General features: G+C 41.8%; 1 protein-coding gene and 1 pseudogene across 1 annotated transcript; one reads left to right on the forward strand and one right to left on the reverse strand.

The window, feature by feature from the left end:
• The first annotated feature begins 25,637 nt into the window (after positions 1-25,637).
• LOC135232007 (olfactory receptor 52B4-like) lies at positions 25,638-27,418 on the forward strand (annotated as a pseudogene).
• A 14,874-nt stretch (positions 27,419-42,292) lies between these two features.
• Positions 42,293-52,025, reverse strand: LOC135231719 (E3 ubiquitin-protein ligase TRIM21-like). Its single transcript, XM_064288577.1, has 5 exons — positions 49,962-52,025; positions 49,374-49,469; positions 45,165-45,187; positions 44,392-44,489; positions 42,293-44,055 (listed from the first exon to the last, which is right to left on the reverse strand). Exons 1-5 carry the CDS (start codon positions 50,490-50,492, stop codon positions 43,505-43,507), a joined length of 1,299 nt encoding a protein of 432 aa, XP_064144647.1. The 5' UTR covers positions 50,493-52,025; the 3' UTR covers positions 42,293-43,504.
• Positions 52,026-72,089: the final 20,064 nt, after the last annotated feature.

Raw genomic sequence — 72,089 nt, forward strand, 5'->3', positions numbered from 1 at the left:
GGTGGATTGACACAGTGGCTGCAACAATGAGCTCGAGCATAACAACGATTGTAAGGATGGCTCAGGACCAGGCAGTGTTTCGTTCTGTTGTGCATAGGGTGGCTATGAGTCGGAACCAACTCGATGGCATCTAACAACAACAACAACAAAAGGAAAAGCTATATGCTTAGTTTGTCTGAAAACCTAAATTATTTGCAAGAAATATTCTGTAGTTGGCTTTTATTTTGGTCAATTTTCAGCTCGTGTGGCACTAGTAAATTTACAATGGAATCTTCGCTTTAAGCATTTTTAAAAGTAAGCAAAGCCTATTAGAGGTGGTGGCAGTGAGGCTTAAGTCTTTGTTGCCTAATTATACTTCAAAATACTACTGTATAATGAAGATACATGTTATAGTTCTTTCCATTTCCTTAGTAATGTTTCTATCTCTAACCTATTGCTATCGAATCAAATCTGACTCATAGAGACCCTATAGGGCAGAGTAGAACTGCCCTATAGGGTTTTCAAGGAGCAGCTGGAGAATCTGAACTGTCGTCCTTTTGGTTAACAACCAAGCTCTTAAGCACTGAGCCACCAGAGCTCCAAGAATTATTGATAGAAATTTGCAATTAAAAAAAAAATTAAATGTGACTCCTAGGCCTCAATTGTTCTCTTGACAGAAACTAGTAATTAATTTAAAAGAAAAAGATTTCCTAATTCAAAAAGAAACTTCTACTTTAACTGCATTCTTCACTACAGAGAAAAGTTTAAAAAATAAAAAAAAAAATTAAAACCATGTCCATAATGTAGGGTATGCTTAAGTATCCTCACACCTTTTTGGACTGTGTTCCCTATTTGTTTTTCTAAAGGAAAATAAAAATATGTTAAGATGTAGCCCCTGTATTACTTGGCTGTGACTGTAAATGTTTCAAGAGAAAGTTCATGCGTACATAATTTGAATCCATCCAGAGCAGGAGATCCAGAACTTGGCTGAGCAGAGTTACTTAAGGAACTTATTCAAAGTAAAAATTCTTAGCCCTACTGAGATTGCTTCAGTGAGTAGGGATGAAGTTTAGAAAAATCTATGTGCTGAATGTACACAGAGGAGCCCTGGTGACTCAATGGTTAAGTACTGGGCTGCTAACAGAAAGGTTGTCAGTTTGAACCCACCAGCCGCTCCTCAGGAGAAAAGACCTGGTGATCTGCTCCTGTAAAGATTACAGCCTAGGAAACCCTGTGGGGCAGTTCTACTCTGTCCTATATGTCCTATAGGGTTGTTATGAGTTGGATGTGACTCGTTGGCACACAACAGCAGCTTTGTAAACCAATTAAGTTGGAATCTCCAGTGACAGGGTCCAAACATCAAGTTTTGCTTTTTAATGCTCTCTGGGTGATTTCAATGTACAGCCAAGGTCCATAACCACTGCCTTAATCACTCACGGGTTTTAGTCATCGTCTTTGTGCAAATTGAAGATGATTCCCAAATCTTTCCCTTTGATCCAGACCTCCCCATTAACATCAGGCCAGTATATCCAGCTGACTCTGGACTACCACAGAGTCAATATTTATAGAGAACTAATTACACCACGTGTCAGGGGTTGAGGGTTTTACAATTCACCATCTCATTTAATCCCTGTGGGGTGGCTATTTTCATACCTCTTTTACAGGTAAAGGAGCCCAGGTGGTGCAGTGGTTGAAAGCTTGGCTGCTAACCAAAAAGTTAGCAGTTTGAATCCACCAGCCATTCCTTGGAAACCCTATGGGACAGTTCTACTCTGTCCTATAGGGTTTTTATAAGTTGGAATTGACTCAACGGCAATTTTTTTTTTTTAATAGGTGAAAAACTGAGTCTTTTTGATATTAAATAACTCATTCAAAATTAAACGTGATAACCAGCCAAGTACAGATAAACATGACTTGCTTGCTGATCACTATATTGTTGTCCATGGTACTTCCCAGTAGTTCACTAAACAGAATCACTTACTTTGAAAGATAGCATGACCTAGAGAGTAAGATTCAGACTAATTTGGGGACTTAAGGAAATGAGAAGGAGAGCTAGAATTCACAAAAAGTATAGGCAATCCTGGGAAAGGGTGTCACAGAACATGAGCACAATTCTAGGGGTGGGGGGTCCAAGGCTGAAGCATTTCTCTGATGTGGCATGAAAAGCCCTTCTCCACTATAGACCTCCATTTCCCAAACTACATGATAAAGGCTTTGAACTAATGCCAAAGTTATTGTTATGAATTGAATTGTGCCCCTGAAAAAGATATGCTGGAATCCTAACCCTTATACCTGTGAATGTGACCTTGTTAGGGAAAATACGGTTTTTCTTTGAAGATGTTATCGGTTAAGGAGGTCATCCTGGAGAAGGGTTGTCCTAATACCCTCTGAGTGTTGTCTTAAAAAAGGGGAGAAAAGATAGGGGCGCACATGCAGAAGATGTCATGTGAAGATATATCTAGAAGCAGCAAAAGACTGCCAAGGACTGCTGGCACCCATCAGAAGGTAGGAGAGAAGTACGGAACAGTTCTTTTCTCAAAGCCCTCAGAAGGAATCCACATGACCAATACCCTGATTTGGACTTGAGCCTCCAGAACTGTGAGACAGTAAATTTATGTTTTTTAAAGCTATCCACTTTGTGGTATTTTATTTTGCTATGGCAGACCTAGGAAACTAAGATAGTTACCTACTAGCACTGTTTTGCTTCCTTTTTAAGATTCTCTAATTTCCTAGAGATGAATAAAAGTGAAAAGTAATTCAACGACAGTATTGCATCATTGCGAGTTCAATTCGTCATTTCATAAAAAAAATGAGAAGCAGGTGCTCAAGCATCTCTGATGTATGAAGAACTCTCCTGGGTACAGATGAAAGGTATATAGGGGAGGATAGAAAAGCTCTGATGGACACCCAAATGACATACCTACTGCACAATATAAGATGTATGCAAAAACTTCACAATTCATTTTATGTGCATAACATCCTGAACTCCAATTACGATAATAATAGTATAGGAAAAAATTTATGACAAAAGGAACAAAATCTTTAAAAAATAAAAATCAGCAAATAAAAACCAAACATGTAATAATAATAAAGAATAACCAAGAGGCTCTAGTCAGAAAAAAAAAAAAAAACTAGGTTAAAATTAGGTAATTTCTTAATGTAATTCATTTTTTAAATTTATTTTTGTTGTTGAGAATACACACAGTAGAACATTCAACAATTTCTACAAGTACAACTCAGTCACACTGATTACATTCTTTGAGTTGTACAACCATTCTCACCTTCCTTTTCTGAGTTATTCCTCCTCCACCAACATAAACTCACTGCCTCCTAAGTTTCCCATCTAGTCTTTGGAGTTGCTGTTGTCAATTTGATCCCATACAGATAGATTTTAAAAGAGCACAATGCTCTAGGCAGGCATTCTTTACTAGCTAAGCTAAACTACTGTTTGGTTTCAAGAAGACTTCAGGGGATGTTTTTGGTTTAAGCTTTAAAGGTTATCTCAGGGCAATAGTTCCAGGGGTTTATCCAGCCTCCATGGACTCCATGAGGTTTGGAATTCTGTTCTGCATTTTCCCCCTTATGATCAGGATTCTTCTAAAGAAACTTTGAATAAAATGTTCATTAATGGTAACTAGGCATCATCTAGTTCTTCTGGTCTCATGGCAAAGGAGGCAGTTGTTCATGGAGGCAATTAGCCACACATTCCAATTCCTCCTCCTATTTCTGATTCTCCTTCTTTCTCTGTTGCTCCAGGCAAATAGAGACCAATTGTTGTACCTTGGATGGCCCAGGCACTATGCAATGAACTAGGAGACAGAACAGGAACACCAAATATGTTACTAGGCCAATTAACTGGGATGTCCCATGAAGCTGTGACCCTAAACCTCCAAACCAAGGAACAAAATCCCATGAGGTGTTTGGTTGTACGTAATTAATTTTTAAAGTGTCTTGGTCAGTCATGGATGAGAAATAAGATATCTCATCTGTGCTGTAATACATATAGAAGTATATGTAATATATGGTTATATTAAACCCATGATTTTTTTTACCCTACAAAGCAGAAACTTAGAGTTTGGGTGCCCACCCAGAGAAGCAGTGGAAGCAGCATATTTCAGAAGGGGTCCTACTGGGGTCACAGCTGCCAGGGACACTGCTAGCAATAGTTAGAATGTCCCTGGATCTGCCCTTTTAGATTGAGGAATTATATTTCTGCTCGAGAAAAAAAAAACACAAATTCCACGTTTACTAATTCTGTGTATCCTTTAAGGGAATGTTTACAAAGATCAGATCCTCTGGCTTCTTGAATCAAACTCATTGTCAACAAGGCAACATCCCTATTCAAGCCTAAAAAGTAGAATTAGTGCCCAGGGATTCCCAAATAATATTTCTACTTCCACTTTCTTTCATTCTTGAAATAACATTTCCTTTCAATTACATTAATGTAATTAATGCAGCGTTAGTACTTGTTGAACTTATCTAACGAATATTTAACTGTCTACTACATGCCAGGAATTGAGCTGAGGAAAAGCGGGGAAACAGACGCAGTGCCTGCCTGCATAAAGGTACATTCTAGAGTGGAAGGTTAAAGACAGTAAACAGACTATTTTCACCCAAGTTCCCCCAGGAGGGAAAACCTGAATCAAAAACTTATATACTATTACTTTGTTAAGGGATATAATTCAAGGAAGCACGAGTGAGGAAAGGGGAGTGAGACAAAGGTGTTTTACCAAAATTGCCACCATTTTTGTAACGAGTGTAACAGTGCTTATCATCCTGGCACCTTCCTGTCAGAGGGAATATGAACAATGTCATCCTAGAAAAATCTGTCTAAGAAGAGGAGGGGGAAAGGATTTATCTGATGGCTCCCATTTCCCATTCATAAAGACCGGCTGCATCAGGTGGAAACTGACGCTACTTCTGTGTTGCTCATGCATAGGCATTAAGCAAGTTCCACGGCAACTTAGGATTTCATGTTAACAAGGAAGCTTAGAGGTGACAGGTGAGAGATAAGTGGCTTAGGCATGGGGTGAAGAACTGCTTGGTAGTGCCTGCATGAAGCTGACCATACTCCACACAGAGAAGTTGCCACATCAGGGGATTGAATGAAATAAGTAGACAGAGGTCAAGGAGATAGGTGAGGATAAGAGGCTCCAAAGTGGTGTATAAAAAGTGATGGATATATTCCACCCCTTGCACCATGTATATCTACTCATGCTCTCTGTTACATCTAGGTTCCATACCAGAATATGTGACATGTATTTTTTTAAAAACGAGATGCCTTCACTTTATCCCAGAAAAGGGAAGTACAAGTTCAGTCATTCATGGGTTTACTTTTAAAATAGTGACTGGCTAGCTGCAATCTGTACAATAGTTTGAGGCAAGAGAATAAGTGAACTAAGCTATAATCTCTCCTGTTGCAGGTGGTTTAAAGGTTGTATTTGATATTCATCTTCTCTTCACTACCCATTGTACTGTTTTCTAACTCTTTTCTAACTTTTGACTAGTCCAGGTTGCTTGCATGCTGGGTATACTAGATTTTTATTCCCAAGGAGTATAAACTGTTAGATGCCTTGCCCTTGTCAGGCCATGGTTGCTTCATTTACCCATTCATCATTACCACTGAACATAGAAACACAAAGACATGCTGATTAATCCCCTGGGTTCCAGATATATTTATCCCTCCCTCCATTCTGCAGCAGCAACATTAGCTCATCATCACAAAAAAAAAAAAAGAATAAATTAAGTTCATCAGTAGAGAGACGTATTTTAACCTGCTAGTCTATTGGCTGCTAACTGAGAGGTCACAGGTCTGAATTTACCAGCCTCTTGGAGGGAAGAAAGACCTGGTGATCTGCTCCTGTAAAGATTGCCTAGGAAACCCTATGGGGCAGTTCTACTCTGTCCTATAGGGTTGCTATTGGTTAGAATAATCTTGGTGGCACACAACAACAACAGTCTATTGGCACGAAGAGCCCAAAAAGACCAAGTGGTAATTTCAACTACAAGTTCAGTAGAACATTTACTAGGACTCTGGCAGAAGAATTTCTCCCTGTGAACTAAGAGCTCTGTGAACTCAGACCTCTCTGAACTCAACAAAGACTAAGACTGCAAGGGTAGCAAGTTTAAACTCCAAAGTTGGGTCACTGTGAGTGATGAGGAGAGAAGCCAATCATATTCCCATCCCTTGGTTTCTGGAACATGAGTTCTAGTTACTGGGGACACAGTTCTATGTGTTGGCTGTTAGTTTACAGTATACACTTCATTCTGGAGGTTTGTACTCTCATCTCATTTCTTTCAGGCCCCTTACAAACTGTCCAAGCCATATGCCACTACTCAGGAGTTCTACGATCAGATGCAGAGCCAACTCAGAATAAAGACACTCACAACCAACATTAGTGGACTTTTCATTCATTTTAGTGAACTTTTCCTACCCCTAAATAAGTACCTTTTAATCTAGCAATAGAAAAAGAAAAGGGAAGCATATTACCCGGCATGCCAAAGACTCTCTTGCTCCGTCTGTGCACAGGACAGCTTAGACACTTTAGGCAACAGTCTTTTAAGCCGGTTCCTTTGACAGGTATAAACAGAAGAATCAAAGGCAAACCTGGGTGGTAATATCATCAGGCATGACAAGCTTTTAAAGTCTTGACAAGCTTTTTCAGGTCTTAACAGCTGTCTCATTCCTCTTAAAAGTAAGAGAATTGTTTAATGTTAAACAAAACAGGCAGAATTAAACATTTGGTATTTTATCCTTCTTACTCCTAGCTTTTAGCCTCCCTAGATTATTCAATCTGATCTACTATGCTTAAGTAGCAAAATTATTTGAAGGGACAACTATTTCCTGAAATAACTTCACATGAGAAAAGCAAAACAAACAAGCCAATAAACAAAACAAAGACCAAACATAGCTTGCTCATTTAATGAGCTGTTTACAAAAGAACTTCAATTTAGTTATTTTCCCCTGATATTAAAAGGAAGAAAAATATTACATGATGTTCAGTTGAGAAAAATGATCCCCAAATTTTGAATGTCAAACATATCCTTCAGTAAAAAGTTGAGCTAAATTAAGATATTTGTCAACTGATAGTGGTTGCTTTGAAAATCATGTAATTATCCTTAAAAAATGATTATTTTTAATTCTAAATCCCCCGCTAACTCTTTGGCTGTGACAATTATGCTTCGATACGGCATCAAGTTGATTTGTGTAGTGTGAGATTCATTAGTACCGTTCACTAAATATTTTGCCCGCTTCTAGACACATGGTAGTATTGCATTTCTTGGCAGGCCACATGATCAGTTCTGGCCAATGTTGTGAGCAGAAGTGACATGTGCTGCTTCTAGGTCAAGTGTTCAATTCCCAATATGAGACACTCCAGAGCTCTCCTTTCACTTTGCCATTCAATGTTCCAGATAGTGGCTGATCTGTCAGCATGGGTAGAGAAGTGAGAATGACAATGTAGGAGCAGAGGCTCAGCCAAGAATAAGAGGCACAGGAATGAGAACTAAATCTTTGTTTCAAGCCATGGAGATTTTGGAGTAGTTTATTACCACAATATAACCTAACCTGTCCTAAGTAATAAATGTTGGGAGGAAGAGTTCCTTCCAACCAGCACCAGCTATCAGTGGGGAATTTCTTCAAGAATGTAGTAAACAGATATACAAACTCATCAGTTGGGTCATTGGGAGCGGTATAAGTGTGGCTAATCAAACTTTTACTCCTTAATTCTTATACCTATAGATTCTATCTAATTGGGACAGAACACCTTATGATTGTCATTAGTTTAGGGTGGTATCAGTGACATCTGCATCCTGTAGGATATCAACATATCCTCTGAGGTTTTATTACCAAACTCTGAGGGACTGAGGGCTGTGTTAAGGGAATAAACCCTTAAACTTTTCCTGATTATAGTATGGACTCCTGTATTGTTGCTACCATGCTTATAATTACAATTTTCTTTGACTGCACTTTAAGTGAAAGTTTACAAACCAAGTCAGTCTCTCATACAAAAACTTGCATACACCTTGCTATATACTCCTAGTTGCTCTCCCTCTAATGAGACAGCACACTCCTTCCCTCCCTCTCTGTTCTCGTGTCCATTCGGCCATCTTCTGACCCCCTCTGTCTTCTCATCTCCCCTCCAGACAGGAGCTTCTCACATAGTCTCATGTGTCTACTTGATCCAAGATGCTCACTCTTCATCAGTATCATTTTCTATTCCATAGTCCAGTCCAATTCCTACCTGAAGAGTTGGCTTTGGGAATGGTTCCTGTCTTGGGCTAACAGAAGGTCTGGGGACCATGACCTCTGGGGTCTTTCTAGTCTCAGTCAGACTATTAAGTCTGATCTTTTCACAAGAATTTGGGGTCTTCATCCCATTGGTCTCCTGCTCCCTCAGGGGTTCTCTGTTGTGTTCCCTGTCAGGACAGTCACCCATTGTAGCCAGGCACCACCTAGTTATTCTGGTCTCAGGATGATGTAGTCTCTGGTTTATGTGTCCCTTTCTGTTTCTTTGGCTCATAATTACCTAGTGTCTTTGGTGTTCTTCATTTTCCTTTGGTCCAGGTGGGTTGAGACCAATTGAGACATCTTAGACCGCCACTTTCTAGTGTTTAAGACCACAGACGCCACTCTCCAAGTGGGATGCAGAGTGTTTTCTTACTAGATTTTATTATACCAATTGACTTAGATGTCCCCTGAAACCATGGTCCCCAAACCCCCGCCCGTGCTACACTGAGTTTGGAAGCTTTCAGTTCATTCAGGACACTTCTTTGCTTTTGGTTTAGTCCAGTTGTGCTGACCTCTCCTGTATTGTGTGTTGTCTTTCCCTTCACCTAAAATAGTTCTTATCTACAACCGAATTAGTGAAAATCCCTCTCTCTCCTTCTCTCCTCCCTCTTTAACCATCAAAGAATATTTTCTTCTCTGTTTAAACTGTTTCCCCAGTTCTTATAATAGTGATCTTACACAATATTTGTCTTTTTGCACCTGACTTCTTTCACTCAGCATAATGCCTTCCAGATTCCTCCACATTATGAAATGTTTCATGGACTCCTCATTGTTCTTTATCGATGCGTAGTGTTCCATTGTGTGAACATACCATAATTTATTTATGCATTCAAAGAAGCACCTTCGTTGCTTCCGTCTTTTTCCTATTGTAAACAGTGCTGCAATGAACATGGTTGTACATATATCTGTTCCTGTAAAGGCTCTTATTTCTCTGGGATATATGCCAAGGATTGGGATTGCTGGATTGTATGGTATCTCTATTTCTAGCTTTTAAAGGAAGCGCCAAATTGATTTCCAAAGTGATTGTACCATTTTACATTCCCATCAGCAGTGTATAAGTGTTCCAATCTCTCCACAACCTCTCCAACATTTATTATTTTGTGTTTTTTGGATTAATGCCAGTCTTGTTGGAGTGAGATGGAACCTCATTGTAGTTTTGATTTGCATTTCTCTAATGGCTAATGATTGTGAGCATTTCCTCATGTATCTGTTAGCTACCTGAATGTCTTCTTTAGTGAAGTGCCTGTGCATATCCTTTGCCCAGTTTTTAATTGGGTTATTTGTCTTTTTGTAGTTGAGTTTTTGCAGTACCATGTAGATTTTAGAGATCAGATGCTGATCAGAAATGTCATAGCTATAAATTTTTTCCCAGTCTGTAGGAAATCTTTTCACTCTTTTGGTGAAGTCTTTGGATGAGCATAGGTGTTTGATTTTTAGGAGCACACAGTTACCTAGCTTCTCTTCTGCATTATTAGTAAAGTTTTGTATACTGTTTATGCCATGTATTAGGCCTCCTAATGTTGTCCCTGTTTTTTCCTCCATGATCTTTATCGTTTTAGATTTTATATTTAGGTCTTTGATCCATTTTGAGTTCATTTTATGCATGGTGTGAGGTATGGGTCTTGTTTCATTTGTTTGTAGATAGATATCCAATTATGTCAGCACCATGTGTTAAAGGCTGTCTTTTCCCCATTTAACTGACTTTGGGTCTTTGTCAAATATCAGCTGCTCATATGTGGGTGCATTTATGTCTGGATTCTCAATTCTGTTCCATTGTTCTATGTATCTGTTGTTCTCCCAGGCTGTTTTGACTACTGTGGCAGTATAATAGGTTCTAAAATCAGGTAGAGTAAGGCCTCCCACTTTTTCTTCTTTTTCAGTAATGTTTTATTTATCCGGGGCCTCTTTCCCTTCCATATGAAGTTGGTGATTTGTTTCTCCAGCTCATTAAAAAATGCTGTTAGAATTTGGATCGGAATTGTGCTGTATCTATACATGGTTTTTGGTAGGACAGACATTTTTACAATGTTAAGTCTTCCTATCCATGAGCAAGGTATATTTTTCTACTTCTGTGGGTCTCTTTTGGTTTCTTGCAGTAGTGTCTTATAGTTTTCTTTGTTAGGTCTTCTATGTCTGTGGTAAGATTAACTCCTAAGTATTTTATCTTCTTGGGGGCTACTGTAAATGGTATTGATTCGGTGATTTTGTCTTCAATGTTCTTTTTGTTGGTGTAGAGGAATACAACTGACTTTTGTATGTTTATCTTGTATCCTGATCTCTGCTGAAGTCTTCTATTAGTTTCAGTAGTTTTGTTGAGGATTCTTTAGGGTTTTCTGTATGTAAGATCATGTCATCTGCAAATAGAGGTACTTTTACTTCCTTACCAATCTGGATGCCCTTTATTGCTTTATCTAGCCTAATTGCTCTCGCTAGGACCTCCAGCACAACGTTGAATAAGGGTGGTGATAAAGGGCATCCTTGCCTGGTTCCCAGTCTCAAGGGGAATGCTTTCAGGCTCTCTCCATTTAGGATGATGTTGGCTATTGGCTTTGTATAAACACCCTTTATTATGTTGAGGAATTTTACTTCTATTCCTGTTTTGATGACAGTTTTTATCCTGAATGGGTGTTGAACTTTGTCACATGCCTTGTCTGCACCAATTAATAAGATCATGTGGTTCTTTTGTTTTATTTACACGATGGATTACATTAATTGTTTTTCTAATGTGGAACCATCCCTGTGTACCTGGTATGAATCCCACGTGGTCATGGTGAATTATTTTTTTGATATGTTGTTGAATTCTATTGGCTAGAATTTTGTTGAGGATTTTTGCATCTAAGGTCATGAGGGACATAGGTTTGTAATTTTCTTTTTTTGTGTGGTGTCTTTACCTTGTTTTGGTATCAGGGAGATGGTGGCTTCATAGAATGAGTTTGGGAATATTCTGTCCTTTTCTATGCTCTGAAATACCTATAGTAGTAGTGGTGTTAACTCTTCTCTGAAAGTTTGGTAGAACTCTGCGGTGAAGCCATCCTGGCCAGGGCTTTTTGTTGTTGTTGTTGGGAGTGTTTTGATTACCTTTTCAATCTCTTCTGTTCTTATGGGTCTATTTAGTTGTTCTACCTCTGTGTTAGTTTAGGTAGGTAGCATGTTTCTAGAAATTCATCCATTTGTTCTACGTTTTGAAATTTGTTAGAGTACAGTTTTTCGTAGTAATCTGAAGGATTTTTTTAATTTCAGTTGGGTCTGTTGTAATATCACCCATCTCATTTCTTATTCAATTAGTTGCTTCCTCTCCTGTTTTTCGTTTGTCAGTTTGGCTAATGTTTATCAATTTTGTTAATTCTTTCAAGGAACAAGGTTTTGGTCTTGTTAATTCTTTCAATTGTTTTTGTTTTCTATTTCATTTAATTCTACCCTGATTTTTATTATTTGCTTTCTTCTGGTGCCTGAGGGTTTCTTTTGTTGCTCTCTTTCTATTTGTTCAAGTTGTAGGGAAAATTCTTTGATTTTGGCTCTTTCTTCTTTTTGTATGTGTGCATTTATTGATATAAATTGACCTCTGAGCACTGCTTTTGCTGTGTCTCAGAAGTCCTAATGGGAAGTTTTTCATTCTCCTTGGATTCTATGAATTTCTTTATTCAGTCCTTGATGGAATATAACCCAGTCATTTTTGAGCAGGGTATTGTTCAGTTTCCAAGTGTTTGATTTTTTTTTCCCCTGCTTTTTCTGTTATTGATTTCTACTTTTATGACCTTATGTTCAGAGAAGATGCTTTGTAATATTTTGATGCTTTGGATTCTGCTAAGGGTTACTGTATGACCTAATATGTGGTCTACTGTACAGAATTCTCCATGTGTGTTGGAAAAGAAAGTATACTTGGTTGCTGTTGGGTGGAGTGTTCCGTATATGTCTGTGAGGTCACGTTGGTTGTTTGTGGCATTTAAATCTTCTGTGTCTTTACTGAGCTTCTTTCTGGATGTTCTGTCCTCCACCGAAAGCAGTGTGTTGAAGTCTCCTACTATAATTGTGGAGCTGTCTATCTCACTTTACAGTGTTGTTAGAGTTGTTTCATGTATCTTGCAGCCCTGTCATTGGGTGGGTAAATAGTTAATATGTTTATATCCTCCTAGTATATTGTCCCTTTAATCATTATATAGTGTCCTTCCTTATCCTTTGTGGTGGATTTAACTTTAAAGAGTATTTTGTTAGAAATTAGTATTGCCACTTCTGCTCTTTTTTGATTGTTGTTTGCTTGATATATTTTTTTCCATCCTTTGAGTTTCAGCTTGTTTGAGTCTCTAAGTGTAAGCTGTGTCTCTTGTAGGCAGCATATAGATGGATCATGTCTTTTTTTTATCCATTCTGCCGCTCTCTGTCTCTGTATTGGTGCATTTAGCCCATTTACATTCAGCATAATTACGGATAGGTATGAGTTTATTGCTGTCATTTTGATGTCTTTTTTTGTGTGTTGTTGACAATTTCTTTTTCCACTTAATTTTTTGTGCTGAGTAGTCTATCTTTATATATTGTCTTTTCCTCTTATTCGTTGTTGTTTTTTTTTCTGCTGAGTCGCTATTTTTTTCTTGTATTTTATTTTGATGAGTAGGATTGTTAGTCTCCTTTGTGGTTATCTTAATATTTGCCCCTATTTTTCTAAGTTTGAACCTAACTTTTATTTCTTTATATCGCCTTGTCGACCTCTCCATATGAAAGATCTATGACTGCGTTTCTCAGTCCCTCTTTATTGTTTTAATATTGTCTTCTTTTACATAATGATATCAGTTTCCCTGTTTTGAGCGTTTTTTTAATCTCAATTTATTTTTGTGATTTCCCTATCTGGATTGATATCTGTTTGTCCTGTCCAGTGTTTTAGTCTTGGGTTGATATCTGATGTTATTGATTTTCTAACCAGAGAACTCCCTTTAGTATTTCTTGTCATTTTGGTTTGGTTTTTATGAATTCCCTAAACTTCTATTTATCTAGAAACATCCTACTTTCACCTTCATATTTTAGAGACAGTTTTGCTGGGTCTAAGAGTCTTGCCTGGCAATTTTTTTCCTTCAGTGCTTATTAGAAATCATCCCACTGCCTTCTTGCCTGCATGGTTTCTTCTGAGTAGTCTGAGCTTAATCTTATTGACTCTCATGTGTAGGTGGCTTTTTGTTTATCCCTAGTTGCTCTTAAAATTCTCTTTTTATCTTTGGTTTTGGCAAGTGTGATTATAATATGTCTTGGTGACTTTCTTATAAGATCTACCTTAGGTGGAGTTCGATGAGCATCCTGGATAGATATCTTCTCATCTTTCATGATATCAGGGAAGTTTTCTGCCAAAAAATGTTCAAGAATTCTGTCTGTATTTTCTGTTATCCCTCCCTGTTCTGGTACTCCAGTCACTCATAGGTTATTTCTCTTGGTAGAGTCCCATATGATTCTTAGGGTTTCTTCATTTTTTCAAATTCTTTTATCTGATTTTTCTTCAAATATATCAGTGCCAAGTGCTTTATATTCGATCTCACCAATTCTGCCTTCCACTTGCTCAATTCTGCTCCTCTGACTTTCTATTGAGTTGTTTAATTCTGTAATTTTATTGTTAATCTTCTGAATTTCTGATTGCTGTCTCTCTATATATTCTTGCGGCTTATTAAATTTTTCATTATGTTCTTGAATAACCCTTTTAATTTCTTCAATTACTTTATCTGTGTGTTCCTTGGCTTGTTCTGTGTGTTGCCTGATCTCCTTCCTTATGTCTTGAGGAGTTCTGTATCTTAATCTTTTGTATTCTGCATCCGATAATTCCAGGAATGCACCTTCATCCAGAAAATCTCTTGATTCTTTGTTTTGAGAGCTTGTTGAAACAATCGTTGTGTGCCTGTTTATGTTATTTGATGTTGATTATTGTCTCCGAGTCATGTATAAGTTATTGTGTTAGTTTATTTTATGTTTGCTTACTATATCCTAGCTTCTTGCTTTATTTTGTTTTTAATATGTCCAAATAGGTTGCTTGAGTGAGCTAGCTTAATTGTTTTTGCCTTTGAAGCTCTAACATTCAGTCACCAGATGGCTACAGCTGTTACCAGGTATATGAGCCTAGGAGTCCATCCACTTTTCTTGTATGGATTCAGCTCAGGTGTCCAGGTAGTTGGTCATCAAGGGTGTGGTACAGGCTCTGTCCTACAGTCTTAGAGGGGCAGGGTGATTGGTGTAGGTACCAGTATCTGGTTGCATCAGGGGGTCACACTCTGAACAAGGCAGGGAGATGACAACCATCCCCTGAGTGTCTGTGAGGAATGTGTGTTCCTGTTCCCTATAGTGCACAGGTGGGTGGGTTCTGAAGATGGACCTTGGGCACCCAGTGTTTCTGTTTGTAAGGACTGGGAGGTACCAGTTATCCTTAGACCCCTGTCGTGGATGGCTGGGTGACCTGAGTGGAGCTACCAGTCCTTAGGCCCCTGATGTGGGTAGGTGAGGACCCTGTTTAATAGGCAAAGCAGTGTCAAACATCAAACACCCACATCTCCACCACATAGCTGAAACAGTTGCAGTCTGACAACAAGGGCCTGTTCTCTTGAAATAGGCCCACACAGTTCCATGCAGAGGGGACAGCTATTCAAAATTCATGGACCATTTATGCCTGGAGAGGAGCTGCTTCTGTCCTGAGCTCCCCAGGTTAGTGGAGCTGGCAGATTATCTTTTCCCCCATTGTGAATTTATTCCTTTTCCAATGCTGGAAGAATGGCTCAGAGTAGGTAACAGGACCTATCTCAAGCCCAGGGAAATTGACAGCCACTGAAGCTGACTTTGGGGCTGGGGGCATGGTAAAATATACACAAGTACTTAGTTTTTGCCTGAGAGTGCCATTCTTCTCTGGTTCCGGAGGTGTGAGTAGGCTGTGCGGCTGGCTCTTTCTCCCTGAGGAAACTGTGGCCTAATGCTACCACCAGCCTGCCACAGCCGCTCCTGGGAATGGTGCCTGAGGGCTCCTGGTGATTCAGGTCTGGAAACTCCTCTCCACTTTTAAACCGTCTTTCCCACTTCCTGCCACTCAGTTGGTTTTCTAACTTTGCCTTGGATGCTCATGGCTTCTAGCTTTTCATAAGTGTAATCATTTCACTTGTTTTTTGGGGTCTTTTTTGTAAAAGCGTTCACGAGAAGCATCTGACTACTTCACCATCTTGGCCCTGCCTCCTAATTACAGGTTTATTTGTTCAGAAATCATAAATAAAATATAAAAGTGAACGTAATTGTAAAATACAATTAATATTGTTGTTGTGTGCTGTTGAGTCAATTCCAACTCCATAGGGTTTCCTAGCCTGTGATCTTCATGGGAGCAGATTGCCTGGCCTTTACTCTCACAAAGCAACTGGTGGGTTTGAACAGCTGACCCTTTGGTTAGCAGTCAAATGCTTTACCACTGTGCCACCAAGGCTCCTTCAATTAATATTAGGGCCAAATAAATAAATAAAAACTAGGAGATATTATGTAAAACAATATTATAACAAAAAATATTCACCTTCTCAATATTGAATCTTATTTTTCTTTCAGATAGGTGTAAATCATAAAATGTGATAAAACTAAATGTGAGACTCAGATAAATTTAGAAAATAAAATTAAACGCTCACTGAAAAATTTGTATTTCTTAGTTAACTTCCCAGCCATGGAAACCTTAGGGAAGGATACACGTAGGGAGCTAGAAGTAATAAATCCTCATGGCAGAAGGCCAAAGACCTCAAGTAATTGATGTGTCTCTATCTGAACCCCAACCTCAAGAGACTTATTAAATTGATCCAACTCTAAGGAGAATTATTCTGCTGCTTGGAAAACTCTGTTGTATTTTCTGTAAGAAACATACATTTTTAATATGAATCAAATGGATTCTTGTATGCTTTCTTCAGTAGGTGATATCATGGCTGGTTCTTGATGGCATAAAGGGAAATTCTTCCTTTGGGAGATGTCCATATGGGCAGAGGATCCTAATGAAAACTGTTGTTGTTACATGCCCTTGAGTTGATTTTTGACTCATAGTGACTCCATGTGACAGAGTAGAACTACCCTATAGAGTTTTCTAGGCTGTATCTTTATGGAAGTAGATCACCATGTGGATCTTTCTGCTGTGGGGTGGCTTGGTGGGTTCAAACAATCAACCTTTCCGTTAGCAGCTGAGCTTATAACTGTTGGGCCTCTAGGGCTCCTTAATGAAAACTACCTCAAGCAAAAAGGTTGTGAGATTGAAACAGGACTTTGCATTAATACTTACTTGCATGCATATATGTGTGCACACACAAACACATCTACACAGATAACCCTGAAACTTGCTTTTATGCATAGGTGGCACCTAACTCCTGAGTCACACCAACATAATAACTTCCGAGATTTCGATGCCTGCAAGCAATCACAGATTTATACTACTGCCTAAAATTCATCCACTAGTTGACTAACGCATCTCTTCCTTTCATATTTATACTTTCTTGAACTGTCCAATGCATGTCCTGGGCCAGTCTGAGTGGGAGATTTCCATTTCTGAAACGACTAAACTGATCCAAACAGTTGAGAATCACTAGAGTTAGTGAATATAGATCCCCATGTCACCTCACCAGCTACAGCACCAGCATCTAAATTTTCTTGGCTGTACGTGGGGGCCTAAAGCCACAGCCCTGATTCCTTTGCAGTGATTAACAACGATCTATAATAAACCAAAACTACTTCTATCGAGTTGATTTCCTACTCATAGCGACCCGATAGGACAAAGCAGAACTGCCCCATAGGGTTTCCAAGGCTGTAAATCTTTCTGGAAGCAGACTGCCACATCTTTATCCTGCGGCATGGTTGGTGGATTTGAACCATTGACCTTTTGGTTGGCAGTTGACCACTTTAACCACTGGGCAACCAGGGATCCTTATGGTCTATAATGAATCAAAAAACCAAACTCGTTGCTGATGAGTTCATTCTGACTCAGAGTGACTGTATAGGACAGAGTGAACTGCCCCATGGGGTTTCCAAGGAGCAGCTGGTGATTTGGAACTGCCTACCTTTTGGTTAACAGCTGAGTGCTTAACCACTGTGCCACCAGGGCTCCATGGCCTGTAAGAGTAAGCCTCAAATATTCCTATGCATATGATTCACCTGGGAGGTCTTGTTAACATGCAAAATATGATTAAGCAGGCCTAGGGCAGACCATTATTAACTTTTTAACAAGCTCCCAGGTGATATCTCCACTACTGGTCTGAGGATCATACTTTGAATAGTAAAGGTAGCAGACCCTGATAATTTCCTTGGCACAGCTGAAATTTTACCTGCAACAACTATCTATAGTATTCTGTTTGTAACACATATTCTTTTGATTACTGGTCATGATAAATATTTATTGAGCACTTACTTTGTGCTAGGCAATATAATACTCTTCACACATAGTACTATCTTATTTATTTCTTACAATAAGCCAGTAAATGAGGTATTAAAAACGACTTCCAACTTATAAATGAGGACCCTGAGACACAGAGAAATTACTCAGGCTGGTTCAAAGGTAATAAATTCTCTTGTTTAAATGACAGGTTATTAGGATGCCTTTACCTTCCAAAGACTCAGAGAAGATATGTCAACTGACAGTGTCTGGCAAGTGGGAATGGCTCAAAAATGGAAGTCCCCCCATGGACAAGAAATGAAAATAAGCAAATTTTTATGTACTTACACTTATCTATGAATGACAATTTAAAGTAGATTCGGTGAGTATTGGTTTTATAGGATACTTTTATTACTGTCTGAAATCCTAGTGCTAGGGAATTCATCCAATGCTTAGGTTTATTATTTTGGAATAAAAGATAATGAGAGAAGATTAACAAAATGATGGAAATTAGAGATGATATTAAAATTTGTTTTAAAAAAGACCCACTGTACACTTGAAAAATTTATCTGAAATTGTCAACTCTGAGACAAATTTTGATGAGTCCATTAAAAATTAAAGATAAAGAAAAAAATTCTTTGGTCTCCAGACACAACAGTGCCCCTCCAACAAACAAAAATGGCAACAACAAAAAAGAAAGTTTGGCATTATACTTCTTGACTGCAACATATAGAACAAATAAAAGTAGAGCAATGTTTTTAAAAGAAACTCAAGGAAAGAAAGTAAGATCTGAAATTTTATATCCAACTAGCTTGTCTTTCAACATCAAGGATATAGAAAATTAATGTTGAACAGTAAAGACCTGGAGTATTTTACCTGTCCACCTTTCCTGAGTAATCATGGTAGGGAAAAAGTTTCATTCAAACAAAAGGTCATTGGGGAAACTTTGGCAAAAGGACTGCTGGTGAATAATAAATATATTTGTTATCTCAGATTTAAAAATCTGAAACAAGCGTAGAAGTATATTAAGCAAATATTATATGTTCTCACCAGGTGGAAAAAATGCAAATAAAAATGAAAGGAGGAGAGAGAGGAAAAAGAAAAAGTAAAAATTAGTTCATTGATTGCCATATATGTAATAGGCAGAAATCAAAAAACATTTAAAACTGATAAGCAAAATAGAAGAAGACTAAAATAATCAAAAGGAGAAATAAACCTTATCATAAAAGGTGTTAATATAAAGATATCAAATAGAATAAAAACATGAGCCACCTGTTTGTGGTTCTCTAGAGAAGCAAAACCAGTGAAGTGTGTGCATACACATATATGTGTGTATGTATGTATACACACACACACATACACACATAGATCTCAAGGAAATGGCTAACATGGTTGTAGAGACTGGCAGATCCCAAGTCTGTGGGTTGGGCATTGTGCTGGAGGCTTCTCCTGACTCACGTAGCTGTGGAGGTTGATGAAGCCAAGATTGGCAGTCAGATGGCAGGCCACTGGCTCACAGGCTGCAGAGGCCAACAAATTCCAAGATCAGCCAGTAAGCTGTTAGCTCAAGTCCCAAGAAACAGAAGTCAGATGATGATGGGCTATATGCAGGATCCAGAGCAAGAACCTGGAGCATCCATTTATATACTGGAGGCTGGCTACACCCCCACGGAAACTCACTTTCAACTGACTGACTGCTCATAACAGATCTCATCATAGAGTTGACACCATTACATCACTGAAATTTTATATCCAACTAGCTCGTCTTTCAATATCAAATTACATCATAACTGCCAAACCACTGAGACTCATGGCCCAGCCAAATTGACACACAACCATCACAGTCCATCCTTGTCACCTTAGCACCTATACACATCTCCTTAAACCATACATATAGTCTCTAAATAAAGATAAAGTCATACTTGCACATCACATAATGCAACTAACACATGTACAACCCAAAATCTGCTAGCCCTGCTTACATCTTATATTTTATAAGAAAACAAAAACATTTGATGCACACATACAAGAAATACTCATAACAATTACAGCCCTCATTTCTACAACTGGTTACGTGGTCATGGCTGATATTTAGAACTATCTTCTTCTACCACTCATTCCATATTCCCCTTACCCTCAGCAATGCCTCAGCTGGTCACGGTTCTTTGCCTGGTTGGGGACCCAAACCTTCATTCCTGAGGGGTCTGGGACATTAGTAATCATGTCAGTATTGGGTTGCTGTAGTTTTCCATTGACTTTAATCACAGGGCATGGTAGTGCTAAGAGACACCCTAAGGGATAGCCTGTATTCCAGACATACTCTTCTTTATCTCCATTATGAATATCAATCCAACTTCCTCTTGGTAATCAGGATCAATCACACCAGCCAATACGGCTAACTCTCTTCTTTTCCTGTTGATTACAGAGGCATGAAGAGCCCAAAGTGACCGGGTGGCATTCTGAACTTCCAGTTCAATGGAATCAGTGATATGTCTCCAGGTGGGAGCATTCCTCCCTTTGGAACTAAGACCTCTAGACCTGCAGTGCATAGTGTCGTGGGGAGAGAAAACAAAAATCTTGTGACTCACTATTAGGCTCACTAGGGGTAATAGTGAATGCTATCACTCCCATCTCCACTCCTTGAACCTTGGTCCCATGAATGCTGGTTATGGGAGAAGCAGCACCATATCTTGGACATGTTTAGAGCATATACAGCCTCCTGGAGAAGGCCAGAGAATATTGCCTCAATCCTTCAAGGTATTACCACGTAGTTGGTGTCATAAAATTGTGTCATTAGAAGGCCATCCCATTATCCTATCAAATCAGCCGCTTCAGGATGGTGGGAATATGGTAAGACCAATGAATTCTATGAGCATGGGCCCATTGCCATACTTTATCTGCTGTGGAGTGAATCCCTCATCAGAGGCAATGCTGTGTGGGATACCATGATGATGGATAGGGCATTCTGTGAGTTCATGGATAATAATTTTGGCAGAAGCATTGTGTGTAGGGAAGCCAAATCCATATCCAGAGTAAGTATCTATCCCACTAAGAACAAAACACTACCCTTTCCATGATGGAAGCTCTCCAGTATAATCAACCTGCCACCAGGTTGCTGAGTGATCTTCTCGAGGAATGGTGCCGTATCAGGGGCTCAGTGTTGGTCTTCGTTGCTGGCAGACTGGGCACTCAGCAGTGGCTGTATCCAAGTCAGCCCTGGTAAGTGGAAGTCCATGTTGCTGAACTCATGCATAAATTCCATCCCTACCACCATGGCCACTTTGATCATGAGCCTATCGGGGAATGACAAGAGTGGCTGGGAAAAGAGGATGATTGGTTTTCAAGGAACATGTTATCCTAGCCAGCTGACTATTAAAATCCTCCTCTGCCAAGGGCATGAGATACAAATATTTTCACTTCTGTGGCCCATTTGGAAAGGTCCATCCACATGCCTCTTCCCCATACCTCCTTGTCATCAATTTTCCAATTATGTTCCTTCCAAGTCCTTGAACATCCTGCCAAACCACTGGCCACAGCTCATGAATCAGTATACAATTACACATGGCCATTTCTCCTTCCAAACCCAGTGAACAACCAGGTGCTTTGCTCAAAGTTCTGCCCATTGGGGGGATTTCCCTTCAACACTGTCCTTCAGGGAGGTCCCTGAAAGGGGCTGCAGTGCTGCCCTGTCCACTTTCGAGTGCTGCCTGCATTATTATGCAGACTGATCTGTAAACCAGGCGTGCATTTTCTTTTCCTCAGTCAGCTGATCATAAGGAACTCCCCATGTAGCCATAGGTGTAGGCTGGGACAGGGCAGGTAGCGTGATAGGAATGGAGACCATGGGCATTTGGGCTACTTCTTCATGCAACTTACTTGTGCCTTCAGGTCCTGTCTGGTGGGCCTGATCCTGTATATACCTATCACGGATTGAACAGTGTCCCCATGATGCCCAGTATTGTGTGGTTGTCCACCATTTTGTGATCTGATGTGATTATCCTATGTGCTGTAAATTCTAACCTCTTTGATGTTAATGAGGCAGGATCAGGGGCAGTTATGTTAATGAGGCAGGATTCAACCTACTGGATTAGGATGTATCCTGAGTTAATCTCTTTTGAGATATAAAAGAGAGAATTGAGCAGAGAGGAGAGGGACCTCATACCACCAAGAAAGAAGAGCCAGGAGTGGAGTGTGTCCTTTGGACCCAGGATCCTTGAGCTAAGAACGTCCTAGATCAGGGGAAGATTGATGACAAGGACGTCACCTCAGAGCCAACACAGAGAGAAAGCCTTCCCCTGGAGTTGGTGCCATGAATTCAGACTTCTAGCCTCCTAGTCTGTGAGAGAATAAATTTCTGTTTGTTAAAGCCATCAACTTGTGGTATTTCTATTACAGCAGCACTAACTAGATAACTCAGACAATACCACTTCCATTTAATGATGGAGTGCTGTTGTGAATGTCCTACTTTAAGGCTCTGTAGGTCAGGCATTACTCAGTTCACAATGGGCATATTAAGCCACATGGTGACTTTGTGGCCCATGGTTAAACATTCAGTCTCTACAAAGATCTAGTAACAAACCAAAAGCTGTTTCTCAAAAGGAGAGTAGTTACCTGCAGAGGATGGCAGGGCTTTGCTCCAAAATCCAAAGCACTTAGGCTGTCATTCACCAATAGGGGCCTGCCAAAGACTCCAAACAGCCTCTCCAGTGGCCACTGACACTGGATCAGCTGGATCAAATGGCCCAGGTGGCAGAGCAGCTTATAAGGCAGCCTGAACCTGTTACAGAGCCTTCTCTTGTTCTGGGCCCCACTCAAAACCAGCAGCTTTTCAAGTCACTTGATAAATAGGGCAGAGTAGCACATCCAAGTGAAGGATACGCTGCCTCCAAAGTCCAAAGAAGTCCACCAGGCATTGTACTTCCTTTTTAGTTGTAGGAGGGGCCAGATGCAAGAATGGATCCTTCACTTTACAAGGAATATCTGTGTATGCACCACACCACTGAACCCCTAGAAATTTCACTGAGGTAGAAGGTGCCTGAATTTCTGCTGGGTTAATTTCCCACCATTTAGTATGCAAATATCTTACCAATAAATCTAGAGTCATTGATACTTCTTTCTTACTATGTCCAGTCAGCATAATATTATCAATGTAATGGACCAGTGTGATGTCTTGCGGAAGGGAAAGGTGGTCAAGGTCCCTGCTAACTAAATTATGACATAGAGCTGGAGAGTTGATATACTTTCAGGTAGGACAATGAAGGTGTATTGCTGACCTTGCCAGCTGAGGCAAACTGTGCTTGGTGGTCCTTTGAAACAGGTATAGAGAAAAGGGCATTACCCAGGTACCAGAAGATGTATTAATTTCCTAAAATAATGAAACCACATCTGGAACAGCAGTTGCAATTACAGTCAGCACCTGGTTAAGTTTTATACAATCCACTGTCATTTTCCAAGATCTATCCATTTTTTCCACAAGTCAAATAGGTGAGCTGAATGGGGATGGGGTGGGAGTCACCACCCATGCGTCCTTCAAGTCTTTGATGGTGGCAGTAATCTCTGCAATTCCTCCAGGAATGTGATAGTGCTTTTGGCTTACTATTTTCCTAGGTACGGAGAGTTCTAATGGTGTCCACTTGGTTTTCTGTACCATAATAGCCCTTACTCCACATGGCAGGGATCCATTGTAGGGGTTCTGCCAGTTGCTGAGTGTATCTATTCCAATAATGCATTCTGAACTGGGGAAATCACTACAGGATGGGTATGGTGGCCCACTGTGAGATGGACATACACTAAGACTGTTAATAACCTGACCTCCATATGCCCCCACTCTGGGTGGTGGGCCACAGTGATGTTTTGTGTGTCCTGGAATTAGTGTCAGTTCAGAGCCAGTGTCCAATAATCCCCCAAAAGTCTAATTATTTCCTTTTCCCCAATGAACAGTCACTCCCATAAAAGGCTGTAGATTCCTTTGGGGAAGGCTGGGAGAAAGATTAACAGTATACATTTTTGGAAGTGTAGTGGGGTCCTTCCTCATGGGCACGTGGCCTCCTCTTCATTCAAAAAGTTGTAAGTCTGTAACCTTGATCAAGTCTGGGAACTGACTGAAGGTCTGTGACTCTCTGTTCTGGTGATTCAACTTAGACTGCCGTTTTCTTCACCTAGAATTCTTCTTCTTGCAGGAAATATCTCCAATAGACTGTCTATGCCTCTTCCAAAGCCAGCTTCCCTAGACTCTCCTCTCAGGAAAGAGGAGTAGGTTCATTTTAGCCACCCTAGCTTCTCTAAGGAGCCCTAAGGGGATAATCTGGTGCTTGAAGAGGAGTTTTAGCTCCAGAAATCAAAACGAGGAGAGAGAGGAGTGAGAATGAGAGAGAAAGAGAGACAGTGAAGTGAGGGAATGTATATTTTTGAGCGAAAAATTTGTTATTGGTGAAGAGGTAGGCACTTTATTATGATCATTTGTTTTAATTTAATTTTCGTAAATATTATACATACACATAATTTAACACTCTGAAAGTCCTAGAAGGCTTAAAATAAAAAACAGAAGTCCCTTTCCTACCTTACCTCTGATTCCTTCTCCTCAGAAGCAATTACTTTAACACTTATAACCCACTGCCGTCAAGTCGACTCCAACTCATAGCATCCCTATAGGACAGAGCAGAACTGCCCCATAGAGTTTCCAAGGAGCACCTGGTGGATTTGAACTGCCGACCTCTTGGTTAGGAGCCGTAGCACTTAACCACTATGCCACCAGGGTTTCCACTTATAGCTGTGTCTTTAGTATCTACCTCCATAAAAACAGCATGCTTATATTGTTATTTCTTTTTAATTTTTTCATTGCGGTTTCAGCGGAAGTTTACAGCTCAAGTTAGTTTCTCATAGAAAAATTGATACACACATTGTTATATGATCCTGGTTGTTCTCCCTGTAATGTGACAGCACACTTCTCCTTTCTACCCTGCATTTCCGGTGTCCATTCAACCGGCTCCTGTACCCCTCTGCCTTCTCATCTCGCCTGCGGACAGGAGCTGCCTGTTTAGTCTCATGCATCTACTTGAGCTAAGAAGCACACTCTTCACAGGTATCATTTTATGTCTTATAATCCAGTCTAATCTTTGTCTCAAGAGCTGGCTTTGGAAATGGTTTTAGTTTTGGGCTAACAGAGAGTCCAGGGGCCATGTCCTCCTGGGTCCCTCCAGTCTCAGTCAGAGCATTAAGTCTGGTCTTTTTACTAGAATTTGAGTTCTGCACTCCATTTTTCTCCTGCTCCATCAGGGGCTCTCTTATGTGTTCCCTGTCAGGGTGGTCATGCTGTTATTCCTTGATCAAAAATTTTTAAGTCGTTTTCATATGCTATCTACTGATTTTTTTTGTAATACGGAAGCTGATCATTTAGGTTTCCTACATGTACCCCCAATACACATTCAGGCATATAAATTTTTCTTTTCCTGATCTTATTATTTTGATTTTTAAGATGCATGTTTATGTTTACATTATTATTAATATAATTAATACTGAAGTACACAGTGAATACAGTTCTTGTATAAGTTTTTTTTCCTCCTTAGAGTTAATAATTGTCTATTTTTTTTTTCTTGCTTGGTTTTTATATACCTTAACTTTCCACCGGAAACGAGGATTATGTTTCAAACAAGCATCTGTATTTTCTTCATATTACAATTTCCTTCTGGCGCTCCCTCTCCCCTTGATTCAATCTAGACTCATGGTGCTCCAGGACTCTCCACAGCTGACACTGCTCACCGTTAATCAAGGGATTTCCTCGCCCCCTTGCAGCCTACACCCTCTCCTGTATTGTATCTCTTTGTATCAGCTTCTTAGTTGGAGCCCATGTTTCTCTATTTTTGGCTTGTTCCCTCATTTTGGTGGTGCTTATCTTCAAATACCTTCCTGTGAAAGATTTACTAGGAGGTAAATCTTCAGAAGTATTTGAAAGTGTTAAATAGCTTTTTTTTTTTTAATCCCAACACATTTTTTATTTATTTGAGTGTAAAATTCTGGGTTGCAGAAATTCGACAGGGAAGTCTGTCCCTAAACAAATTCCATACCTACATGCAAAATCTCTAAATACTTTTTATTGCCTCATTTTAAAATCTGAATGGATGAGACAATCTGGGTATAGGGAATGTGTAGTACTGTCAGACACAAATAGAAGAAGTTCACTGGGGTCAGCATGTAGTCTTTCATTTTGTTCAGTACGTAGCCTTTCATTTAAATCACTCTGCCCACTGCTATGCCTAGAGTCTCCAGAATTTTCCTGGTTTAACTCCACCAGGGAATAAACCTTCAGTTTTGTTATGGATTGGTAAAGTAGCATCTGGATGGACAGGTTGAGAAAGGAAATCCAGGAGTCCTGTATACTCCTCCTATGATTTTTATTCTATGCTTATCCCAATTTAGACAAGCCCATGATACCTCGAATTCTTGACACTATCTGGGTTCTGCCGTGAAAATCACCTTGATTCCTGTCTTCATCTAGAAGTTATTAGTTTTATTCCATCTGCTTATTCAACGGCAATGGGTTTGGTTTTTGCTTAGTCAGTATTCACCCAACTGCTTTCAAAGTGTTGTTACTATCTCTACTGTGCTACTTTTGTCTCTTCTTCTTTCTATGTTCATACTGTTTTTATTCTCTTACTGACGTGTTAGTGGGGTATTCTGAAGAAATGTTGGTACATGCAGGTATGTCATCTGATATATTTAACCAGAAAGCCCAAAGAAAATATTTACATAAAATCTGTATTTCTCTTTGTGTCTATTAGTAGAAAGATAAAGGCCACTTTAGTCTGTCTCAGGAATGGCTGGCTTCAACTACACTGGTGTTAACCATAGGGTCTTCTATCTGCTGGGCATTCCAGGCCGAGAAGACTTACACATGTGGATTTCCATCCCCTTCATCATCTCCTATGTCTTCGTTCTCCTTGGGAATGGTCTGTTCATTTTCATTATCCTCACCAAGAGCAGCCTCCACGAACCTATGTACCTTTTCCTCTGTATGCTGGCTGGAGCTGACATTGTCTTTGCTACCACCACAGAGCCCAAGGCATTGGCCATTTTCTGGTGCAATTATAGAGAAATTTCTCTTAACGGCTGCATTGCCCAGCTCTACTTCCACCATTCCTCCTTCACCTCTCAGTCAGGCATCTTGCTGATTATGGCATTTGACTTCTACATTGCAATATGTTACCCACTGAGATGTACTTCGATTCTTACCCACTCCCTGATTGGGAAAATTGGTGTGGCTGTTTTTTTGAGAGCACATTGTACAATTTTCCCCATGATATTTCTTCTGAAGAGGCTGACTTTTTGCAGAAATAACATCCTTCCACATACATTCTGTGAACACATTGGCTTGGCCAAGTATGCCTGTAATGACATCCGCATAAATATCTGGTATGGGTTTTTTGTCTTAATGTCCACAGTGATCTTATATGTTTTCCTTCCTATGTTCTGATTCTCCATGCTGTCTTTCACATTCCTTCCCAAGATGCTCGCAACAAAGCTCTCAATACATGCGGCTCCCATGTCTGTGTCGTTATTCTCTTTTATGGGCCTGGAATCTTCTCAGTTCTCACACAGTGCTTTGGACACCACATACCACTACATGTCCACGTCTTGCTGGCCAGTATCACCATGCTTGCTCCACCTATGCTGAATCCCATCATTTACGGGGTCAAGACTAAGCAGATACGAGACCAAGTGGTCTATGTGTTTTTTCCAGAGCAGAAATGACTGGGGATGGCAGAGACTGATTTCTCAGAAATTTTGGCCCTCCATGAGTTATGTTTTGGTAACTGAACAGAAAAATAAAAACTGAGTCACTAGGAAAAATGGCTGTTTGACTTCTGGACCTTTGGAGCAACTTACCTGAGGTTGTGGGACTTGCCTCTCTAATAATCTGAAAGTAGGAGTCATGTCTAACTCTATAACAACCGAGTTTTGAGTAGAGCCAATATAATACTGAGTTTTGTTCAGATAATTATTAAGTTTTCTGCTTTGAGTTATGTTAAGTCCTGGGATGTCTAACCATATCTCTGGACACCCACTTAAAACTTTCATATGCTTTCTGAAGGTATGATGGGTGTTAAGAGAACATGGGGAGTGGTGCTCCTCTTTACTTTTGGTTTGTTATTTCTCAAAATCATCTCCCTCAACATGGTACAGATACTGTTAGTGATCTGTTTTCAGACCTCCTTTTCAAAAGCCATTTCAAAGATGTGTTGAATCCCATGTAAGACTGTTTACTACAGATCAGTAAGTAAGCATAAGTAAGCCTGTGCTTACCTTGCTTATTGGATAATCTAACCTCGTTTATCACTATTGATGTTAACCTTGATCACCTGACTGAGGTGATGCTCATTCTTTTAGTTTTTAATGTTTAAGTTTTTTAATCATTAATGATATAAATATTGTGCTAGGGACACTTTTGTGCATAAGATTTGCCTCGTTGGGGGAGAAGGGAATTACGTTTTGCATGATCTTTACCTTAAGCAGAATTACTTTAAGAAGGTCAGGGGTATGAAAATTTTAGGCTCCCCCTGCCCACTGGAAAATCGCATCTAGAAAAGTTACTACAAATTTTTAATCTTGTCAGAAATGCATAGAAGTGCCAAGCTTACAGTTCTCTTTTTAGCGTTTAGTAAGTAGCTCCATTTTAAAAGAATTTCCCATGTGATAAGGTAAAAATCACTTTCTCATTTTCCTCCAGTTTGAATTTATTTCATAAACAGATATATTGACCAAATTTCACTGTGCTTATTGGATATTGGAGTGCTGATGGCCCAGTGGTTAAGTGCTACAGCTGCTAACCAAAAAGTCGGCAGTTTGAATCCACCAGCCACTCCTGGGAAAACTTACAGGGCAGTTCTATTCTCTCCTACAAGGTTGCTAAGTCAGAATGGACTTGATGGCAACTGCAACGGGTTTATTGGATATCGTATTTCTTTGTGGATTAACAGTAACAACCATTTGTTGGACATGGGCAAAGCTTTTCATGTACCTAATCTCATTTAATCTTCATATCAGATCCATTGTTTTTATTCTCATTTTAGAGACATGGAATTTGAGGTTCAGAGATAATACATAACTTCCCCAAGGGAGTAATATTTATTGCCATTCTTTTCTCAGGATTTAAAAATTTAAATTTCTAGAATATTCTTTGGTTTGTTTGCTCAGCTTTTGTTTTATTTAAGAGAATATAACAAATATTTTCAAATCTATCAGTCTTTTCCTTTGTGAGTTTTGGTGTTTTAAACTCTGAGGATTTTCTTCGATGTGTGATTTAATTATTATTTACATTAGTTTTCTTCTAGTTCTTCTTACGGTATTTTTTTTTAATATTTAACCTTTCAAAATGTATGTTGATGAATAAACAAGCTAAGCGAAATAAAGAAGATAAATTTCAATGACCAATGATCCTCTTGGTATATCCCCTAGGTGGAATATTTAGTTACCCATTTTTTTTTCAGGAAATTTTTATAGAGTACTTATTAACCATGTGTGTTAAGAAGCCCTGGTGGTACAGTGGTTAAGTGCTCAGCTGCTAACTGCAAGGTTGGTGGTTCAAACTCACCAGTCACTCTGAGGGAGAAAGATGTGGCAGCCTGCTTCTGCAAAGATTTACAGCCTTGGAAACCCTGTGGAGCAGTTCTACTCTCTCCTATGGGGTCATTATGAGCTGGAATCGACTCGATGTCAAAGGATTTTTTTTAACTATGTGTGTTAGACTGGAGCAGGACATTTATTACCATGGATAATTTCTACAAATTAAATAAATAAAAGCATGCTACATTACAGTATGATCTCAATGATATGTTGTTGATCTTGTTAGTTGCTGTCAAGTTGGTTCTGACTCATGGTAACCTTATGTTTAACAGAGTGTGATGTTCCCAGGTTCTGTAACACCTTCAGGATATTTGGTATGTTTGGAGAAGAAATACATTCAGAATGTTCCTTAGAAGCAAGGATGATGAGACTTTGACTCACTTACGTTGGACACACCATCAGCAAAGACTAATTGCTAGAAAAGGACATCATGTTTGGGAAAGTTGAGGGCCAATGAAAATGAAGGAAATTCAGTTAATTGGCCTAATAATGTGTTTAATGTTTCTGTTCTACCTCCTAGTTCATTGTGTAGTGCCTGGGGTCTTTAAAGCTTGCACGATGCCACCCAAGGCATGACAATTGGTCTCTGTTTGCCTAGAGCAACAGAGGAAGAAGGAAAGTTAGGAATAGGAGGAGGATATGGAATATGTGGCTAATTGCCTCCATGAACAACTGCCTCCTTTGCTATGAGGCCAGAACAACCAGATGGTGCCCAGATACTACTGAACATTTTCATCGAAGATTCTGAAGAAGAATCCTGATCAAAAGTGGGAAAATGTAGAACAGAATTGCAATGGAATCCAGGCTTTCTGGGGCCATGAGGGCAGGATGAACCCCCAAAACTATTGCCCTGAGATAATCTTTAAAACATAAACCAGAAATATCCCCTGAAGTCTTCTTAAAAATAAACAATAGTTTAGCTTAACTAGTAAAAAATGCCTGCCTTGACCTTTATGCTCTTTTAAGATCTATCTATGTGGAATTGAAGTGACAAGAGCAACTCAAAAGATTAAATAGGAATCTTAGGGGGCAGTGAGTTTAGCTTAATGGGGGAGAAACAACTCAGAAAAAGAGGGTCAGAATGGTTACACGACTCAAAGAACGCAATCAATGTCACCGAATTGCACATGTAGAAACAGTTGAATTGGTGTATGTTTTGCTGTGTATATTCTCAACCATAACAACCAAATAAAATTTAAAAAAATAATAAAATGAGGGAAACTCTCACAAAGATGGATTGGCACAATAGCTGCAACAATGGACTCAAACATACCAAACTCAACTATAGAAAACCTCTATATAAATAGGGGAGATAAAAGCTTGTAAGTTATTAACGAAAATGCTACCACTGAAAATCCCTAGATGATGGAATCAACATTAGTTTTATATACAAAACAACATAAATACTTTTAAGTGGACTTGATTTTGTTTAACATTTTATCATGGTATCTTCAACATAGCACTTAATACATGTTGGTTGAATGGGTGGTGAATGAATAAATGAATGGGTGAGAGAATCCATAGGATCCCAGCTTCGAAAGTGCTTCTATATCTTCTAGGAGTCATGGTTGAAGATCAGATGGAGGAAGATCTGGGGCCTTGCTTAGGGTCCCTAACCACATTCTCGTTCTTTACCCTGACCTCTCCCCTTGAAAACCTCTCTCCAGTCCCTCTTCTGGCCCAAGCTCATGGAGCTTCTCAAGCATACTTTTTGCAGTAGGCTCTAGGCATCCAGGCAGGAAAAGAGTTAAGGGTTTAACAGTTATGTTACTGACAGGAGAGACGATCGCAGTGGAGAAGAAAGTCAAAAGAGTAAGTCCTAGTCCATGGTCCTTGACGATGATCAGGGAAAGAACAATTTGCCTTATAGTTTCTCCTTCAACCTGGTTGACTGGCCACAGCACACAGGCTACTGGTTGTGGGAACACCCTGAGATTGAGGTAGGGGCACCGCTTCAGACTGGGGTTCCTGATGGCTGTGACGGACAGTTTGCTGTGAAGACAGTCATGAGGTTGGTACCAGGATAGACTGGACCCTTCTGCCTATGGGCATAAACATTAGGGTTCTGAGTGTGGGGATAGAGGAGGTGGGGGAAACACTGAGTTTATTGACGAAGGACATGGGAAACAATGATGGATTGCCTTCATCATTTGTTCACACTAGGTTATGTTTTGGAATTTTCCATCCTCTGCGATCAGAGTCAGGGAGGATAGAACAAAATGTTTCTGCAGAAGCTAGGTGGCACAGTGGAAGTATTAGTGCAATGGAATGAGAGAGAGGCAAGATAACTTGCTTCTAGACTTCCTTAACTCACTTCTTCTGTGACCTTGGAAAAATTGCTTTTCCTTCCAAAGCCTTTGTAAATAATAAGTTGCATGAAAAGATTATTGTAAAGCAAGGGTTGGCAAACCGGCCAGAGTGAATATTTCAGGCTTTGAAAATAATCTCTTGTTCCAACTGCTCAACTATGCCCCCTGCCAAACAGCCATAGACAATATGTAAATGAATGGGTATGGCCGTATTCCAATAACATTTTATTTACAGAAGCAGACAGCAGGCAGGATTTGGCCCATAGGCAGTAGTTTACTGACCTCTGTTATAAAGTCCCAAGCAGTACTGGCATTTATATCTTTGACTCAAGGTTAGTCTATCTCCTTTCAGATATCTGTGACTTCGATCACGTTCTTCCTTCCTCACATTTCTTTATTTGGTGTTATGGGTTGAATTGTGTCCCCGAAGAATGTGTGTCATTTTGGCTAGGCCATGATTCCCAATATTGTGTGATTACCCACCATTTTGCCATCTGATGTGATTTTCCTATGTGTTGTAAATCCTACCTCTGCAATGTTAATGAGGTAGGATTAGAGGCACTTACGTTAATGAGGCAGAACTCAATCTACAAGATTAGGTTGTATCTTGAGTCAATCTCTTTTGAGATATAAAAATAGAAGTGAGCAGAGAGACAGGGAGACCTCATGCCACCAGGAAAGAAGAACCAGCAGAGAAGTGCATCCTTTGGACCCAGGGTCTCTGTGCTGAGAAGCTCCAAGGCCAGGGAAAGATTGATAACAAGGACCTTCCCCCAGAGCTGATAGAGAAAGAAAGCCTTCCCCTACAGCTGGCACCCTGAATTTGCATTTCTAGCCTCCTAAACTGTGAGAGAATAAATTTCTCTTTGTTAAAATCATCCACTTGTAGTATTTCTGTTACAGAAGCACTAGAAAACTAAGACACTTGGCAAAGTCTTATTTGTTCTTCAAGGTTCAACTAAGGATGGCACCTTTAGGAATCATTTCTTAGTTTTCAGGGAGTTGTCTATGTTTCCACAGCTCCTTGTGTTTACTTTTTCTTTACACTGTCTATATTATATAGATAGACATTATTGCTGAATTGTTTGTCTCCCTCCAAGTAGGCCATAGGTCCTCAAGAAGCCATGCCTGGAACATATGGTGTGTGCTCAGTAACCAAAACCATTGTCCTTGAGTTGACTCAAGACTCATAGGGACCCTACAGGACACAGTAGACTGCCCCATAGGGTTTCCAGGACTGTAAATTTTTACAGAAGCAGACATCACATCTTTCTCCAGTGGAGTGGGCTGGTGGGTTCGAACTGCTGACCTTTCAATTAACAGCCATTGCTTAACCACTGCATAGCCAGGGATAGAGGAGGTCAGTAAAATTCAGTGAAATTGGGTAATCAATTCAGTTACCATTTTTCCTTCTGAGATGCACTGTATATCACATTCCGGTGGTCAAAGTGGAAACTGGAGTGTAATTCACAGCTTTTAGCTTAGTAACTATTTGAAACTAAGATCTATGGCATTCTAGAGCTGGGAGGCTGACCTAATTTGTGTAATCATCTAATTACAGACGATCTAATTCAACCTCTCCTAAACTTTAGTTTTAAGGATGATGGGACTGCGTGATTTCATTGAGATCACATAGCTAGTGAATAGAACGGCAAGTAATTTTAACTCATTTTCTTGGCTTCCTAGCCAGGATTCTTTTCACTACTCCATGCAACAGAGAATGATCTGTTACTCTTTCCACTACTTCAACCCCATTCAGCTTCTTGGAGAGAGAAAGGAGAGGACCACCAAATGCTATATACCTCAATGTACAGGAGACCTCCCCTGGGCATGGCAACCCCTAACCACACTCTTATCAACCACTCACTCTTCCTTCTGCTGGGCATCCGTGGCCTTGAAGATGAGCACACATGGGTCTCTCTCCCCTTCTTTATCTCCTACCTTTTTGCTCTCCTTGGGAATAGCCTCCTCGTCCTCACTGTATTCATTGAGCACAGTCTCCACGAACCCAAGTACCTCTTCCTCTGCATGATGGCTACAGCTGACTTCATCTTGTCCACTACCACTGTGCCCAAGGCCCTGGTCATATTCTGGATCCATGTAAGGGAGATCTCCCTTGATGGCTGTGTTACCCAAATCTTCTTCATTCATACCACCTTCATCACAGAATCAGGGGTTGTGTTAGCAATGACAGCTGACCACTATGTGGCCATCTACGACCCACTGCACTATACCACAGTGCTCAGTTGTGTTGAAATCATTTTAGAGTTGGCTTGGCTGTGGTCCTGAGAAGCTGTGTTCCTGGTGAAGCTGCTGCCTTTTTGCCATAGCAATGTGAATGTGCTGCTGCATACTTGCTGTGAGCACACAGATGTTGCCGTGTTTGCCTCTGCTGATATTCGTGTCAATGTTTGGTATGACTTGTCCATCTTTCTCTCTACTATGGTGCTAAATGCCTTGCTCATCAGAGTTTCCTACATCCCCATCCAATATGCTATCCTCTGCCTCCCTTCCCAAGGAGTTTGGCAAAAGTCTCTGGGCACATGTGGCTCCCATCTTGAGTCATTTCCATGTTCCACTTGCCTGGGCATTTTTACCATAATTCCCAGTGTGATTGTTAAGGCTGTGTGTCAGCTTGGTTGGACCATGATTCTCAGTGGTTTGGGAGTTATGATGTAGTCTGGCAGCCATGTAATGATGTAATCACCTCAATAATGAGATCTGATATAATGTAATTACCTGTATGATGAAATCTGCTGTGAGTAGCCGATCAGTTGAAGGGGAATTTTCTTGGGGATATGGTCTGCATCCAATATGTATGGACTTTTTGGCAAACCTCGCTGGATTTTGCTCTGCTCTGAACCCTCCATTTGGCTTGTCATCATCTGACCTCTGGTTCTTGGGACTTGAGCCAGAAGTCTGCCATCTGATCTACTGATCTTGGGTTCATCAGCCCTTGCAGCTACATGAGTCAGGAGAAGCCTCCACCCTGATGGCTGACTCACAGACCTTGGACTTTCCAGTCTCTACAACTGTGTGAGCCATTTCCTTGATATAAATCTCTCTCTCGCTATATATATACGTATGCTTCACTGGTTTTGTCTCTCTAGAGAACCCAGTCTAAGACATTTGGAACTTAGAGTGGTTCTAGAGAAGCAAAATTCTAAGGATGAGTTTTCTAAATTGGTTCTCAAGTCTGGTTAGTCATAAAGATATTGATGACTCTGTTTCCAGTAGTAAAGAGGCCACTGCTAATCCATGGCATGAGGTGGCAACAGAAATATGCAAAAAATCACCACCAATAGATTAAGTACTATTGAGAGGTGAAAATCTGGGAGATGATATGTTTGAAGCTTTTCAAGAATTTCGTCAGAATGAAAAGTATAAAGAAGCTAGTCGGTTAGTCCTACTTTCACCAGAGAAAGTGGTGAAAGAAAGAGATGAGCTCAGGGCTTCAGAGTCACAGCTCAAATATCAAATATATGACCTTAAAGTTGCCACTTGTGCCCTGAAAGAAAGTTTCATTCTTGCAGTCAGAGAGCTGATACTGCCAAAAAGCAAACCCAGAGTTTTATCATTAAAAAAAAACTTTTTTTTTTTTTTTTTTATCATAACAGTGGCTAAAATACAATGCCAACTGAATTCCCAAAGTCGAGTGGTGACAGAAGTTAAAGTGAGGACATTGATTGGAAAGAAATGGAGTCCTGAAAAACTTGGGATGGTAATCTATAGGCAGATAATCAGGAAGCTGGGAACACTGAGTCCCTAAATTCCTTTCAATTACTCCTGCCAACAAAACCATTAGCCTTCCACCCCCATTTGATGAGATTAACCCAGCTGTGTCTGAAGAGCCTTTGTCTAAGATATTGCCTGGAGCAGCCTCTGAGTCACCCCGTGGGGAAGCACTGCCAGAGGCAGATGCATTACATCACTGAATGTTCTCAAAACACATCCTACCACCCATTTTTGCTTCTAGGCCTATAACTAGACTTAAATCCAAGAGAGCCCCAAAAGGTGAAGTAAAAAGTGTGATCCAGGAGAAAGTACACTGCACTCCACAAGAACTGCTTGACTTTTCTAATATGTACAAACATATATGTGGGAATTGCTATTAAGGACGTGGGATAATGGTATAAGTAATATACAGATGGATCAGTCCGAGTTTATTGACACGGGCTCACTAAGCACAGATTCTTCATTCAGTGTTTCAGCTCTCAAGTTCAGGTAAGGATCTAGTAGTTTATTTGGTTGGGTCACTGAAGCATGGATTATGCAGCGGCCTACAATAAATCAAGGTGGAGCACCAGGCCTGCCTTGGTATGCTGTAGAAGAAGGTATCCAAAGGCTTAGGGAAACTGTCGTGTTAGAGGTTAGATCCATAGACCCACACATGGAGTGCCCAGAGGACTCACCTTTTACCACATGGTGAGGAACAAATTTGTGAAGGGAGCCCTAGCATCCTTGAAGACTGCTGTGATTGCTATTTTATGTAAGTCAGATTTGACAGAGGGAGTTGCTCCAACTGAATTAAGACATCAAACTACAGTGAGGCTGATTGGACCTGGTGGTGGTAGGGGCCAAGTGGTGGCAGTCAATCAACAAAGACAAGTTGGGTGTGGTTACCATAATGGATAGTGGAGTCAAAGCAGTAATCAAAATAGTCTGGTATAGACTTATGGTGTTGGCTACTTAGTCATGGTGTCTCTAGGACTGAAGTAGATGGGAAGTCTACTAAATATTTACTTGATCTGTACAAGCAGAAGAATTCTAGGTCAAGTGAATGGCAGTCTAACTCGAATCGCCAGAATAGAGAGTGACAGCCCCTCAATCAATTCCCAGACTTGAGTCAGTTTACAGACCCACATCCTCTTCAGTGAAAGGGAGACCAGGTTCTCTTGAGGGAGGGCTCTACTACACTGTCAAAAATTTATACCATTAATCTTTCTCTCAGCCTTCCCCAAAGGAATCCACTGCATTTTACGAGAGTGTCGGTTCACTGGTGAAAAGTAAATAATCAGACTTTTGAGGATTACTGGATACTGGCTGTGAACTGACACTAATTCCAGAAGACCCAAAATGGCACTGGGGTCCACCAGTCAGAATGGGGGCATATGGAGGTCAGGCTATTGAAGGAATCCTGGCTGGTTTTTGTCTCACAGTGGATCCAGTGGGTCTCTAAACTCATCATGCAGTGATTTCCCCAGTTCCAGAATGCATAATTGGAACAGATATACTCAGCAACTGGTAGAACCCCAACATTGGGATCCTGACAGGTGTAGTAAGGGCTATTATGGTAGGAAAAGCCAAGTGGAAGCCATTAGATGTCCCTGCCTAGGAAAGGGGTAAACCAAAAGCAATACCACATTCCCGGTGGGAATTCAGAGATTACTCCCACCATCAAGGACTTGAAGGATGCAGGGGTGGTGATATCCACCACATCCACACTCAGCTCACCTATTTGGCCTGTGCAAAAAAAACAGATGGATCTTGGAGAATGACAGTGGATTACTGAAAACTTAACCAGGTGGTGACTCCAATTGCAGCTTCTGTTCCAGATGTAGTTTCATTGCTTGAGTAAATTGATACATCTCCTGGTACCTGGGATGCAGCTGTTATCTGGCTAATGCCTTTTTATCCATATCTGTTTCAAAAGACCACTGGAAGCAGTTTGCCTTCAGCTGGCAAGGACGACCACACACCTTCACTACTCTATGGCATAATTTAGTTTGCAGGGAACTTGATCACTGTTCCCTTCTACAAGGCGTCATACTGGTCTATTACATTGATGACATTATGCTCACTGGACTTCCTGAGGAAAAAGTGTCAATGACTCTTGACTTATTGGTAAAATATTTGCATGCGAGAGGGTGGGAAATTAACCCCACAGTAATTCAGGCACCTTCCATCTCAGTGAAATTTCTAGGAATCTAAAGGTATGGGGCATGTTAAGATATTCCTTCTAAAGGATAAGTTGTTACATCTGGCCCCTCCTACAACTAAAAAGGGAGCACAACTTCTGGTGGGCTTCTTCAGATTTTGGAGGCCACATATCCCTCATTTGGGTGTGCTACTCTGGCCTATTTACTAAGTGACTTGAAAAGCTGCTAGTTTTGAGTGGGGCCCAGAATGAGAAGGCTCTCCAACAGGTTCTGGCTGCTGTGCAAGCTGCTCTGCCACTTGGGTCATATGATATGGCTGATTCAGTGGCTTTGGAAATATCAGTGGCAGATAGAGATGCTGTTTGGAGTCTTAGGCAGCCCTCTATTGGTGAATCACAGCACAGACCCTTAGGATTTTGGAGAAAAGCCCTGCGATCCGTTGCAGATAAGCACTGTCCTTTTGAGAAATAGCTTTTGGCTTGTTCCTGAGCCTTAGTAGAGACTGAACGCTTAATCACAGGGCCACCAAGTCACTATGTGGCCTGAGCTTTCCATCACGAGCTGGGTGTTGTCTGATCCACAGAGCCATAAAGTCATATGTGCACAACAGCACTCCATCATTAAATGGAAGTGGTATATACAAGATCAAGAACCAATGGTACTGAAGGAAGAAGTCCAAGCTTGAAGGCATTGGTGAAAAATAAGGCTTCAGGAATTCAGGGAATACCATCTGAGATGTTTCAAGAAACGGATGCAGCGCTGGAGGCTCTCACTCATCTATGAAGGACTGTGGTGAAGGGAAATCTCTTGTTGGGCAGAACTGTTAGCAGTGCATCCGGTCGTTCACTTTGCTTAGAAGGAGAAATGGCCAGATGTGCAACCGTATACTGATTCATGGGCTATTGCCAAGGGTTTGGCTGGATGGTCAGAGACCTGGAAGGAACGTGATTGGAAAATTGGTGACAAGGAGGTATGGGTGCAGGTACAACCCTCTCAGAATGGGCCAAAGAAGTGAAGATATTTGTGCCTCATGTGAATGCTCACCAAAAGGTGACCTCAGCAGAGGAGGATTTTAACAATCAAGTGGATAGAGTGATGCATTCTGTACAAACCAGTCATCATCTTTCCCTAGCCACTCCTGTCATTGCCCAATGCTCTCATGAACAAAGTGGCCATGGTGGCAAGGATAGAAGTTATGCATGGGCTCAGCAACATGGACTTCCACTTACCAAGGCCAACTTGGCTACAGTTACTTCTGACTGTCCAATCGGCCAGCAGCAGAGACCACCACTGAGCCCTGATATGGCACCATTCCTAGAGGTGGTCAGCCAGCAAGCAACCTGGTGGCAAGTTGATTACACTGGACGGCTTCCAACATGGAAAGCACAGTGTTTTGTTCTTATTGGAATAGACACCTACTCTGGATATGGATTTGCCTTCCCTAAACACAATGCTTCTGCCAAAAGTACCATCCGTGGACTTAAAGAATGCCTTATCCACCATCATGGTACCACACACATCATCGCCTCAGATCAAGTGACTCATTGCACAGCAAATGAAGTGCAGCAATGGGCTCATTATCTTGGAATTCACTGGTCTTACCGTGTTCCCCATCATCCTGAAGCTGCTGGCTTGACAGAATAATAGAATGGCCCTCTAAAGACACAATTACGGTGCCAACTAGGTGGCAATACCTTGCAGGTTTAGGGCAATGTTCTCCAGGAGGCTGTACATGCTCTAAAGCAGCGTCCAATACACACTGCTGTTTCTCATAGCCAGGATTCCTGGGTCCATATACAGTGCTTTTTCTCCCATAGCCAGGATTCATGGGTCCAGGAATCAAGGGGTGAAAATGGGAATGGCACCACTCCTTATTACCCCTAGTGACCTACTCACAAAATTTTTGCTCCCTGTTCCCACAACCCTATGCTCTGCAGGTCTAGAGGTCTTAGTTCCAAAGGAAGGAATGCTCCCACCTGGAGACACATCACTGATCCCATTGAACTGGAAGCTGAGAATGCCACCCTGCCAATTTGGGCTTCTCATACCTCTGAATCAACAGGCAAAGAAGGAAGTTACCATATTGGCTGGTGTGATTGATCCTGATTACCAAAGAAAATCAGACTGATATTGCATTATGGAGGTAAGGAAGAGTATGTCTGGAATGCAGGAGATCAATAGGGCATCTTTTACTACTATCAAGCCCTGTGATTAAAGTCACTGGAAGACTACAGCAGCCCAATTCCTTCATGACTATTAACGGCCCAGGCCTTTCCGGAACGAAGGGTTGGGTCACCCCACCAGGCTAAGAACCATGACCAGCTGAGATGCTTGCTGAGGGTAAGGGGAATATGGAATGGGTGGTGGAAGAAGGTAGTTCCAAATACCAGTTAGGACCATGTGAGCAGTTACAGAAAAGAGGACTGTAATTGTTAAGAGTATTTTTTCTTGCATGTTTGGATCAAATATTTTTGTTTTCTTCACTTATATAAAATGTAAAGGGCTAGTATGTCTTTGGTTGTACGTGTGTTAGTTGTGTCTTATTAGGCACAAGTATAACTTTATAATTTCCTTTATGTAGAGATTACGTATAGTTTAAGGAGATGTGTACAGGTGCCAAGTGCTTAAGGTTGTGTGTCAGTTTGGCTCATCATGACTCTCAGTGGTTTGGCAGTTATGATATAGCCTGGTAGCTATGCAATTATGTAATCACTCCATGATGAGATGTGATATAATGTAATCATCTTCAGGATGAAATCTGCTGTGAGCAGCCAATCAGTTGGATGGGAGTTTCCTTAGGGGTGTGGTCTGTATCCAATATATGCGGACTTTTTTCGAGCAAACTTTGCTGGCTTTTGCTCTGCTCTGGATCCTGCATTTGGTTTGTCATCATCTGACCTCTGGTTCTTGGGGCTTGAGGCAGCAGCCTACCATCTCACCTGCTGATCGTGGGTTTATCAGCCCCTGCAGCTATGTGAGTCCAGGGAAGCCTCCAGCTTTACACCTGACCCAGACACTTGGAACTTGCCAGCCTCTACAGCCATGTGAGCCATTTCCTTGATATAAATCTCTTTCTCTATATATCTGTATCTGTCTGTCCAGCCTAAGGCACCCAGCGATTTGGGCACCATGTTCCTCTCCATACACATATCCTGCTGGCCAATGTCTGCATGTTAGCCCCTCCCCTGCTGAACTGCATCATTTACAGGGTCAAGACTAGGCAGATTCGAGAATGTGTGGTAAGTGCTTTGTCTTCCCAGTGGAAACAATGCTCAGTTTGTTTAACTCATTGGGTGGTATGTTTACCAATATAGGGCTTCACATTTCTTTATCTACTTTGTCGATACTTATTATTTAAAAGTTCCATTGATTTTGAACAAAGTGACTTGTATTGAATTTGAAGACAAGAAAATTAACAGCCAGATTATCATATGAGTTTGGAAAAGTTGGTTTTTAAGAAAGAGAATGGGTTTTTGGATCACAGTTAGATTTGAATGCTCATGCATGAATAATGCTGTGTTTAGCCTTAGGAAAGTTACTCGTTTCTCAGCAACTGTGATGGTTAAGGTTGTGTGTCAACTTGGCTGGGCCATGATTCTCAGTGTTTGTTAGTTATGACGTAGTTTGGCAGTTGTGTAATGATGTCATCGCCCCCATGATGAGATCGGCTATGAGCAGCCAGTAAGTCGAAAGCGAGTTTCCTTGGGGTTGTGGCCTGCATCCAATATATATGGACTTTCTGGCAATGTTCACTGGCTTTTGCTTGCTCTGGATTCTGCTTGTCATCATCTGACCTCTGGTTCTTGGGCCTTGATTCAGCAGCTTGCTGTATTGCCTGCCGATCTTAGATTCATCAGCCTCCACGGCTGTGAGCCAGCAGCCTGCTGTGTCATCTATCGATCTTGGGTTCATCAGCCCCAGCAGCTATGTGAGTCAGAAGCCTCACAGTTGGGACATTCCAGCCTCTACAAGCATGTGAGGCATTTCCTTGATATAAATCTTTCTCTCCTTCTCTCACTCACTATATATGTATATGCATAAATACAGATGCATATATACATATGCATGTATGTATATACACTTCCCTCCCTTTGCTTCTCTAGAGAATCTAGCCTAAGACAGCAACTCTTATTTCATTTGTAAAATGGGAAAAACACTACTCACTGATGTATTTCCCAATAGGTAACCTACGCACAGAAAAAGAGGGACATGAAAACTAAGCGAAACCAAGTCAAACAATGAGAAAACTGCCTACAATGTACTTATCTAGAGTATTTCAATTAGAATATTTTAAAATAATCTATTTTAATTATATATACTTGTCTGACATTTTGAAAAATAAAATTTCATTTGAATTAGACATGAAGAAGACACCCTATCTTTAAATTTCCTGATTATGCCTGACTGTATCATTATCATAAGGGTATGATAGAACTAAACGAAATAAAGCTTAAAAAGGATCTTTAATATGTATGAGACAGAGTGACCAGTAAATAAATTTTTAAGTTCTCATCTCTTTCTGCCTTAGCTTATCTTTAAAATTTTGGTGTAATAAACTTTGCCTCTCCTAATTCAAAAAGAAGTTGTAGAATCAAGGAGATCAAGAAAGGCAACAGGTTATATTTGCATCTTAAAGGACTGTATTAATCAAAACTGAAATTGGTGCTGGTAGTGTCTTCTATCTCAAGAGAATTTGTTGTGAGACATGGAGGCGGGTATCTGTGTCACTTGTTAGTGATTATTGGTGGGGGTGATAGTTGAGATACTGTGAAATCTCTCCTGCTTGATTCCTTTTGGTGGGGACCAAGGGGATGGCAGTGTGTTATCTGTGTGATTCCCAAGTATCAGGGTAACCCAATATACCAAGGCATTCAGATTTCGAGAAATCAGATTATTTAAGTTTATATCATTATGATAGTCTCCTCCAACCAGTATAGCAATTGAAGGTCACAAACCATTATTTGCATTGGCTAACTCCAAGCAGAGACACAGAGAAACAGAAAAACTGATGATATTCAAATAGAAAGGTATGATGTTGCAACCAACAGCACCGTGTAAACCTAAGTCTGGAAGTAAAATCATTATGAGTCCAAGAAGATCCTGAGAGGGACCAGGTAGCAGTGGAAGGTACCCAGGGCAAGACGCAGGGTTCTCACTATCTGCTGAATGACTGGAATGGCTTCACCTATAAGGTCAAAGATTCAGGCTTTCTCCAAAGGCTTGGCCTTCTCTGCTTTCCAGGGAGTATATACACTTGAAGAGTAGGTTTTCCTGAAAGACTTTTAAGAGGATGAGAGCCTTGCCATGACTCATCTTGCCTGATACAACTAAATTCCTATTAGCATTGACCTGTTCACATGTGCAGGATGCCATAATTCTGGTGGCTAGAAGAGAACTCATTCCTGAGTCTTTTCTATGCTTTCAAATTATTATTTCACAAAATTTAATACAATCGTTACCAGCTATGGTGTTATATTCTATGGTTCCCTGTAGACTCAGGGAAACGATATGCCTGAACCTATGGATTCTTTCTAATATCTTCCCTTATAAGGTACACAAGTCTCTGGGTAATGAGCCATGGATATTTTTCTTTAGGCAATGTGGAGCCACTTATGATCAGGTGCGTGTCTGTCGGAAAGATAATCCTAGATGTAGACGAGAAACGAGGTCTGAATGGGATAGACTGAGACATAATTCCCTCAGGAAGCCTTTTGGTAAACCCAGAAAGATAGAACAGAGATCTGACCAAAGGCAATGGCTGTAGGGATGAAGAGAAGAAAACAAAACTTAAGTCACAAACAAGGTGGAAACATGTTTTTGGTTGATCCAGATGTGTTTGGACCAAATAGAAGTAGTTGGCCCCCTTGGAGGGAATCATATGCAATCTAGGGCAGGAATATTGCTGTTGAGAGCCACTGGGCCTTGACTTTCAGTGACTTCCCTGTCAAGGCCTGCTTGCTGGGATGCTGACACTTCTGCAGAGGCAGAGGTGGCTCAGCTAATGGAAAGAGGCAGGGGCAGTAACTGGGAAGGGTATCAACAGGGAGCAGGTAGCACTCTCCAGAAGAGACCAATGGTCAGTGGACCCCTACCATCCCAGCTTCAGTGGACACAGGGTCAGAGGGGCCGCGTTTCTTCCTCCGTCACTGAAACCAGTATTGAAGAAGGGCCGCAGAGGCCCAACAATGGCACATTCAGAGAAAGTGTAGATGAGGGAGCCATTGTCAGTGATGTTGTAGAAGGAGACGGTGTGGTTCTCATAGTCCACGAAGATCCCAACTTGGCGAGGAGGCACCTTAAGGTAGAGGGAAGTCTGGGGGGAAGTGCCAGCCTCATATTTTTGTTTCTTCCACAACCAAATTGTCCAGAAGCCATTCTCAGGGCTGAGCGTAAATTGTCCCTTCCTCTTGACAGAGTGTCTACAAACCCCCAGGTCCCAGGCTTCCTTTCCGGTCACGTCTACCTCCCAGTAAAGCTTTCCAGAGTAGAAGCACTGGGCACCGAGGACCACGGGATAACTATCAAATCTCTCTTCATTTTCAGGCAAGTCCTGGCAGGTGTTTCCAAGCCTCACTTGTCTCTTATCCTCAGAAAGGATGAGCCACGGACTGGCTGTGTCTGGATCCAGAGTGATGTGTACTGCAGAGAGGGGACCATGGTCAGGCTTGGAGAATATGGGGTGGATGGGGGCAGTGATGGTCAGTGGCCTGTGCATGTGTTAAACTTTGGGATGAGGACGAGGGAGTGACCCTGAGCCTCAGCGTGTGAGGAAACAGCACCCCAGCCAACTCTGGCCCTTGCCTTGACCTTTGAGGGAACCACTTTCACTATCTCCATGCTGCCCCACCTACTCGAACCTGCCATCTCTCCTAGATGCTGCTGCTCTCCCCCACCCTGGGCATCGGCTCCGCATCCACTTTGTACCCTTCAGCTCCCCATGTGGGCCAGTCTCACAACTCCTAGAGCGTGCCTCACCTCCGTATGTCCCCAGCATCTTCAGCCCTGGCACACGGCACTCATTCCTCAGGTCTGGGGATGCAACGTCTAGCTCCTTCCGGTTCCAGGCCTCACTCCTGAGGGAAAGAGAATTTGAGACCTCCATCCAGAATTTCTATCACATCCTTCTGGAACCCTAATACCATAACCTCCCTCATGGATGACTGTGGTAATTTAATTCTACCCAAATTTACAAACATCTTTATTCATTCCCAGGGGGTTGGGGGGTGGGATTGAGTTCCTATCCAGGAGTTCCTGATTACATGAGCCTCCACAGCATGCAGATAGTCCCTATCTCTTCTCCAAGCCTGATCACCCTTTAAGCACATTCTACTGCATTTTACAGGCAAGGCCATCTGACATAGGCTGAATCACTTCTGTAAGGAACTCAAGGAGTCTCGTCCATGCTGTGGATCTTACTCATGGCTCTCGGGGGTTTGGAACTGGTTAAATTCCATTTAAAAAAGGAATCCCAGCAGGCTGTTGACTCAGAGCTTCCCAGAATTGTTCTGCTTGCCACGGCTTCACTTTGTGAAGAAAGTATAGTCCAATCACTGTGGGCAACTCACCAACAGGGACGACCATTAATTAGCCTTCTGAGACTAGAAAATATTTTATGGGCGATCAGGTCCTTGAGAATAGGGAAGAGGATGGGGAAAACTTCAGCACGTGTTTTTCTAACTCAAGAACCGTTTTCATAGGTGCATATGCTTCTTGTCACCCCTGCCCTGACAAAGAAAACCTCTCCTTACCTTTCCAGGATACTTTGAGCCTCCTGAGGAGAAAAGAGACAGAGAGTAAGTTGTGGAGTTACTGGTTCACCACTGAGACTTTGGTCCTAAGGGTGATGTGACACAAACCTGTGGTCCTAGGGCATTGCTCTGCCCCATTCTAGGGGCAGAAAGCCATTTCTGACCAGCTTGGAGTGTGGGTGGTTGTGGGGTAACCAGGAACCTAGCATGGGTGTGACCTATAGCTACAGGAAAGATCTTCAGTTTAAGGACTCTGACTCAGAAAATGAATGAGAAAGCCCAGACCCAGGGCGGCAGAGGTAAAATGGTCCTGGCTGAAGCCTAGAGAGAATCACAGGGAGAGAATGTCTAAACCAGGATCCCCAGAAACTGCTCTATCTCATTTGTGGGCTTGAGTTGTTTGGGGAAGAAGGGCTGGTTGGTCAAAGCTCTATCCTGTGCTGTACTTAATGCTGCCCCTCATTTACCCCTCATTAGGTAAAATCAAATCATCTGAGAATATTCCGCTGCAGGGAGTTTGGGGCCCTCACATGGGAGTTGGTAGGCTCCTAGGCCGAGTGAAAACTATACCAGAAAGCTCAGTTCAATGTCTGGCAGAAACAAGATTTGGATAATGGGAAGAGAGCGCCTGTCAGGTCAACCAAATCAGATCAGCCTTTTTGCACAAGCCAGAAGGAAATGGCTCCATGACCACATCTGACAGAGAGTGAAAAGGTGTGGGAAAAGAGAACTGTGTACTTACTCCTCACTTAGTGATGATATCGTTATCCAAAATTTTGTATTTACAACAAGAGTAAAAAATCTACTATCCTACTATTTTACACATTAACGAAGTATGTCTGGCCGTAACAGACACCGAGGTGCGAGAGAGAGCAACGCTGGCTGTGATGGTTCAGGTTATGTGTCAGTTTGCCTGGGCCATCATTTTCAGTGGGTTGGCAGTTATGTAATGATCTAATTTGGCAGTTTTGTAACAATGTAGTCATCCTGCATTTTGTGATCTGATGTGGTCATCCTCCATTTTTACATAATGCTGATTTTCACATAATGACCTGGTCTTTGGAACCTAACCATGTCGATAAGTGAGAAGTGGGTGTAGAATGTGAGAGTAGAGGGTCTTCTGAGACCATCTGGTCCATGGTTTCCGACAGTAAGGTAAACATAAGGTGGATGCAAGATGATTTTAAGTAGAAAGTTCAATGATGAACTTTTTTAAAATTGTGGTAAAATACATATAAACAAAATTTGCCATTTTACCCATTTTTAAGTATACAATTCAGAGACATCAATTATATTCACAATGTTGTACAACCTTCAACACTATTTGTTTCCAAACCTTTTCATCACCCCAAACAGAAACTTTGTACCCATTAAGCATTAACTTCTCATATCCACATACCCATATTCCCTACCCCAGCCCATGGTATCTACTAATCTACTTTCTATCTCTAGGCATTTGCCTATCCTGGGTATTTACTTAAGTGGGATCAGACACTGATGAATTTTTAAAAAATAGCTATGTACTTATTTTAATCTTAGCTCTACCTCTTACTATTTGGGTGGACTTGGTCAAGTTATTTAGCTTTAGTCTTTCATTAAGACTCTTAATGTCTCTGTTCCTTAGTGTCTTCATCTATGAAATGGGGATAATAGTAGCACCCACCTCATTGCATTGACATAAAGATATGCCTGGCATGTAATATGTGCTATTCAAGAGCTTGCAGTTATTATTATTATTGGTATGAAATAAATTAGAATAAAATATAAGTAACATATCAACAAGGAGCCCTGGTGGTGCAACAGTTAAGCACTTGGCTACTAACCAAAAGCAAACCCACCCAACAGCTCCATGGACAGCTCACCTGGCAATCTGATTTCATAAAGATTACAGCCAAGAAGCCCTATGGGGCGGTTCTACATCACTATGAGTCAAAACTGACTCGATGGCACGTGACAACAGTATATCAACACATAATTTCTTGGCTATTATTGTTTAGGACAAATTTCCTTTTAAACTCAACTAACTCAGACTAAAAAAGTGAGACAATTTAAGGAAAACTACTATGTTAAAATCATTTAGGCTGTTCACAGAAGTAGCAGAAAGTATAAAGGTGATACATTTATGGCTAAAGCTTGGAGTATCCATGTTATTTAGTCCACTTCCCACCCACGCTGTTTTACAAATGAAGAAATCAGGTCCAGGAAAGGAAAATGACTTAACCTGGAGTTATGGAGAGAACTGACAGCAGGGCCAGGGCTGGGCTACTGTCTCTTGATTATCAGTTCAGTGTTTCTAGTTATATCTCATTTATTAAACTCTCCCCAATGGCCAGACACTCCTCTGAGGACCTTAGTGGATTCTTTCACAAAAATGCTTTGAAATATAGAACATAATACTCATTTCACATATGAGAAATCTGATGCTCAGAAAGATTAAAGGATTCTCTCAAAGTCACTCCCCCAGTACATGTCAGGCACTTACCAAAGATGTCCATTTCTGTTCATTGTTGCATGGAATAAAAACCAAGCTAGCTGTCATCATGTCACTTCTGACTCATAGCAACCCCATGTGTGTCAGAGTAGAACTGGCCTCCATAGGGTTTTCTATGGCTGAGTTTTTTGGAAGAAGACTGCCAGGCCTTTCTTCTGAGGTGCTTCTCAATGGACTTGAACCTCCACACGTTAATTGTTTGTACCAGCCAGGAACTCTGCCACATGGAATATTCCCTCCTAAGTTTGTACCATTCTATACCTTGAACGAAAACCATCCATGAATCCTAATTCGGTTTATTTAAGAATATTCCAAGGACCAGGTTTCCACTTGCTCTAATGGTAGACCCAGGGAACTGTTTTTTCTCTAGTTACTCCTTGAATCTCAGAGGTAGCCTCTCCCTGGTCTCACCTAAAGCAGTTCCAGTACTGGGCCCCGACTCCTCCTCTCCAGCTCTGAGATCAGCTCCTGCAGGGCCTGGCTTTTCTGGGCCAGTTGGGCCTCAGTCTCCCCCAGGATTCTGAGCTGATCTCTCTCATCCTTCTCAAGTTTCTGCAGCTGCCTCTCTTCTTCTTTAGCCAGGAAGTTTCTCTGCTGCACAAACTCTGCGTGAATCCTTGACTTTTGTGTCTCAACTTTTGTCTTTAGTGTTAAGGGGAAGAGAGGTATGGTTTTTATCAGAATAACTCAAGGTTCAAGGCTGGAGGGTGTGGGTACCTATTTCTATCCTCTGCAGATTCATCACTCTGGTTATGTCTGGGGACACACAAACACAGAATCTTGCTGGGAGACTAGCGGGTAAGGCATCTGGGACTAAGAGGGCATTGGGATTGGTGGGAGCCCACTGAAACTGGCCCACAATCATACCTGTATCAGCCTACGACACCCAAGACTTTTCTCAACCTCTCTTTCAAAAGCCAGTCACCTCTCAAATGTATCTCTGGCCTTCATTTCTCTCTGACTTGTTAAGAGACTAATCCCTGAACCCACCCCCAACAAGCTCACACAGAGAGGCTCACAATATCATTTCCAAGTCATGGGAAAGGGCAGTTTCTGGAATATTCTTTGCCTGTCCTCTTTTGCTGGTAACTGGAGAGTCACTGCTTGCTATTGCAGCCTGGTTCTTCCCTCCCTCACCTCAAATCTTCCTCTTCTGGGATTTGTTGTCCAGGAGGTCTTTGCATTCCTCTTAATCCCTGACCTGCCCCTCCTCCACTAGTGTGAAACTTCTTCACCAGTGTGAAACAAGCTTTAGTTCTCTGTTATACTTTGGACCAGCCATCTGGACAGGGTCTAGCAACCACCTGCTGAAACTGGTTTTCCTACTTCAACCCTTAAGCTCATCCCTCACAGCCTTTGCCATTTCCTACAAGGCATAGGGGTTCGGCTTCTCTCTTGGGATACCTTTGTCCCAGACACCAAGCACTGGTACTGTCATCTGCTGCGATTGGGCTCGGAGGAGCAGGGAGCTTTAGGGTATGGTTTCTCCCACTCAACCCCCTCTCCTATAGACTCTCAATCTTTGTGTTTGATTGGAAGCTCTCCTTCTAGCCTCCTTCATTCTTATTTCCCTTTATCAAGAGACAAGGAGGATGGCTGGTTCTCAGACAGTGAGATATACCAACCTTACAGCTATTCAGATAGGTATAGGTGAGCCAACGAACTTGAATTCTGCCCAGATTTCTGATCTAAGATCCCTTTCTGGGTGTGACCCTTGCCTTCCAGGCTGCTCTCTTCTCAGCAATATCGACTTCCAACTTCTCAGCCAACTCCTGCTCTCTTCTCAGCTTCTGTAATGCTACCTGGAACTTCTCCTGCAGAGAGAGAAAGCAAGTCAATCCCTAACCAGACTAAGTAGGGTGGGGTAACATGGGGTGGGGGAAGGTCATCTTGGTTCTTAGAAAAGCCTGGGTGCAGAGAAGGTTGGAGTACTGGAGTCTTGAGTGAGGTTGGAATTGATGAATGGGAAGACTTCAGAAAAAGTCTGATGTTTTCTTGTAGACTAGACCCACACTGTTGGGGTGGCAGGGGTAGGGGGCGTTCTCACTCCTAATTAACCAGGAAGCCACAAGGAAACATGATCCTTGCCAGATTTTCCCACAGCATATTCCCTACTCTCGGGGAATGAGAAGGTTGTGTTTAGTCTGCAACTCTCCACTTAGATTAGACATGGAGGGAGATACTCTTTCTTTCCCCAGTCCTTCAACTCCAGAGGCCACTCTCTCCTATCCCAAGCTGTGGAGAACAAAGCACTAATCAGGGCCCATCTCCTTTTTACCTGCTCATGCTTTGTGCTAAGGCCTCACCTGGTGCTCATGTGTAGCTTCCTCAGTAGGGATCATGGAGTGGTCACGGTGTTTCCGTGAGTGGGCACACACCCAGCAAAGTGCTTCTCCATCTTCCTCACAGAACAGGTGAAGTTTCTCTCCATGCACCCTACACTGATCCCTCTTCATGTCCTCCTTGGTGCTCTGGACCATTTGTCTAAGGATGTGCACCATGCTGGCTAGGTGCTGATTGGGCCAGATGTTCCTGAACAGGAATTTCTGCTGGCACACAGGGCAACTACTGCCGCCATCTTTCCCAACCTCAGAGATGCATTTTTGGCAGAAGCTGTGGCCACATTCAATGATCACAGGCTTCAAGAAGTGATGCCGGCAGACACAGCATGTTACCTCCTCCTCCATCATTGCCAGGGGCTTCGCTGGGGCCATAGGGGCAGTGTTCCTGTTAAACAGCACCACGGAGATTTTCTGGGGGACTAGTGGGGAGAGGAGAAAAGGAAAGAAGGTGGGAAGGGTTGTGTGAGAAAAATAAAATGATTCAAAGGAGGACATGGGGGTGGTGAACTGGAGGGGATAAAAACAAGAAAAAGCAAGAACATCAATCTGAATAACAAGGGCTTCTCCTCCATAGTCCGGTCAGACGGAGGGGGAAACTGAGTCTCCAAAAGAGGCAAATATAATTGTCCAGAATCTCAGAGGTAAAACTGTTTACAACTATGCTTTCATCATGTCCACCCCAGCTTAAATCCTTCAAAGGGTCTCCATTACAATCCAAGGGGAAAATACTCCAACTGCCTGGGAGAAATGACAAAACGAAGTAAGGAAGGAAGGGAAGATGGGCTGGAAAAAGAAAAAAAAAATCCTGTGTCCAGCTAGGGGCTGAGCCCATTCAAATACATCAAGTTGTCTGTTGGGGCAGGCATAGTAGCCAATTTGACAGAAAGGGAGATCCAGGTGGGAGGTGCTGGGTCAGAGGGCTGGGCCTGAATATGAGGCTGTGGGGTTTCAAGCTTTCTCACTAGGACCACTTCCACCAATTGCCACTTTGGGAATCCTTCTGGTGATTTTTTTTTTAATGAAGATTTCCCTCAGGGCCAAGGCTTTTTCCATCCATCTTCTCCCATCTCATGTAATCAATCACTGATTTTGCTGAAAAGTTAATCATAACAATAAACTAAACTAGTTATCTGAATGATAGCGACCTCTTTGTGTCACAGTAGAACTGTGTTCCACAGGGCTTTCAATGGCTGAGTTTTTCAGTAGATTGCCAGGCCTTCCAAGGTGCCTGTAAAAACCCAACCTCTGGATAGACTCAAAACACCAACCTTTCAGACTGAGCCTCTTCGCCCTTTGCACCACCTAGGGACAACTCATTCCTCTTTACAATAATGGCAGGAGTCAAATGTAGAGATATATATGCATATACACATGCATATATACATACACGTGTACATCAATAAACAGATGCAGTAATTTGCATAAAGTTACACAGAATAAAATGAAAAAGAGGAAGGAACAGGGAAGAGAAGGAAAAAATTTAGGAGGTTTGCTTTTGCGGGTTAGGCCAGTGGGGGAAGGGAGCTGCTTGGGAAGGGAGGCAGGCAACACTGTGAGCTCAGAAGTGTGGCCAGCACTCCCTGGGCTCTTCTCTTAACTACCTGGTTCCTGTCTTCATTTCCTCCAGGGCACTGACCACCTCAGTCTTGGACCAGGATACATCCTAGTCCAACGTCCTGAGCAGCCCTGTCCCTCTCACTTTCAGAGGTGGATTTTTGGAGATAGGAAAAAAAACCAGTGCAGTCGATTGGAGATAGGGAAATTCCGTTTCCAGGTTTGCTGGCCCGCCCCACACTGGGCTTCCCTGGGCCAACCTCCGGGTTACAATCCCGGTAGTCCAAGGTTCGCGCGCCCCTCCTCCCCTGACGGGCGCCGGCAACAGGGCGGCCTGGCTCCCGCCGGCTACCTCTGCAGTCACTTCAGAGCCGAGCCTCCTTCTAGGCAGAGGCGCCGGCGCGGGAAGACCTGCTGGGTCGACCAAGTCCCGCAAGGGAGAAGGGGTGGAAGGCAATCTTCAAATCTGGGTAAGGGGAGGCTGGGATCCCCCAGCCTAGCCAGCTTCACTCACCTGAATAGGGCAGTGAAAGGCCAACGGTGGACTCCTAATTTCGCTTTCGATTTTCTCTCAAAGGCGGGTCAAAAACAGCGGAGGAGAGTGGGAGGAGAATTGAATGGAGGGGAGGAGAAATGGGTGTGGAGGGAGAGAAAGAATAGCAGCAGGGAAGGAAGAGAAGTGGGAGGGCAAACGGGAAGAGACAAGGAGGAGTTGGGGTGAGAGAGGTATTAGAAGATTCTGAGCCCCTAGACTTGGGCATCTTGGAAGCTGGGGTTGAACGAAAACTCAGCAGCACTTCGTCCTAGGCTCACGCTCTCCCATTATCAAATGTAATGCCTCTCTCCCGTTTCCCCCTCCCTGCTCTGCGCAGCTGAGGCTCAGAGTCCCCCGTAGTCTCTCCCTCTTAAGTCCTAGACCTAAAATTACTCTCTGTGGTTTATGCGTCCTTTTCAAACCTTCTTCCCTCCGCGGCAGCTGCCCACTCTAGAGGAGTGTGTCATGTCCCGCCCTAACTGCCTGCAGGGGACAAAGTCAGCTACTGGGGCATAAGGAAGGAACCGGGCTCTCAGAAATAATTTTTTTTTTTTTTTACCCTCAGTGAGCATCAGGGACACAAACTTCTGCGGATCCCTTGGTTAGAGCCTGGGGAATGGGAAGGTGAGTGGGTTCTGTGCAGAGTGGAGCCTGTCATTCTGTTTGGCTGTTTGGTAATAAAAGTGATAAATCTACCAAACCATTACACCTATTCCGTTGATTCCATTAACATAAACAGTCCCTGAAAGCAGAGTGGAAACAGTGAAAAAAATCAAAGATAAAAGACACCCTGAAAATGACTGTTTCACATCACTGTAGACCCTTTGTTGTTTGTTGCAGGAATTGAGTAAGCCTCTGTTGGAAAGGGAATGGGTATGAAAAGAACATAGGTTTTCATAATAAGGCAGACATGGACTCAGTCAGTGTGGACCCAACTATTTATTAGCTGGATGCCCATCTCTCTGAGCTTCAATTTACTCATCTAATTAAGCAGGGGTATTAGTGCATGGATTGGTCATGATAAAGAGAGAAAATATTGAAGTTGTCAAAAATTTCTTTTTACCTGGATCCACAATCAACGCCTATGGAAGCAGCAGTCAAGAAATCAAAGGAGGCATTGCATTGGGCAAATCTGCTGCAAAAGACCTCTTTAAAAGTGTTCAGAAGCAAAGATGTCACCTCGAAGACTAGGGGTGCCTGACCCAAGTCATGGTATTTTTAGTCACGTCACAGGTATGTGAAAGCTGGACACTGAATAAGGAAGACCTAAGAAGAACTGATGCCTTTGAATTACAGTGTTGGCAAAGAATATTGTATATTCCATAGTCTGCCACAAGAAGGAAAAAATCTATTTTGGAAGAAGTACAGCCAGAATGCTCCTTAGAAGTGAGGATGGCAAGACTTTGTCTCAAGTACTTTGGACATGATGTCAGGAGGGACCAGTCCCTTGAGAAGGACATCATGCGGGGTAAAGTAGAGGGTTAGTGAAAAAGAGGAAGACCTTCACTGAGATGGACTGACACACTGGCTGCAACAATGGGCTCAAACATAGCAAGGATTGTGAGGATGGTGCAGGATTGGGCAGTGTTTCACTCTCTTGTACACAGGGTTGCTATAAGTTGGAAGTGACTTGATGGTACATAACAACAAGAACATTAGTGCATGTAAGGTCCCAATGTGGTGCAATCAGTTTCCACTCAACCGCTAACCTAAAGGTTGGCATTTCAAACCCACCCAGAGGAACCAGGGAAGAAAGGCCTGGCAATCTACTTATGAAAAATCAGCCATTGAAAACTCTATGGAGCACAGTTCTACTCTGACACACATGGTGTCGTCATGAGTGAAAGGCAACTGGTTTATTAATACATCTACCACAGGATTGTTTTGGTACCTGTCCGGTAATATGCACACAATCATTAACGTAACATATGCATAGCTGGCATAGTTCCCAGCTTGGTAATTGGCTACAAGATCAAAGATGCCACTCATTCCGAAGTCTCCCGGCTCACTGCCTGTGCTTCAGTACTTGTCTTGGTTCTCTAATGCTGCTATAACAGAAATACCACAAGCGGATGGCTTTGACAAAGAAATTTCTTTCTTTACAGCAAAGTAGGCTAAAAGTCGAAATTCAGGGTGTCAGGTCCAGGGGACTGCCTTTTCTCTCTGTCGGTTCTGGAGGAAGGTCTCTCTTGTCAATCTTCTCCTGGACTAGAAACTTCTCTATGCAGGAACCGGGGGTCTAAAGAACTCACTCTGCTCCTGGTGCTTCTTTCTTGGTAGTGTGAGGCCCCCAACTCTCTGCTTGCTTCCCTTTCCTTTTTATCTCCTGAAAAATAAAAGGTGGTGCAGGCCATATCCCAGGAAACTCCCTTTACACTGGATCTGGAATGTGACCTGGGTAACGGTGTTACAATCCCACCGTCATCTTCTTTAACGTAAAATTACAATCATAAAATGGAGGACAACCGAGAGGCGGAGCCAAGATGGCGGACTAGGCAGACGCTACCTCGGATCCCTCTTACAACAAAGACATGGAAAAACAAGTGAATCAATCACATACATAACAATCTACGAACCCTGAACAACAAACACAGATTTAGAGACGGAGAACGAACTAATACGGGGAAGCAGCGATTGTTTCCAGAGCCTGGAGCCAGCGTACCAGTCAGGTACGGCACAAGCACAGAGAGCGGCTCCACCCCCCTGAACTAACCCCGGGAGGGGGACCAGCCGGTTCCACGGGCGGCATGGGACGCAGCCGGTAGGAGAAGTCCCCGGGAGGCAGTGACTGGTCTTGGAGCAGAAAGAGCAGCGTCCGAGCCGGGGAACCGTCCCACAGGGATTTGGACTGGACGCAGGTACGGCATAAACACAGAGAGTTGCTCCACCCCCCTGAACTAACCCCGGGAAGGGGCCCAGCCGGGTCGCGCGGGCGGCGTGGGACGCAGCCGGTAGGAGAAGTCCCCGGGAGGCAGCGACTGGTATTGGAGCGGGGAGAACAGCGTCCCAGCCGGGATACTCGGTCACGGCACAAGCACGGGGACCTGCTCCACCCATCTAAACTAACCCCGGGAGGCGGCCTAACTGGTTCGCAAGAGCGGCACGGCCACGCGGCTGGAGGGACGAGAAGTCCCCGGGAGGCAGCGACTGATTCTGGAGTCGAGAGTGCACCGTCCCAGTAGGGGAGCCTTGACGCTGGGCGTGGGGTTGGAAGCGGAGGATCTGACCGTGACTCCAGCGGGCGAGACCCCCCAGGGGCAATCTCCACACAGCCAGCACACATAGGCGACGCGCCCCGCGGGAGTCTCAGATATAATAGTCATTCCAAGCAAGACAAGCAACTCTGGCTATATTCTGAGGTGCTACTCTCCTATCTCTCTGTTCCCTCCCCCACCCTCCCCAGGCGGCTTCATTAACATCTGAATAGCCTGAGCCAGAGGGAGAACTCTGATAGGGATCTGACTGCATTTTTTTTTTAGCGGATTTTCTGGAAAAACTAGTTTCCCAGTGATGGCTCAGAGACAACAATCCATATCAAACCACTTAAAGAAGCAGACCATGACAGCTTCTCCAGCCCCCCAAACAAAAGAATCAAAATCTTTCCCAAATGAAGATACAATCTTGGAATTATCAGGTACAGAATATAAAAACTAATTTACAGAATGCTTAATGATATCACAAATGAAATTAGGATAACTGCAGAAAAAGCCAAGGAACACACTGATAAAACTGTTGAAGAACTCAAAAAGATTATTCAAGAACATACTGGAAAAATTAATAAGTTGCAAGAATCCATAGAGAGACAACATGTAGAAATCCAAAAGATTAACAATAAAATAACAGAATTAGACAACGCAATAGGAAGTCAGAGGAGCAGACTCGAGCAATTAGAATGCAGACTGGGACATCTGGAGGACCAGGGAATCAACACCAACATAGCTGAAACAAAATCAGATAAAAGAATTAAAAAAAATGAAGAAACCCTAAGAATTATGTGGGACTCTATCAAGAAGGATAACCTGCGGGTGATTGGAGTCCCAGAACAGGGAGGGGGGACAGAAAACACAGAGAAAATAGTTGAAGAACTCCTGACAGAAAACTTCCCTGACATCATGAAAGACGAAAAGATATCTATCCAAGATGCTCATCGAACCCCATTTAAGACTGATCCAAAAAGAAAAACACCAAGACATATTATCATCAAACTCACCAAAACCAAAGATAAACAGAAAATTTTAAAAGCAGCCAGGGAGAAAAGAAAGGTTTCCTTCAAGGGAGAATCAATAAGAATAAGTTCAGACTACTCAGCAGAAACCATGCAGGCAAGAAGGGAATGGGATGACATATACAGAACACTGAAGGAGAAAAACTGCCAGCCAAGGATCATATATCCAGCAAAACTCTCTCTGAAATATGAAGGCGAAATTAAGATATTTACAGACAAACACAAGTTTAGAGAATTTGCAAAAACCAAACCAAAGCTACAAGAAATACTAAAGGATATTGTTTGGTCAGAGAACCAATAATATCAGATATCAGCACAACAAAAGGTCACAAAACAGAACGTCCTGATATCAACTCAAATAGGGAAATCAAAAAAACAAATTAAGATTAATTAAAAAAAAAAAATACACATAACAGGGAATCATGGAAGTCAATAGGTAAAAGATCACAATAATCAAAAAGAGGGACTAAATACAGGAGGCATTGAACCGCCATATGGAGAGTGATACAAGGCGATATAGAACAATACAAGTTAGGTTTTTACTTAGAAAAATAGGGGTAAATAATAAGGTAACCACAAAAAAGTTTAACAACTCTATAACTCAAGATAAAAACCAAGAAAAACGTAACAACTCAACTAACATAAAGTCAAGCACTATGAAAATGAGGATCTCACAATTTACTAAGAAAAACGCCTCAGCACAAAAAAGTATGTGGAAAAATGAAATTGTCAACAACACACATAAAAAGGCATCAAAATGACAGCACTAAAAACTTATTTATCTATAATTACGCTGAATGGAAATGGACTAAATGCACCAATAAAGAGACAGAGAGTCACAGACTGGATAAAGAAACACGATCCATCTATATGCTGCCTACAAGAGACACACCTTAGACTTAGAGACACAAACAAACTCAAACTCAAAGGATGGAAAAAAGTATATCAAGCAAACAATAAGCAAAAAAGAAGAGGAGTAGCAATATTAATTTCTGACAAAATACACTTTAGACTTAAATCCACCACAAAGGATAAAGAAGGACACTATATAATGATAAAAGGGACAATTGGTCAGGAAGACATAACCATATTAAATATTTATGCACCCAATGACAGGGCTGCAAGATACATAAATCAAATTTTAACAGAATTGAAAAGTGAGATAGATACCTCCACAATTATAGCAGGAGACTTCAACACACCACTTTCGGAGAAGGACAGAACATCCAGTAAGAAGCTCAACAGAGACACGGAAGATCTAATTACAACAATCAACCAACTTGACCTCATTGACTTATACAGAACTCTCCACCCAACTGCTGCAAAATATACTTTTTTTTCTAGCGCACATGGAACATTCTCTAGAATAGACCACATATTAGGTCATAAAACAAACCCTTGCAGAGTCCAAAACATCGAAATATTACAAAGCATCTTCTCAGACCACAAGGCAATAAAACTAGAGATCAATAACAGAAAAAGTAGGGAAAAGAAATCAAATACTTAGAAAATGAACAACACCCTTCTGAAAAAAGACTGGGTTATAGAAGACATTAAGGAGGGAATAAGGAAATTCATAGAAAGCAACGAGAATGAAAATACTTCCTATCAAAACCTCTGGGACACAGCAAAAGCAGTGCTCAGAGGCCAATTTATATCAATAAATGCACACGTACAAAAAGAAGAAAGAGCCAAAAGCAGAGAACTGTCCCTACAACTTGAACAAATAGAAAGTGAGCAACAAAAGAATCCATCAGGCACCAGAAGAAAACAAATAATAAGAATTAGAGCTGAACTAAATGAATTAGAGAACAGAAAAACAATTGAAAGAATTAACAAAGCCAAAAGCTGGTTCTTTGAAAAAATTAACAAAATTGATAAACCATTGGCTAGACTGACTAAAGAAATACAGGAAAGGAAACAAATAACCCGAATAAGAAATGAGAAGGACCACATCACAACAGAACCAAATGAAATTAAAAGAATCATTTCAGATTATTATAAAAAATTGTACTCTAACAAATTTGCAAACCTAGAAGAAATGGCTGAATTCCTGGAAAAACACTACCTACCTAAACTAACACATTCAGAAGTAGAACAACTAAATAGACCCATAACAAATAAAGAGATTGAAACGGTAATCAAAAAACTCCCAACAAAAAAAAGCCCTGGCCCGGACAGCTTCACTGCAGAGTTCTACCAAACTTTCAGAGAAGACTTAACACCACTACTACTAAAGGTATTCCAAAGCATAGAAAATGACGGAATACTACCCAACTCATTCTATGAAGCCACCATCTCCCTGATACCAAAACCAGGTAAAGACATTACAAAAAAAGAAAATTATAGACCTATATCCCTCATGAACATTGATGCAAAATTCCTCAACAAAATTCTAGCCAATAGAATCCAACAACACATCAAAAAAATAATTCACCCTGATCAAGTGGGATTTATACCAGGTATGCAAGGCTGGTTTAATATCAGAAAAACCATTAATGTAATCCATCACATAAATAAAACAAAAGACAAAAACCACATGATATTATCAATTGATGCAGAAAAGGCATTTGACAAAGTCCAACACCCATTTATGATAAAAACTCTTACCAAAATAGGAATTGAAGGAAAATTCCTCAACATAATAAAGGGCATCTATGCAAAGCCAACAGCCAATATCACTCTAAATGGAGAGAACCTGAAAGCATTTCCCTTGAGAACGGGAACCAGACAAGGATGCCCTTTATCACCGCTCTTATTCAACATCGTGCTAGAAGTCTTAGCCAGGGCAATTAGGCTAGACAAAGAAATAAAAGGTATCTGGATTGGCAAGGAAGAAGTAAAGTTATTACTATTTGCAGATGACATGATTATATACACAGAAAACCCTAAGGAATCCTCCAGAAAACTACTGAAACTAATAGAAGAATTTGGCAGAGTCTCAGGTTATAAAATAAACATACAAAAATCACTTGGATTCCTCTACATCAACAAAAAGAACACCGAAGAGGAAATCACCAAATCAATACCATTCACAGTAGCCCCCAAGAAGATAAGATACTTAGGAATAAATCTTACCAAGGATGTAAAAGACCTATACAAAGAAAACTACAAAGCTCTACTACAAGAAATTCAAAAGGACATACTTAAGTGGAAAAACATACCCTGCTCATGGATAGGAAGACTTAACATAGTAAAAATGTCTATTCTACCAAAAGCCATCTATACATTTAATGCACTCCCGATCCAAATTCCAATGTCATATTTTAAGGGGATAGAGAAACAAATCACCAATTTCATATGGAAGGGAAAGAACCCCCGGATAAGCAAAGCACTACTGAAAAAGAAGAATAAAGTGGGAGGCCTCACCTTACCTGACTTCAGAACCTATTATACAGCCACAGTAGTCAAAACAGCCTGGTATTGGTACAACAACAGACACATAGACCAATGGAACAGAATTGAGAACCCAGACATAGATCCATCCACGTATGAGCAGCTGATATTTGACACAGGACCAGTGTCAATTAACTGGGGAAAAGATAGCCTTTTTAACAAATGGTGCTGGCATAACTGGATATCCCTTTGCAAAAAAATGAAACAGGACCCATACCTCACACCATGCACAAAAACTAACTCCAAGTGGATCAAAGACCTAAACATAAAGACTAAAACAATAAAGATCATGGAAGAAAAAATTGGGACAACCCTAGGAGCCCTAATACAAGGTATAAACAGAATACAAAACATTACCAAAAATGATGAAGAGAAACCCGATAACTGGGAGCTCCTAAAAATCAAACACCTATGCTCATCTAAAGACTTCACCAAAAGAGTAAAAAGACCACCTACAGATTGGGAAAGAATTTTCAGCTATGACATCTCCGACCAGCGCCTGATCTCTAAAATCTACATGATTCTGTCAAAACTCAACCACAAAAAGACAAACAACCCAATCAAGAAGTGGGCAAAGGATATGAACACACATTTCACTAAAGAAGATATTCAGGCAGCCAACAGATACATGAGAAAATGCTCTCGATGATTAGCCATTAGAGAAATGCAAATTAAAACTACGATGAGATTCCATCTCACACCAGCAAGGCTGGCATTAATCCAAAAAACACAAAATAGTAAATGTTGGAGAGGCTGCGGAGAGATTGGAACTCTCATACACTGCTGGAGGGAATGTAAAATGGTACAACCACTTTGGAAATCTATCTGGCGTTATCTTAAACAGTTAGAAATAGAACTACCATACAACCCAGAAATCCCACTCCTAGGAACATACCCTAGAGATACAAGAGCCTTCATACAAACAGATACATGCACACCCATGTTTATTGCAGCTCTGTTTACAATAGCCAAAAGTTGGAAGCAACCAAGGTGTCCATCAACGGATGAATGGGTAAATAAATTGTGGTATATTCACACAATGGAATACTACGCATCAATAAAGAACAGTGACGAATCTGTGAAACATTTCATAACATGGAGGAATCTGGAAGGCATTATGCTGAGCGAAATTAGTCAGAGGCAAAAGGACAAATATTGTATAAGACCACTATTATAAGATTTTGAGAAATAGTAAACCTGAGAAGAACACATACTTTTGTGGTTACGAGGCGGGGAGGGAGGGAGGGTGGGAGAGGGTTTTTTATTGATTAATCAGTAGATAAGAACTGCTTTAGGTGAAGGGAAAGACAACACTCAATACATGGAAGGTCAGCTCAATTGGACTGGACCAAAAGCAAAGAAGTTTCCGGGATAAAATGAATGCTTCAAAGGTCAGCGGAGCAAGCGCGGGGGTCTGGGGAACATGGTTTGTGGGGACTACTAAGTCAATTGGCAAAATAATTCTATTATGAAATCATTCTGCATCCCACTTTGAAATGTGGCGTCTGGGGTCTTAAATGCTAACAAGCGGCCATCTAAGATGCAGCAATTGGTCTCAACCCACCTGGAGCAAAGGAAAATGAAGAACACCAAGGCCACACGACAACTAGGAACCCAAGAGACAGAAAGGGCCACATGAACCAGAGACCTACATCATCCTGAGACCAGAAGAACTAGTTGGTGCCCGGCCACAATCGATGACTGCCCTGACAGGGAGCACAGCAGAGGATCCCTGAGGGAGCAGGAGATCAGTGGGATACAGACCCCAAATTCTCATAAAAAGACCAAACTTAATGGTCTGACTGAGACTGGAGGAATCCCGGCGGCCATGCTCCCCAGACCTTCAGTTGACACAGGACAGGAACCATCCCCGAAGACAACTCATCAGAAATGAAAGGGACTGGTCAGCGGGTGGGAGAGAGACGCTGATGAAGAGTGAGCTAATTAACTCAGGTGGACACTTGAGATTGTGTTGGCAACTCTTGTCTGGAGGGGGGATGGGAGGATAGAGAGGGAGGGAAGCCGGCAAAATTGTCAAGAAAGGAGAGACTGAAAGGGCTGACTCAAGAAGGGGAGAGCAAGTGGGAGTAGGGAGTGAGATGTATGTAAACTTATATGTGACAGACTGATTGGATTTGTAAACGTTCACTTGAAGCTTAATAAAAGTTATTAAAAAAAAAAAATGGAGGACAACCACACAATAGTGGGAATCACGGTCCAGCCAAATTGATACACACATTTTTTCAGGAACATAATTAAGTCCATGACAGCACTTCAGTATTCTTTAACTGGTGAGGTGACCCAAATATTTTTCCTGAAGGATCAGTGTCTTTAATGTTCCTGACTTCAACACGTTAGCACATACTGCTTTCAACACATCAGCCATTGTTATTGGATAATGAGAACTAGGAATCTCTCCAGTGTATACTTTGGGTTTTAGGCATAACCCTCCTTGTCTCTATTGTGTGTCAGCAACCCAAGTTCTGCTAATCGTATAAGTCATTGCAGTTAGTATCAGAACCCTGTCTTCAGTGGCTTAGGAAATCCCAAATAGCCAGGCTATAGTCAGAGATTCCAATTTATTAGGACACTTTTGCTCTCCTTGGTAGAAGGGCTTCTCCATTCTTTGCTAGGCTGTCCAAGCTGGCTAAGCTCTATGTTGTGTGGATGGAAAAGAAAAAATTCTGTAAATGAGCTATTACCGTGACAGTAACGGGCGCTACTTCTCTTTTCCTTGATTCTCTGACCAGTGTGTGTGTGCTGGATATGAAAAAAATACTTATATATTGGTTGCTGATTGAAAGCTTGTACAGAATTTATATGCCAACCTCCAAATCTCATATAGCGGGGTTTTCAAACTGGTGTGATACATGAGCCTTTAGCTGTTCACCCCACAGTTCTTTTGGACCAGGTGCTTCTGGCATTTGGGGTAGACTATAAGACCCATGAATTCCATAGGGTGAGCCCATTATGAGAATTCTCTGACTGTAAAATCAGTTCCATGGTTGCAGGTGATGTTGTTGGGATACCCCATGGGCTAACTTGATGGAATATGTCTTTTTGGTGGTGCAGGACAATATATGTGGGAAAAGCAGATCTGTTTTTGGAATATGTATCTACTCTATGAGTACAAATTGCTGTTGGTCCAATGTAACTAACCTGCCACTAGGAGACTGTCTAGACTCTCTGAGAAATAGTGAAAATTCAGACTCAAAGTTGACCTTTAATGTACAAGTGCCCATGACAGAATTTACTCATGCAGTTAGAGGCTCTGCCAGTGCTCAACAGTGTATGCTTCGTATCACTCAGCCTTATCTATTTACCACGACTGATATGGATACTTGTACACGATCCTATTGAACAAGCAACAGAGAGCTGATCAACATTCACTGGATGGATATTCCTATCTCCCTAATTATTGAATGCCTTTTCTGCATTGGTTAAGAGCTGGGCTGCTAACCAAAGGGTCAGAAGTTCGAATCCACCAGCTACTCCTTGGAAACCCTATGGGGCAGTTCTACTCTGTCCTATAGGGTTGCTATGAGTTGGAATTGACTTGAAGGCAATGGGCTTGGTTTTTGGTTTTCTCTGCATTGGATGCCCTCTGGTGGTATTCACATAGGACAAAAGTATTTTTTCTATCTGCACCATTTCCTAGAAATTCAACAGGTAACCTCTACCCAGAGCCCTGGTGGTACAGTGGTTAAGAGATATAGCTGCTGAGCAAAAAGTTAGCAGTTTGAATCCACCAGCTGCTCCTTGGTAAACAGTAAGGGGCAGTTCTACTCTGTCCTATAGGAGTGCTCTTAGTTGGAATTGGAATTGGCTTGATGGCATTGGGTTTGGTTTTTGGTTTTAACCTCCACCCATAACTTTTGGTCATCAATCTTTCAATCATATTTTTTCCAAGCCCCCGACCAAAGGCGAAACTATTGAAATGGTCAAGATATGAAGATAAATCAGTTTATCTTTTCTTCTAAGCGAAGTGTACAACCCCTTATTTGATGTTCTTCCCATTGGAAAGATTTTTCTTCACTCTTTTTCAGGATAATATGTATTGGACACCAAAGTCGTGTACCACCTCAGTTTTCTTGACCCCTTCTTTTATTCTCTGTCTTAGTCAGAACCCCAACAATGCTGGTTCACCACTCCACACACATACTTTGGGATTTGGACGAAACATCACACCCCATGGCATGGGATCCAGATTTCTTAGCAACCACTATGGACCAAATTTATAACCAAAAAGTTCAGGGAGTTAGCTCTCCATGGAGCAAACACCACTGACCAATGGGACATGGGAGGCAGGAGAAAGTGGAACAAATAAACCCTCCTCTTTTCTCTTCTGTGTACTACTTCAGGGTGTAGCTCCTCCTTGCAACCCTTCTGATGAGCAAACTCACTGGCTGAGGGATCTGCTGTGTCTCCTTGAAATTCATGATGTATCTTTATCCAGTGTGATAACACATTGCATTGAATTGTTTTGCATTTCCTCTTCCTCACTTCCTTCTCCCTTTACACTGATTTCTTCACTTCTCCTCCCCCCCCCCCCGCCACTCCCCACACTCATTGCCTTCTGAATAAAGGGTCAATTCTTTAATCTTACCTAAAGCTAATCTAGAGGACCTAGTTTAAGACATCACCCTGAGTGGGCTGGTTAATCTCTAGGTAAAGCACCATGAGTAACCCAAAACCCAGTGCCAAAGGAACCCTGATTTTGTGGACTCATTTAAAGCCTACTAGACAATATAGGTTTTAGACTGAGTAGAACGGAGAGCACTCTGTCTGTGAGCAGATAGAATCAGCCTTGTGTTCCACTTGTCCTACTTCCATGTATCTTTTTCTCTCCCATCCAGAGTTGAGAGACAATCTGGCCTTGACCACCTTTATTAGTTTGAAGGGGAATAAAGGATCCTAGAATGAAGTTCGAGAGAAGCTTAAGATTTGATGCTCTCAAATTAAGCTCTCTTGACTTAAGTTAGTATTTTAACAAAACACAGTTAAAAATCCGTTAAAAAATCACCTCCTTATTTTCAGAGCCTGTAATGTAATAAAAATCTGCAATTTTTAAAATTAAAATTTGAAAATACGGGTGTGTGATAGATATGGAAAGGCGTATCTTGGGGCCCATGGAGGACAAGATTGGTTTCTGGGTTATGAAAACCACTTGGATGATATCACAAACTGCTAACACCTCAAGCAGATCGAACCTTGAAATTCACTGCTCTGTAATCTGCAGGCATACTGGGACCTGGTGTGGAACAAAGAGAAGCGAGACATCTTGCAGTGTAGACTGTCACTTCCAGATGTCCTCCTCTCCATGTTGGAGAGAGAGGAGGAGGGGATGGCTCAAGTTGGTGAATTAAAACCTCTGACAAAATATCTGACCAGTGCTCTTCAAGAATGCCAAGGTCATGAAAAACAAAGAAAAGACTGAGCAACTGCTACAGACCAGAGAAGATGAAAGGGAAATGATGAGTAAATAAAATGCATTGGAACTCGGTATTGGATCTTGGAACAGAAAAAGAACGTCAGTGGAAAAAACTGGCAAAATCCAAATAATGTCTGGATTGTAGTTAATAGCAGTGAACCAATGTTAATCTCTTAGTTTTGACAAATGTGCCACGAATGTGTAACTAACATTAGAGGAAGCTGTGAAAAGGGTATATAAGAACTCTATACCATCTTTGCGACTTTTCTGTAAATCTAAAATTATTTAAAAAAAAGAAAAAAAAAAAAGCTCTGATCATGTGTGGTGGGGATTCCAGACAAGTTACTGAAGCTAGTTCTCATAATCCTGATTCCATGAAATATCCATTACCTAAAACTTACAAATGACGCATATAGGCTCAAGGGGGTAAAGTCATATGCTCACTATCCCACAGTTGGTGACAGATCCAGAAATAGATCAGAGTTTTTCCACTACATCATTCTTGATTTATGATCTCCAAGGGAGACAAAGAGAGAGAGAGATGGCTTCGTCATTTTGGTTTCACATTCAAACACCCTCACCCCCTAGGTACAGGCATAAAGATGAGTGGAAGCTCCTTTTCTCCTCTCTAACGCCTTCCCCATGTCTAAAGCACTCACACATATGTCTTAGGCTATGCTGCCTGATTTCTTTTAGCCAGAATATAGGGACAGCCTGTGTTCATTCTCTCTAAAGTAGAAATTAATTACCATCTCTGCTGCCCCAGAAGGACAGAATGTGTCCCAGGCTCATCCCCCTTAGTCCCCACCTGCCTTTTTGTGTCACCAGGCTGGGATTTTGGGGAAGAGCAGGTGCTCAGTGTGGGGTACCTAAGTATCCTCTTGGTGCGGAATCATCAGGATGTACAGCCTGTAGCTTCCTTTCAAGTCCCAGAGCTGCCTGGCCCAGCACTCAGGGGGTTCAGCAAGTTCAACTATGAAAATCTCTTGGATTTGCACCCAGATCCCAGCAGACCTGTTATTTTCCTACCTCCACCAGAGGATTACAAAGTCCTGATCTTTACTGATCCAGCAAGAAATGCTTTCTACAAACAGAGAAACAGATGAGAGGAGACAAAAGCTCTGGGGCTTTGGTGAGTGCCAGGGCTAGGGCAAGCCAGCTGGGCTTGGGGTGAGGAGACTGAGCAACAAGGCTTTGCGCCACAGGCCTATGCCAGTGTGTCTGCCTCTGGGCAGCACTGAATAGTCTCTGCCTAGGGCAGGGCAACTTCTCTCCAAATCTTTCCATAACCTGAGAGGTGAGAGTAGCCTCAAGGCCTTTACTGAACCTCCCTTTTATACCATAATGGACTTTGGGTAGGCATCTGTGATGAGCTCTAATCATGCCATTCAGGGACAGATTGCCCAATAAGCAGGGTATGCACCGGCTTGCTTGTGCTTACTTGCTAATCTGTAGTCACAATTTCACCTATTTTTCACTACATCAAAGATCCTAACACAGGCCAAATCTCACAGGTGCCTTACATCCTGTTGTGGGCTGCAGAGCTTGTCCTCTGCCTCAGTTTGAGGTCCAGCTGTTTAGCCTTCCATTCGAAGGCATATTCTGACTAGTTGGAGCAGGAGAGAGGTGAGACCCTTCATCCTAAACTAATCCAAGTCAGGAAGGCTGCCAGCCACGTTAAACTGATCATAAAAAAAAAATAGGTAACGCTTATTAAAGGTTAATGATTTCTTCATGAGCTCATTTAACCCTCACCGCAACTTAATGAGTGCAGCACTTTTATTATCCCCATTTTACAGGGAAGACCATTAGGATGCAGAAGTGTTCAGGAATTTGCCCACAGTCATGCAGCTTGAAAGCCAGAATTCAAGCCTAGGCAGTGTGGATCTATAGCACACGCTTCTAATCCTGTGCTGCCTGTGTAGGACACAAACTCAGGACAAGATATATGTAATATGCTGCCCTGTCCCAACCCCTGGAATGACAACATGAGGAGATACAGGCTTTTAATAGACACAAATTATTTATGCTGTGAAAGACAGTCAAGCAAGTTAAAGAGAAATCATATTCTCAGATATCTCAGACCCCATTAGCAGATATATCTGTGTTGGGAGGGAAGATCAAAGAACGCTGGGTTACAATATATTCACCCGTACCTGTGATTTATTAAAAAAGGCCTCTGTTCCAGGTTTATGCTATCTTATATTTGATTCTGGAAACCCTGGTGGTAGAGTGATTAAGAGCTATGGCTGCTAACAAAAAGGTCAGCAGTTCGAATCCACCAGGTGCTCCTTGGAAACTGTACAGGACAGTTCTACCCTGTCCTACAGGGTCGCTAGGAGTACGAATCGACTCAGTGGCAATGGCTTTGTTTTTGGTTTATCTTTGATTCTATTTGTCTGTCTTTCTCAATTTTATATCATTCAATACTAGAGATGTTCTGTAACCATTCCAGATCCTGGCATTTCTTCATAAGCAGCCAGGGGTGACCAGTTAAATCTAATCAAGGATTTTGGCTGCTTACTTTCTAAACGAGGCAAGACTTACATAATCAGACTTGAAGCAGGTCTATTGTTTAAAAACTATTTGAAGAGATTATGTAAAGGATAGTGTAAAAAAAAAAAACCTGATAGGATCAGATTTATTTAAGAAATCATGATTTTTTTTTCTATGTGGATCCTAAATTGATAAACTATAACCTTTTGAAAACTCCAGTTTTATTCCTTTAATCAGATCTCTCTGCAATTTCCTTAATAGCTTTCAGAATTAATATTAATAAGTCCAATATTAAAGCAGTATTCTCCAAGTATTTCTTAGTTTGGATGTGGTCTGGGGAGCAAGGGGATATAGAGAATAGTACATCTCCCCACACATTCCTGAATTTGCCTCTAGACCCTGATGAGAGCCTCAGACAGCTGGAAAGCAGCAGGAGGTGGGGCTCTGAGTTGTTAAGGGGGAGCTGGAGACCCTGCAGACAAGCATCTGTGACTACCCAGTTGCAGGTGCCCAGCCTAGATGGGTTGGTATTGACCTCATTTCTAAGCAGAGCAGTTTTAGACGTAATCTTGGCTAAAGCACAATAGCATCAGGGGCTTGGGGCAAACCTGGGTCCTTCCCCAGCTCCTGACTATCTTTTTTGCCTAGGGCTGCAGTGTCAGGGCCTCTTTCCTGTAACCTCCATCTTGACCCCAGGCCTCGGACTTCCTCAGACCCAGGACTGGGCTGGCAAAATCAGAGGCTTAAAGCCTTATATCCCCTTGTGTGGTGGAAAACAAAGCCTGGTTGCCATAGAAATCTTGGGAGAGGAGGGCCTCTAAATTTCTCTAAGTTGGGCCATTTCCTTAAGCTTGTTGACCATAGCTTAGCCTTCAAGTCAGGAGACATTTGGATAAAGACTTTCCTGATTAGAGAGAAAACAGTCTTTGCCCTGTTCCTTGTCTCCTGAAGCTCTAATAAGATGGCAGAGGGGCAGAGAGTGTAGTTTAATTTTTTTTCTCTACCTTCTCAGAAGGGTCTGCTCTGCATTGATTCTCTCTCTCTCTCCATCTCACTATCCCTATCATTTTTCTCCTTCCAAATATGGTTTTTACTAAGTTTCTGCTTTGTTCTCTCAGGAGATTACTGCTTTGAGGAGAAGGCTGTTCTGCATATATGCCTAAACCATGAGTTTGTAATTAAACTCACATAGTATGCAAGACAGGAGTAGACAATAAGCACTTGGGCTGCGTATAGTCTTAGAACTATTCTATTGGACATCTCAAGAGTTGATAGTCAGGCAGGAGGCTGGAGTGGTAAATGAGAAGATCCTATTAATCTGTAATCCCATTTTATCCTTTTTTGAGAATGGAAATTTGCAGCATTAATGGTATTAATGATCATTACAGCTAACAAAAAGAAGCAGCATAACGGTGCTTAAGAATGTGGGCTAAACTTTGTGGTCTTAGGCAAGTTATCCAAGCACTTGGTGCCTCAGTTTTCTTATGTGCAAAATGGCAATGATAATTGTACCCACCTTATAGGGTAGTAATTGTTGTTGTCATTATTGTGTACTGGTATTGTGTACCGTTGAGTTGTTTCCGACTCATAGCGAACCTGTAGGACAAAGTAGAACTGCCCCAAAGGGTTTCCAAGGAGGGGCTGGTAGATTCGAACTGCCAACCCTTTGTTTACAAGCCTGAGCTCTCAATGACTTTGCCACCAGGGCTCCAACAGGCATTAGTCATTGTAGTTATTCTCAGTGCCTATTATATGCCGGGCACATAAGAAGTGTTTTACAAGTGTTCTCATTTAATCCTCACAATAACCTCAAGAGCTAAGATATTAGTTCTAAAGATTTTTATGGGTGAGGAACAGGCAGATGTATGAGCTTGGAGTCAAAGGGACTGTGCTTCCGTTTACTTCCAGTGTGGTCACTGACAAGTCTCCTCACCTCCCAGGCTCTGTTTCCTTGTCTACAGAAGGGTTAGGATGCTACTCGCAAGCTTTGGAAGGCGAGGGGTTTCATGGGTAACGGGTGTGAAAGCCCAGGGTGGTGTCTGGTTACTATTATGATGTAATAAATTCCTGTTGCTGTTAGTTGCAGTTGAGTCAGCTGAGCCTCGTGGTGACTTTACGGAAAACAAAAGGAAACGTTGCAGGGTCCTGCACCATCCCCACAATCATTGGTGCGCTTCAGCTTATTGTTGCGTCTATGGTGTCAATCCCCCTCCTGGGGAGTTTCTCTCTCCACCCCCCGCCCCACCTGCTACTTTATGTGTCCAAAGTATGCAAAGGGAAGTCTCACTATCCTTGCTTCTAAGGAGATAATTTCCTACTAGGTGCTAAATGGTTTATATTCTTTCTTATGTTTACAGTCACATTGTGAGGTCAGATTCTTGTCCTTTCTTTTTACATGCTGAGGTTGTAACTTTTTGGTAAACTCTCCTTTCACCCTCAAGTGTTAGGGAAACAGGAGGAGAAGGATGCAGCCTCCCTTGCATCAGACACTACTTGATTCTTGGGTGTCGTTAGGTGTGGACAGTAACTTTAGCACTGCGTCCAGAGGAGCCACAATCTCTGCGGAAAGGTTAGAACAACTGCGAGTATTGGGAAGCAGGGTGGCTCAGCTGGATTGGTCTGATGACTGCTCCTCTTAGTGGTGTCCTCGTTCTACCCTCAAACCTCTGCATCTGCTTTAAGGAGAAAAGGAACTGGAAGTAGCGGACAGAAAAGTTGGTCTTTAAATTACCCCGTGGGCAAAGAACCTGATAACCATGAAGTGCCACGACTCACAATTGCTCTTTCCCGTTTTAAACCAATTGAGAGAATAGTCTTTGTCTTTAGACAAATTTGGTTTTGGATTCTGGCTCCATCACTTAGTTTCACGACCTTGGGAAAATTATTTAACCTCTCTGAGGCTTGATTTCCTCATCAGAAAATATCTCACAGGGCTAGAGGATTAAGGAAGGTAATATGTGTAAAGTATATGTACATAAGATGAATGTTATTTTTTGACTCTTACTATTATTTAGTAAGAAAATATCAGAAAGCATGGTAAATAGGGGAGAAAAATGGGGCAGGCCAGGGTAGCTTTAATCTAGTACAGGGATCTAGGAGTCTGTAGGAACCACAGAGAAAGGAAGCATCCAAGTTACCAAGTCCCTGAGAAGGCCGTTCTCTGGCCTTACTTCAGCTGGGACTGTGGATGCCTGGTTGTGGCTTAACCCTGCGGTGCACAGGTTTTGTCTGTCCTCCCACATAGGACACTATGCAGAACGGCAGTTGGTGACAACACAGTTGCCATATGGGCCACAAGCCACATTTATTGTGAGAATTTCACATAGGATGTAGGCTTAGCTGCTATTTTGCAGTATGAACCAAGCTGTATGTAGAGCAGAAGCCCTTCCCTTTGGGCTCAGACCTGTCAGATCATGCCTTTCTTGCCTGACAGTTGGAGATTCGGTCTGTAATCCAGCACATGGCCCTGAGAATCAGACAGTCTTGAGCTGAGACCCGTTTGATCCAATTACCAATGTTTGACTTGGGGCAAGTTATTCAGCCCGAGGCTCCGTTCCAAACTGACAGGTAACATCCTTAGCTCAGTGTGTGGCACATGGTCAATAAGTGCTAGCAACTACTCTTTATATTTTCTTTTGGTGAAAACATACACAGCAAGGGATACACCATTTCAACAAATTCTACATGTACAATTCAGTGACATTGTTTACATTCTGCAAGTTGTGTAACTGTTCTCAATATCCTTTTCCAAATTATTCCACCACCATTAACGTAAACTCGTTGCCCCTTAAGCTTCTCATCTAACCGTTCGAGATGCTGTTGTGAATTTGATCCCACATAGACAAATCTTTTCAACTATTCTTTCTATTATCATTAATAATCATTATCACAAACTATTTGGTATAACTGTGCACACTCAGGGTGGAATAAATGAGTATATTTAGCTTTCATTGCTGTACACCCATTGCCTAACACAGTACACAGCAGAAACTCAGTTTAGCGAGTAAAACCGTGCTTGAAAAACACATCAGCTGTTTATTCTTTCACCAAACATTTATTTAGTTCCATTCTGTGTGAGATCCTGTGCTAGGTTCTGGGGGCACGATGGTACTAAAGGTAAACATTCTCCAGCTCTATGAAGCAGGTGTCATCTCCCCACCCCTGTCTCCTGCCTGCCAACCAAGTAGTCTGCCCGGCTTCCTTTTGTGAGTGTATCATCATACTCAGTGCTTTCTTCCAAAATATTGTTAGTGTGTATTACTATCTCCTCGCCAGTTCTGAGCTAGCAATCCAATTTCTGGCTCAGGATCAGGGCCACCTACTGTGATCCCACAGGCTGAGAACCACAATTCCAGGGCCTTATTCACACAGATTAAAATGTGAATGGTGCCCCCTACAGTCGTACAGAGTGGTGGTCCTGACGTTGATAGTTGCTCATATTATGTATAATAAGTA

The sequence above is a fragment of the Loxodonta africana genome, chromosome 7 (genome assembly GCF_030014295.1).
Source record: "Loxodonta africana isolate mLoxAfr1 chromosome 7, mLoxAfr1.hap2, whole genome shotgun sequence".
NCBI classification, from domain to species: Eukaryota; Metazoa; Chordata; class Mammalia; order Proboscidea; family Elephantidae; genus Loxodonta; species Loxodonta africana.

What these genes read in the sequence shown, in the direction of transcription:
- LOC135231719 (XM_064288577.1), bottom strand. Translation starts at nt 50,492, where the DNA reads ATGTCCTCCTTTGAATCATTTTATTTTTCTCACACAACCCTTCCCACC. An exon ending in AAGCTACACATGAGCACCAG is followed by an intron (nt 49,470 to 49,961) that starts GTGAGGCCTTAG and finishes CTCTCTCTGCAG; the next exon opens with GAGAAGTTCCAGGTAGCATT. An exon ending in GCTCAAAGTATCCTGGAAAG is followed by an intron (nt 44,490 to 45,164) that starts GTAAGGAGAGGT and finishes TCTTTCCCTCAG; the next exon opens with GAGTGAGGCCTGGAACCGGA.